General features: G+C 43.3%; 1 protein-coding gene across 1 annotated transcript; it reads left to right on the top strand.

Annotated features, from left to right (window-relative positions):
* Window positions 1-11,090: 11,090 nt before the first annotated feature.
* On the top strand, window positions 11,091-21,820 carry ECHS1 (enoyl-CoA hydratase, short chain 1). Its single transcript, XM_069979255.1, has 8 exons — window positions 11,091-11,199; window positions 12,904-13,101; window positions 14,596-14,723; window positions 16,102-16,201; window positions 18,107-18,211; window positions 20,020-20,139; window positions 21,360-21,427; window positions 21,524-21,820. The coding sequence occupies exons 1-8, from the start codon at window positions 11,115-11,117 to the stop codon at window positions 21,587-21,589; spliced, it is 870 nt and encodes a 289-aa protein (XP_069835356.1). The 5' UTR covers window positions 11,091-11,114; the 3' UTR covers window positions 21,590-21,820.
* Window positions 21,821-50,725: the final 28,905 nt, after the last annotated feature.

Genomic DNA, 50,725 nt, shown 5'->3' with positions numbered 1-50,725 from the left:
GAACACCCCAAAGGAACAGCAGCGAGAGGAATAGGATTGGAAGAGGAGGAAAATACAAGCTAATCTAAGAGATCTTTCCGCATCCATTCTGAAGGTAAGACCCAAGGTTTGCTTTATTGTAATATGAATAATCCACTCCACTGATGGACTAGCACCATATGGCTTTCATTGACATGTTATATATACATTACATAATATAATGGCCATGTACATGCATTTCAAAGTTCATGTCTACTTTTCTTTAATTGATATTGCAATTTTCACATTCAACCATGTAAAGAGCTGCTTTTGTATTACCAGGTAACACTATGACATATAATAACATATGCTGTATATATATTGTGCCTTTCTACCTATGCTTGTTATTTGGAATAAAAGCTTAGCGATTTTGTCTGTTTTACTCTCTCCCCACCTTCATCCAGCCCTAACAAATTCATATGCATAAATTCATATGCATTATTCATGTTTTCTTCAGCTGATCTGTTGTGGCAGGTCTGACTGGAAATGACCCATTTTTGCTCAGACTAGGATACCAAAGCTGTCTGCTCTGCCATGAATGCCGAGACTCTCAGCACTGCAGAGTATTAATCTCAGGGGATTTATGGGCCTATTATAATATTAAAAAATACTTCTTTTATTTCTAAACATTGGAATGTTCTTTTCATACATTTACAGCTATGAGAGACAAACAGTAGGTGACATGGGGTCTGCTTTAAAAATTATTAGGATATTATTAGTACACTATAGTTATGGAGCTAGCTGCTGAAAGCAATGTAAGCACAATGATTTAAAGAGGCACTGTAAAAAAAAATAATAAATCAGTAGGAGTTGGAAGTGCAAATAGCTTTGTAATATACATGTTTCATATCTCTCTATCCAATAGGGATAGAACGGCGCCGGTGCCTGGTTCCCTTGCATGGCACCATCCCGCCTGCATGTGGAAACTGTTGCCGTGGTCCGTTTTTTAAACCACGGCCCGGTCCCTGTGTATGGAACCGTTCAATCCATGGGTAGCGGGCAGGGGCTGAAGCACTCTAGGCAGGCCGGCCCGCCCCCAGTTGGAGGAAATCCCCTCCCCTGTATGACGCGGCTCCACTAGAATCAATGGAGCCGTGTCATAGAGGGGTGGGGGTTTCCTTCCACTGGGGGTGGGCCGGCCTGCCTGCCTCCAGTGCCTCAGCCCCTGCCCGCTAGCTGTGGATTGAACGGTGCTGGGGACCGGTCCATGGTTCAAAAAACGGACTACGGCAACAGCTTCCACGTTCCGGCGCCGTTCTATCTGTGGGTCATATTAAAGTGAATGCACCTGGTGGGACATTCACTTTAAGGCTATGTTAACACAATGTATAAACAAAGGCCGCTGTTTGACATGTTCTTGCGGCTGATTATGGTATAGGAACATCATGTTATTTTAATTGGAAAGCAGGCACATTTGAGTGGGCCTGCGCTCCAATTAACCATTGAAGTCTATGCAATGTACGGCCTTGTGTGACCAAAGTGGGAACAATAGTCGTTGTTCCTGCATTAGCAGCTGCAAATAATAGAAAAGTCAATTATTTGTGCTGCCGTAGGGGAACAACGCTGTTGTTCAATACAGTGTGTGAACAACGGCTGTGGTTCCTATAGAGTGCAATGCAGTGCATTATTTTAAGGCAAGAACGGCCGTTCTTGCTTACAAAAATACACTGTTTGAACATAGCCTAAACATACTAGATGTCTCCCTTTTTCTCAAACTGCGGTCCATGCTCCCTCTGGACCATATTTGGTCTTCTCTCTTTTCAAAAAAAGAGACCAAACACATAAAGTAACCTGTGCATTCTCAGCTCACAGAAACGGGATAAGGGTGTGTGTGTGGCCTGTGTTAGCAGAGGTGTAGCAAGTATTTCCTGAACCCAGGGCAAAGATTCGGTTTGGTGCTCCCCACCTCCGTCACTGAACACGCACACTTCTCTCCAGCAGGCCAATGTCCAATGCACACAGTGTATTGAATAACGGATGTTATCACCATGGACGTCAAAATAATCATCATGATCATTATTTTCGGATGTCTTTTGCAAACAGCAGATATTTTTTATTAGTTGTTCACACACAGTTTTTCTTTTGTTACCGTTCTTTCTCTGTTTTTACTATTAAATTCACTTTAAACTTTTTAAATAAGCCACATCCAAAAGCCAATTAGTAAACCCTAACTACAATAATGTACCAATAGCCGTCATTGCACTAAGGGAAGGCCAGGCAGCTAAATGACGTCTGTTATTTTAGGATTTATGATGTTATTTATGATGGACGTCATTTTAAGTGGAGCTAAAAAAAACGTTGTGTGAACATGGCCCAATACAGTATATTTGCCTTAACATGAAACTTTTTGTAATTTAATTTGAAAAATGACTTTCCTTATTTATTGGCTGTATTTAATAATTGTTTCAAAATTAGAAGTGTATATTTGCTTTAACACTTTTGGAATTTTTTTTCTCCGGAGGTATCTGAAAATGCGAGGTAGCTCTGCCCTATGTTGGTCAATTCTACTCTTGGTGGCACTTCTTACTCACACTGTTAACACTAAAGGAGGTCGTGGTGGTGCAAGAGGAGGAGCCCGTGGAGCCTCTCGGGGGGCATCTCGCGTGCGTGCAAAGACGCCTACACGTTATGGATCCTTTAGGGTCGCCGCTGGAGCAGCTGCAGCGGGAGCTGTGGCTGGAGCAGCAGGAATGGCTGGAAGAAGAAGGTGGAGATATGATGACAGCTCAGAAGTTGGTTCCCGGTGGAACAACCGCACAGATGATGGGATCTACAGCTATAGAGCATGGACATCTGGTACAAACATTCTCACAACAAGTCTACCAGTCACCCTCTTCTACAGTGCTATAACCATTCTCAAGTATTGTTGTTAACAATAAGCCAACCCTCTACTATGGAAAAATTTTACTGCTGGGAGATTGTTGTTGATGTCTTGATTCTTAAAAATGTGCAGTATACCCCATGATACTATGCTACTGAAGCTACTAGTAGATTGTTTACAGGTGTGTATCCTCATTAATGTGTCTCCAACATGTTATAAGTGAGAAATACCCAGCTATATGTACATTCATCCAAGTGAGAACACTATAGTAACTCACAAGAGTATAACTACCTGAAGGAGTCAAGAGGTCCAGTCACACCCAAGCCCTGCAGCAACCCAAACAAGGGGAGCAGTAAAACAGATGCCGTGATAGTTGGGAACAGGGGCAGATTAACTTTACCATAGGCCCTGGGCTGTTCACCAAGGCTGGGATCCCCCAACCCACTGTAACTATGGCAGCACTAATGTGGTGTTCATAGTACAGGATAGATAATGTCATGATGCCCTGATTTGTGAAAAACTTTATTAAAAAGCAGTGATTGTTTGCAAATCATGGCAGAATTGTAGCCAGGAGACAATACACTACTGAAAGTATAAGTCTGTTTGGGTGGCCATGGGCCCCGGGCTACCACCCGAAATGGACCTATTCTAATCCGCTACTGGTTGGGAAGTCCTGGTACGGATGAAATGGTAGTGCCACAAAATTTACAAATATTCACTGGGGGGAGGGCAGGATTTATCAATACCAATGCCCAGCATATGTCTGAATAACCATCAATGTACACTCTGCTTACCTGATAGGTGGGCGGGGCCAGCAAGCTCCTGATTTATTATGATTTAGGTGTAACTCATGGTGAAAATCTACACCAGCTGAGGAGCCTCCGATTTTCTGGATTTACTGAGGCTTGTGTCTCTCACTAATCTAGCATAGGGCATGGGGGTGGAGTATGCCTGTCTTGATAATTCCCCCTCAATGTCTTTTAGCAGAAATTGGTGTACAGTACATAAAATATATCGGTCTTATAAAGGAAAGTACTCTACTCTATTCACATAGTGAGGAATGTCCCTGGAAAGTGAATATATATTACCTAGGTAAGTGAAGACCACAAAGATGTAGTTCACCTAAGCATACAATTAATTGCTATGGATAAAAGCAGAAGGTAATTAAAACAGTTATCCCATAAAATATAGTATTTGATCAGTATGAATCCAGAGTCTAAAAATGTCCAGATGTTGTGGAGACATTGGAAAGCTGTTAGACATTGTGATGCTCATGACATGCGGGCGCCCCCCTCTCATCTACTTTCAAGATGAACTGAGAGGAAGTGAGCACCGGGGAGCAGAACAAGTAGGAGCTTTTCTGCTCCCTGGAAATAGACCCGGTGATAGAGAACAGGAACCAAGCCATGGTTCAAAAAAGGGACCGTGGCACAAGCTTCCCCGCACTGGGGACGTTCTTTTTATGTGCAAAACGTAAAGCGAATGTACTGATGGTACATAAGCTTTAAAGATTGCTCCAGGTCTCTCTCCTTGATCAGGAGATGTAGCTGTCAATCACATCCGACTGATTCTCTCCATCGTAGTCTATGCAGCGAATCAGTCGGATCTCGCAGGCAAACCAAGGGTTAAGGCTATATCTCCAGCTGATCACAGGGGGTCTCGAAAATGAGACCTAGAGCAACATGTCTAATAACATTTGAAAGTAATGCTATGAGTGTCGTGTAGTAATTTGGTATGTTGTGCTTCCTGTCAAGGAGCTTTTTAATATGAAATATAGAGATGAGCGAACCTTGAGCATGCTCAAGTCCATCCGAACCTGAACGTTCGGCATTTGATTAGCGGTGGCTGCTGAACTTGGATAAAGCCCTAAGGCTATGTGGAAATCATGGATATAGTCATTGGCTGTATCCATGTTTTCCAGACAACCTTAGAGCTTTATCCAAATTCAGCAGACCCCGCTAATCAAATACCGATCGTTCAGGTTTGGATCGACTCGAACCCGAACCTGAACCCGGTTCGCTCATCTTTAATGAAATACAAATTTCAACTGTAGGACAATTTACCACTGCTTCAGGTGATTCTGTCCATGATATAGTAGGACACTGCTTCTATGGTAACATATTATAGATAAGATAGAAGATTTGTGGTAGAAAAAAACAACACACGGCTAATGTATACTTTTAAAGTGAATCTGTCAGCTACAATTCACGTCTTAAACTGCTGACCCTATTAGATAGCTGTTAGGTTCAGGAGACACAGGGTACCTTTCATATACCTGTCTGTACTTCCATAACACCAAATGGCCATATGGCCACCAAAAAACGGCCACAAAAAGACATTTTGCGGCTATAGTCGTAAAGAGTCACTGTCATTAAAAATAAATTGCGCAGCTGCCATACTCTCTCCCCCACTATAACTCCTTTCTTCAGAAAGGAACACAATGGGGAAGAATAAACCTCTAGCTATGTAGCCAAGTATCCGGATTATCCTACTGTCTGGCCACTAACCCTAAATCCTTGTCTTCTAAAGTTCAGGCTTGCAACAGACAGTTGTATTAATGTATTTTTATTAGCTACTTCCAGGTTTTTGTGTCTTTTATACATTAGTATGTTTGTTATCTATCCTGTTAAGCTGCTACCTTGTTTTTCTAATATTTCTACTGCACCCATAGGAAAAGATTTCAACAGACTTCTTACCTCTATTCTTATTGGATTATTTGAAAAGTTACTTGTAAAAAAGTGATACATTTAGGCCAGGTTCGTGCGTATTGTATCCACAGCGTATTTCACGCTGTGAGTATGTCAAATTCAGCGCCCTAAACCCCCCGCGGCCTGGGTACATACTTTACCAGGTCCCTGCTCCGGCTTGCTTCAGGGGGCTCCCGGCGCTCAGCCAAACAGTGCGCTGTGGCTGGGTTAAGGGCGCTGACTTTGACATACTCCCAGCAGGATGACAATCCCACTGCGAATATGTCATCCCATTAAAGTGAATGGGAAGGTATCTGCAGCGGATTTCGCTGTGATCTCGCAGCATGAAATCCACTGCGGATACGGTATGTGTGAACCTGGCCTTAGGCCTTTGGCTTCAAACCGAGTGTGAACCTAGCCTAATCTATACATATGAACATAGATCACCATTTATACCTTAATACCCAGGGATATAACTAATCAATGGCCTCCTTCACTGCCATTTGCATACGTATGCATGGAACAATTACACACATAAATGCACACAGACAGACACATAAACTTTACTGTTAATATTAAGGCCATGTTCACATGGCATAAGACACCGGCCGTGACCAGAGAAAATCATCCCGGCCAGTACTGCAGTAAAGGCCGGATGATCTTAACCACCGCTGAATTTAGATGCGGGCGCATCCGTGCGTGCCCGCTTCCGAATTCCCTGCTGCTCACAATTCTACAACACATACGTTGTGTGAACATAGCCTAAAGGTGTATTCCACTCTAACATAACTTTTCATTTGTTGCTGCCCATGTTGAGACTAACAATTCCTTTCATACGTGTAATAATCTATTCAGTCTCTTTACACCAGTTCTGAGCTGCTGCTTTCTGCTAAGGGCACAAAAAAACTATGTGTGAGCTTTTCTCTCCCTCTCCCCACCCTTCAGAGATGGCTGACATAAACAAGTCCCTGGCAGGCTTTATCTGCAACATTGTAGCTTCTCTGTGATCAGGGGCGGATTAACTTTACCATAGGCCCCGGGCTGTTCACCAGGCCTGGCCCCCCCCCTACCCCACTGTAACTATGACGGCACTAGCCTGGCGTTCATAGTACAGTATAGATAATGTCATGATGTCCTGATTTGTGCAAAATTTCCAAAAAAAAAACCCTGATTTTTTGCAAATCATGGTGGAAGTGTAGCCAGGAGACAGTACACCACTGAGTCTTTTTGGGCGGTCATGGGCCCCCCAGGAGCTCAGGGCCCAGGGCTCCCGCCCGGAACGCCCCTATTATAATCCACTACTGTCTGTGATGCTTGGAGGGTTAATCTGAGGTTACGTTGCTGAGGAACTCACTGTCATTATCTGTTACAGCATTACAAAGTTGCAGATAGGGACTTGTTTACATCAGCTGTCTCCAAGGAGAGGGGGAGGAGGGGAGACCGAGAAAAAAAGCTTACACACTTTTTTTGTGTCTGCAACAGAAATCAGCAGCTCAGAACTGGGATAAGGACACTGATTAGATAATAGGTATGGAATGAATTGTTAGTCTCACCATGGGTAGAAAGTTTAACATATGAAACGGTATCCCTGAGCAGAATACCCCTTTAAGACTTAGCACAGGAAAGGAAGTCAAGCAGTTTTCCATCAAAGAATTTAGATGACAAATTAAAATTCAATATGTATTTGAAGGGAAACTATCACCAGGTTAGACCTGCTGATATGTCCTTTTTGTGCATGGGGTCTCTTACCTTCATCCTTGGCGCCATTTTTGTGCAGTTTGTAATTTACTCCTGCGTCTACTAAAGCCGTTTGGAGCATTAGGGGCAGGGTTATTGCCGCTATTTTAAACAACAGTGGTTGTTTTGAAATAACGGACGTAATTTGCCTTTAAATGGTGGCCCTCCACTCAATTTTAACAGTGTGTGAACAGTGTGTGAGTGTTATCAATCCACTCCTGGTTTTTGTTGCAAAATACAGACCAAAATTCTGAGCAAAACTGTGTGGGAACATAGCCTTAACCTGCAGAACTCTTATGACACAGTTCTGGTGAGAGTGCACTGAACAGGATTGCTTGTGCTGGGTTGATGATTTACGATTTAGACTGCTGTAGATGGTATTTGGAGGGAATGAGTTACTGATGCATTGGATTTTTTTAACAGCAGCAAAGGAGGGATTACACTAAGCACTGTTACTGCTGAGGTGAGAGGGAGGCTTTGATTTACCATGCTTTACATTGCATGGCCAGTTTATACCTTCTGAACACTCACAGATGCATGTACACGGTCTTTGTCTCTCCCTTCAACACAGTTTTCTCTTCTTCCTGAGTCTCATCTAAACAACCCATTCTCTTAAAGTGGCTGCAGGTTCAGCTGCTCAAATCCAGGTGATCAGCTGGTTGGTTTTCCAGTAATTCAATGTATGGGTGACCATGTTATACATGGCCAGGCTATGACAGCCAGAGCTTGGGGGCTGCCTTTACTTGACATTGTAATTAAATCTAAAATATAACACACATACATAGGTTTCTGCTCTTAGCATCTGTGTTCTGCCATGCTTATATGTATGAGTTATTTAAAAAAACATTAAGTCATTTAGTCAAAGGAACCAAATGTGAGGAAAAGACTGGTAAACATAACAAGTGGACTGCAGAAATCCATTGGATTCTGATCGTAAACCGTGCATCTCAAAATATATCCTTTGTGACACATTAGGATTGTATGTGCAAAAGAAAGCTATAACAAAACCAGACCTTCACCTTGTGTTGTGATTGCAGATTAGTTTTCATAAGAAATGGGAAAGATGTAATTATTATTCATAAAGTTATTGCTTATGATACACATGGAATAGACGGCAGAAATTCTATCATCCTATCATTTTGGCTATCATCAGCAATTCCGGCTATCATCTTTTTTTCGAATTGTGTACTATTTTATATTGTGTGGATATTTTGGACAGTAACTGAGTGTGTTTAGTAAATTAATGTAAATGCCTATCTTTATATCCAAAGTGTTTTTGTGAAAAATTTCCAAATAAACATAATTTCTGAACTTTGCCATGATTTATTTTTGTGGTAACTCGTGTGTGGGTACAGCAGACATTGACGACTATTGTTAAGGCAAAGCTGAACAATAAAAACAAATGTTGCCCCCTAAAACATTGTAGATATCTATAGAATACAGATATTTGGTATATAGCAACTCCGAGTGAGTGTTCTCTTGATCAAGAGAACACAACCGTCTACTGTGTAGAATCTTTTGTGAAAAAAAACTATTAGATGTCTCTAGCTGGCTATGTTCACACAACATTTAACAGCGTCCGTTGCATAGCAACGGACACTGTTAAATAGCCGGCCGCCGTGCTGCACTCTTTTTTCACAATTGATTTGCGGGCACCGGCGGCTATGCCCGCAAATCAATTAGCCATTCACTCCAATGCAATGTGCGGCCGATGCTGTACATTGCGTTGTGTGAACAGCTGATGTTTCCGGACGCTGTTCAGTGAGCAGTGTCCGGAAATAATGGACAAACACATTATTCTAATGCCCGTTCTAAAGATCGGGCGGTAGAATAACGATGTGAGAAGTAAAGAACAGTAAAGAACTGGCGCTGAGGCAATTGCAATCAGCGTCCGTTCTTTACTAAAAAAGAATGTTATGTGAACATAGCCGCTAAGTTTACATGTAGTATTTAGTCCTCATTATGGAGCTAATTTTGGTCAGAATTTGTAGCCAACAAATACTCACCAAAATAAGTGCAAAATACTACATGTAAATCAACCCTTATGGTCATTGGTCTTACCTGGCAGATTTCTTGCTGTGGTATTGTACCTCCTGGGAAGGTTGTTTTACATGACTGGACTGGAGAACGTGGTACACCCAGTCCATTTTGGCCTCACTGATGGACTGGGAGTGAAATAGCACATAAGCAGAAATGAAATAAACAGCAGCAGCAACGAAAGCAAAGGGTTAAACCCTCTTAACATGTATGTGGCCACTTTTACGTCCAGAAAACAATGACCCGAGGAAACAAGCCTTTCAGGAGGCTTCAGGAAACCATCATTGTTTCCTGGCTGGCCGCAGCGGTGTCCTCCTCCAGTTTCTCCCTCTGTCTTCTGGTGCTTTGTGAGTATGAAAGACATCACTTGTGCGCCGCAATGATGGGGGGCAAGTAGCAGCCTCTTGTGGCTGGAGGTATAATGCTGCCTGCAGTCACAAGAGTGATTGACAGGGTCTGATCAATCATAGCCTTTAACTGTATGCTCTCCTAATTAGGAGCACATACAATTAAAGGGCTAGCGTCCGCACCCAGCGGCACTTATTTGGGTGCTAGCTCTGGCCTGGTGGCCTGGAAAGCTTTGCATTTAGAATTCTGGATAAATAACAGATGTGCATCCGGAGCTGTCTGAAATTCTGGATGCCCATATAGGATTCAATGGGGCATCCGTAATGGAATTCCGGACAAATAGATATGTCCTATATTTTCTGGCACAGACACCCTTCAGGAAAAAATCATGAAGGTTATCTGTGCCCAATAGAAACCTATGGGTCCTGTTGAAGGCATTACCGTAAAATCTCTGCTGCTGAAATGGGAGGGAAGCCTTTACTTTACATGGACAGTGCAGATCATCCGCAGCCTTACAGCGTGCAGGTAAGCAACCCAGCCTTTCTCTCCCTCTCCCCCCTATCCTGCATAGGACACATCATATTTTGTAGCTCTACTTGATTGAGCAGTTGTAGATAGTACTACAGGTTCCAGAATGCATCACTTTCCCTCAGCTGTTCATCACAGTCCCCCACCCTGCCCATTCCCCGTCTAAAACTGTTGCAGAACATCTAGACTGTGTTCACACCTCAGAGTTTCTTTACGTTACTGAATCAATTGCAGTACTTTATCATTTTATCGTGGCCCCGACCTACACAGTGCACTCCTGTGGATAGGGGACAAGGTAGGTTACATTGGAAAACACCTTTAACTGATGTAGACGCATTTTGGACACTTCTGGTATTCTTATATGCAGTACCCAAGGGGAGACTGCCACACATGATCGCTGTGTGTGTAGTAGTCTCTGCACATCAATCGCTGATTGCTATCATTGCTCAATGTGCAGGGTCTACAGCACAGTGTGATATTCTATAGAGCGATCAGGTTGGGCAGCTTCCCCCAACGTATTGGTAAGAATGTACAGTACACTGGGTGAAACAGACCCTGCTCTGTATAATACTGTGCAGCAGTACTTGATCAGAGCCGGGGTTCGGGAACTGCAGGGCTACCTAAGCGACATAAATGTTGGTGGCAGCAGAGGAGCCTTTGTCATCCCTTAATGCTGCTAGCCAATGGAAAAGGATGGTATCTAAAAAAAACTATACATTTAATGAAATAGTTATACTACAAAATAATATAACTTTATTAAAGGCAGGTACAGACTGTCCGTCCTACCTATAGTGCATGACGGTGGTAGTGAAGGGTGACCTCTAGAAACTGTACAAACCCGTCTCTGCTATCAGCCGCCCGCTCACAGCGCATGCGTACAAAGACACGCTGTCAGGTAAAGGCCAGAGGACTGAACTGCGCAGGCGCAGAAGCTGAAGATGGCGGCGCTCTGTAGAGGGGTCTTTCGGCTAGCAGTACCCAGATGTCATGTTCATCCTGCGCTTTACAGACAGTATAGTGCTGGTATGTGGAGGAGGGACCTGTCATTGTAAATGGATACAGTGTACTTCGCGTACACGGTGAACGGTGACAAGCCTCTGTGACTGGAGAAGTGACGGGCGGCGCTGGTGTCCATCCTCTTGCTGTGTGACCTATTAGAAGAGAAGGCTGACTTATAAAAGAGTCCTCGCCACCTGTGCGCGAACTACAGCTCCCAGCACGTCGTGACAGGTGCAGGCATGCTGGGATGTATAGTTCTGCATCAGCCATATGGGCAGCTGCCTGGTAGAAGATGTTATACAGTCACAGTATGAGGGATGTGTTCACACTACAGTCACTAACGTCAGCCCTTCTGCACACGGTTCCTGACAAGGTCACAATGGATAGGCAGTGTATTATCATATGCTGTATTGTTTTATGTCAGACAACGGTGTAACCTGCCTACAAGACAGTGCCTTAAAGGGGTTATCCAGCGCTACCAAAACATGGCCACTTTTCCCCCTACTCTTGCCTCCAGTTCAGGTGCGGTTTTCAATTCAGCTCCATTGAAGTAAATGGAGCCCAAAACCCCACCCAAACTGGAGACAAGAGAGGGGGAAAAGTGGCCATGTTTTGGTAGCGCTGGATAACCCCTTTAAGGGTCTGTTCTTAACATGCACAGACTAGCTGCGTAAAATTCGCACAGAACTCGCATGAAAGTAGCTGCGTTTTTGTGGTGTTGAACTTGCCTGTGAAAATCAAAACTCGCATGTAAAAATTGCACCAAACACGCAGCGAGAATACACATACATTGACTTGATAGCAATCAGTATCGCTGTGGATTTATGTGCGAGAAACTAGCAGCGATAAATACGCAGCGAGTCTGTACATGTGAACAGACCCTAAAGGTGGAACTTCTCCCTTATGTTGTAGGCAGTATGACATAGGGGCTCTCAGAGGTCTGTCCCCTATACCGCAGTCACACAGACACATCAGGTTTTATGGGGGGGGGGGTGAGTATTTGGACTGTGAATGATTAGGAGAAGTCAGCGTGCCACACTTTCACTCCTGGTCTGGGCCGTTTTCCGACCTGGTTGGTCCCATAGGCTTATATTATGCAGCCGTCCAGGTCACATAACACAGCTGGGAGAGAATCATGGTGTGGGTGGACGTCTCCTGAATCATTCTGCCCATTGGTCACAGTCTGGACACTTAGACCAGGACTGATCACATGTCAAGAGTTTTTTTTCTTGTAATAGGTACCCTAAAGGGGTTATCCAGTGCTACAAAAACATGGCCACTTTTGCCCCTCTCTTGTCTCCAGTTCAGGGGTGGTTTGCAATCAAGCCCCACCCAATCTGCAGACAAGAGTGGTGCAGAAGTGGCCATGTTTTTGTAGTACTGGATAGCCCCTTTAAGGTTTGAGGGTCAGGAGATGTCCATTTATGAGGGATGACTAGTTTGGCCCCTTGGAGTAAATGGCATTAGAAATTAAAAAAAAAAAAAAATTTGGGCTAGGAATATGTTAAACTAATAAAGGGGCGCTTCAGATGAGTCAGGATTTGGGACTACATTTTCTCATAGATTGTAAGCTCTTCTTGGTAATCAGTTTGTTACTGTGTAATGTATGGTATAGTAACATGCTGCTATATAGATCTTTGTATACTGTACTGTGTCCCTCCTGTAGTGAGTTATAAATGTAGACATGCACTAGTTATGTTCATGTTGCTGTGTTTTTCATTCTTACAGGGCCATCATATCAGTACATTGTGGTAGAACGCAGAGGGCAAAGCCAAAATGTTGGTTTAATACAACTGAACCGTCCCAAAGCACTGAATGCACTATGTGATGGACTCATGACAGAGATCAACCAAGCTCTTGATGCTTTTGAAGGAGATCCACAGATTGGGGCAATCGTTATCACAGGGAGCGAGAAAGCATTTGCTGGTTAGTTTTGCCTTTTTAAACGGAATATTACAAATTAAATGTAAGTTGCTTGGTCTACAGATTTAAGCTATAGTTTTAAAGGAGAAGTCTGGCCAAAAGTTTTTTTTTAATATGTTTTTACTTATGGAAAGTTAGACAAATTATGTACAAATGTACATTAATTATGGGAAATGCACATATAGTGCAATTTAGTAGATCAAGCAGGCTTCAATTTCGCTAAAAAACTGTGACGTGTAATTCCTATGGAGTGTCCAGCGGGGGGTGCACTATATGTAGATGTCTGTGTGCAACTGTATGTAATGTAGTGTTAGTGACTCCATCACAGGGTCACAGGGCATGCTGATGACTAGGCTCACACCGGGAGAGAGGGAGATAGATGGCACCTAGCATCCCTTCCCTCCCTGCTTGTTTTGTGGCACACATACACACTGTACTACTCCTCGTATGAGCAGATGATGGGGGTGTAGTACCAGGCCGATCCCCATCACCATAACCATTCCACATTCCAACCAGCATACCCCCCCCCCCCATCCACACCCGCTGCCGGAAGGAGGGATGTATGCTGGTTGGAATGTGGGGTGGTTATGGCGATGGGAATCGGCCTGGTACTACTCCCCCATCATCTCCTCATACTATGAGCAGATGATGGCAGGAGTAGTACAGTGTGTATGTGTCCCACACACCGAGCAGGGAGGGAGGGGGGGGGAGGTAGTTAGATGTACGAGCACCTCTCTCCCTCCCTGCTTGGTGCAAGCTATCTCCCTCCCTCTCTCCCGGTGTGAGCCTGGTCATCGGCAGCACAGGGAGAGAGGGAGATGCCCTGTGTCCCTGTGATACATTACATACAGTAGCATATACAATACACTACATAGACTTCAACAGCCCCCTGCTGGACACTCCATAGCAATTACACCTGATTCGTGACGTCATGATGTTTTAGGGAATCTGAAGCCTGCTTGATCTACTAAATTAAGGGAAATAGCACTATATGTGCATTTCCCATAATTAATGTACGTTAGGAATTTGTCTAACTTTGCTTATGTAATAACATATTAAAAATATGTTTTGGCTGGAGTTGTCCTTTAAGGTTTTCCATTTAGGCTGTCTAATCAAGGAGATCTTATCCATGTATGGGGCTAGGAAAGGAGATATATATATAATCACAAGCTGCCATTCAGAGTTGTTTTCACTTTTTTTGCAGTTCTGTAATGTTTTTATTGTACTTTTTATTGTTTTTGGTTTGTTAAAAAAAATTCTTTTGTTCATAGTTACATAGTTTGTTTGCTCTCCGGGGTTGATCCTGCCACCTATGTTTTCTTGTCAGATATTCTTTCACACCTTGTTAAGTTTCAGGTAGTTTTCAGGTGAGTTTTTCTAACAGTCAATGGGAGCCACGTTGAAATGCGGTCATGCCTCAGAAATCTCATGCTGTTTTGATGAGGTGAGAGCACTTGCTTGAATGATTTTTTTTTTTTTTTTTTGTATTTTTGGCAGCTGGTGCAGATATCAAAGAGATGCAAAACCGGACTTTCCAAGAGTGCTATGGGGGAAGCTTCTTGTCCCACTGGAATCGTGTCTCTACTGTTAAGAAACCTGTTATTGCAGCTGTTAATGGTTTTGCAGTAAGTCATCACTTATATGTTCAGATTTTCTTTAGGGCATAGACAGTCAGCAGCAAACCTTGGTTGTCTATAAACAACAGCATAAACAGCAAGTAGATGGGCTGGAAATGACTCGGTAAGGTCCTGGGCAATTGTCACAGGGACAGTATCTAAAGCCATGCTGGCTGCAGTGCATCCCCAAGGCTGAAGTGGGGGTGATCCATCAAGCTCTTGACTGGTTTGAAGGGGATCCACAGATTGGGGCAATTGTTATCACAAGGTGGCCCCACAAATGCTCAATTGGGTCCAGGACTGGGGAATTAGGGGGCCAGGGAAATACTTCAAAGTCTTGGTCATGCTCTTTCAATCAATATCAGACATTTGTAGCCATGTGACATGTCACGTTATCTAGCTGGAAGATCCCATGCACCAGGCAACACAATAAGCATGTATGGTTCTACATGATCTGTAACGATCATAATAATAATAAATAAAACAGATGGATTTTTACCCATATTGCTTGAGTGTGTCTTCCACATAGATAACTGGGCCCAGAGAATGCCACCAAAACATTCCCCAGACCCTAATGCCGTCACCACCAGCTTGTGTTCCTCCTGCAATGGTTGCAGTGTGTTTGTTCCCTGATGTTTCTCAACTGACATGAATGGTGGACAGAGAAACTGGTATCTGCCCATACTTGTCAGTGGATCGGATCCTCTCCACTGGTGATCTGTTTAGGCCATCCGGAGCCTATTCACAAAGTGTGCGTGCCCTCATGTAATTACAGGACGCATAGGCAGCCATTAGTATGGGCCATCCTAGAGGGATGGGGCCTAGACCTTTAGGCCAGCCCGTACCAATGGCTGTTAATGGGGCAGGGCCTAGACTGTGCAATAGGAGCGGCGGCAGCAGACTGCTGCTATCTTATATGGGCTGCTCCCATGATCTAACTATCGCCCAGACAGCCCCCCGCAGCTCCCCACAGCCTTCCCTCCCGCTCGCATGTAATAGCACAATGCTGGATGATGGCAGAGGGATGCTCAGTGTCCCTCCAGTGCCCTGTGTCCCTCAGTGTCCCCCTGCCATCATCCTCTCCAGCAGCCAGAGCCCGCACAGCTCTGGGAGTCGGGTCGTGACATCACCATGTTATCCAGAAAGTGAAGCCTTGATGCAGTAGAAAGTGCAGGAAAAAATCACTTTATAAGCATTTCCTGTAATAATGTGTATATTGGTGATTTGTATAACTTTTGGGGGCAATACAATACTTTAATAAAAACTTTTGTTAAATTTCTCCTTTACAGTAGTGTAATATTTCAACATATTACTGTCATATAATAAGTATGGCATACCATTGAATGACCACATTTAATGGCTGCCAATGTTTTATGTGTGCATATAGCTTGGAGGAGGATGTGAGCTCGCTATGATGTGTGACATTATCTACGCTGGAGAGAAAGCACAGTTTGGGCAACCAGAAATCTTGCTAGGAACCATTCCAGGTACACTTGCATATCTAAATGACTGTGGGGTTTCCTAAATCCTGGTAAGACACTTATAACGCATTTGCATATTAATAAAAAAAAAAAGTTCCTCCTGAACAAAACAAAACCACATATGGATAATAAAGGGAGCATTTTTTCACTATAAAGTCCCCTGTTTTGCTATACTAGTGGTTTTAATGGGTTGTCCGCTAAAGCCTTCTGCTCCCTGACACTCACTTTCTGAGAGCCCTCTTCTAGGTAGGAAGCCTTTCAAGCCATGGAGGGGCAGGGCTAAGTCGCAGTCATTGCGTGCGGCCGAAACTACACCCATATTGAATGTCGACTGCGTAGTGTCTCCGATATTGTGGAGACACCTTGCAGCTATTGGACATCACGTCCCTCCACATCTAGGAAGGGGGGGGGGGGGGAGGCAAGAAAAAGTTTCAGCTTCGGAGAGAGCAGAAGGCTTTAAATGTCATCTGCTCCCCGAACATTCCCTTTACTATAGCCAGAAGTTTTAATAAACTCATACATGCCATGACATGTAAACGGTTGTTACATTTTGGTGTATACTTAAATTGGAAAAGATGAAGCCTCTCTGTCTGCCAGTGTACAAACTATTTCTGCAGAAGCTGTATATTTTATCTTTTTCATTCCTTTTAGATTCTGGCTCTTCATACAAGAAGCTTGGTTTTAATGGGAATGTATCGCCTACATTTTCTTTAACGTATTAGAGACAGATACTAAAACATGAAATTTTTCTGATCTGTTTCTAGTTATTTTTTTTTTATTTAAAGGGGTAGTCCACAAAAAAAAATTGGGATCAACTTGGAAAAAGACATGGGATTTTTTTTAAATAGAAGTAAATTACAAATCTCTGGCCCTTGCTGGGATCGGTTCATTTGAAGTAAAAAAACAAATTGTGTGAACTACTCCTTTAATTTTTTTTTGTATTTTTATACTGGTTCTTACAATCTACTGGTATCACAAGTGGCTGTACAGATTACTTCACACCAGCCTCCTCTTATCACCACAGACAGAACAGGAAGTCTCAGCTAGTTTTAAGCCTAGTGGTAAGATTAGGAACTGCAAGATTTCAGGATTTATTTATTTAATTTATAATATACACAGTAAAATTAAAAACTGTAAAAAAAAAAAAAATCAACAAAAGTTCTTAAAAAATGTTTAGCACAAAAACTTGAATTAAACAGTAGATAATTTACTGATGACAAATTCACTTTAAGGCTATATTTGCACATTTTAATAGAACAGCTTTTGTTTGACACGACAGTTTTGAATGTCAAACAACGGCTGCTGTATTACTTGTTTCTCCGGCCAATAATGCATTAGGCATATACAAGTCTGCCGGCCAAATGGGTGTGAATAAAAGCCAATTAACCATTGACTTTCATTCACACTACCACCGGCAGGACATCAACACTGTGTGTGAACAGTCTATTTTTTTCGGGTATTGATTGCAAACAACAGCCGTAGAAAATAGACAGGTTCCTTATTTATTATGACCGCAGAGAACAACTGCTTTAGTTAATGCACTGTGTGCACGCCAATGACCGTTATTCTATTGAAACCAATTAAAAACAATTAATTTGGAAACCTACGGCCGTTGTGTTCAATAACCAATACAGCCATACGTTTTTAAACTCATTACAGTGTGTGAGTGTAGCCTAATAGTGATGCTGCATCAAGCTCTGTTCCTCCCTATATTAGCTCTATTAATATCAGGTGATGGGTGTGAATATACAGGGGGTCAGAGGGTGTGTATTAGGCATACATGCCCCTCAATGTAAAACATTCACACCCCCTGACTGTATAATCCCACCCTATGTATTTATGCTGATCTATTATAATATTTTTTTTTTTCTAGTTATGTCATTTCCCGACTGTCTTTTGTCTTGTTCCCAGGGGCTGGAGGTACCCAAAGGCTCACAAGAGTTGTTGGAAAATCCCTAGCTATGGAAATGGTCCTTACTGGGGACCGCATCAGTGCCCAAGAAGCCAAGGAAGCAGGTACAGTAACATGATATACTTAAAAGTGACCTAGAAATGTTTAGCAAGTGTCTATTTCAGAACTTGCATACATTTTTACCTGTGCTGGCTCTCTCTGTGTAACAGATATCTGGTTATTAAATTTTAATTCTGTAGATGTGAATGAGCCTGGAGTCCTCATGGCAGTCTTCAGCCACCCTTAAGTCACAAAGTCTGTGCAGTGTGTCTGCTCAGCAAAGTCCTTACCATGTCTCCTGCTCTTTGATTGGCACCCCCCCCCCCCCCCTTTGTGTGACATCAGCCAAGGAAATGCTGATACACATGCGGGGTATATCATTCACAGAACAGAAGGCTTGTTTGGAGTTTTGACAGTGTGCATAAAAGTCACCAGCACATAGCAGCTAAAGGCCGTATTACACAGCCTGATGTTCTGAGGAAGAGAGCGCTGACCTGTCAGCCCAGCGCTTGTTTCCCGCTCGTTCCCTGCTTGCTGCCTGTGCTATTACATGCACAGACAGCTAGCGGGAAGCAGCAGAAGGGGCTGCACGAAAAATCCTTAAATAGTTTGGGCAGCCCATTTAAGTCACTGGCGGTCTGCTGCTCCTATTACACAGAGCAATGCACAGCAGACCATCGCTGCACACATCATGCCGGCTTGATCGTGGTCTTTCAACACTAAACTATTATCCTCGTGAACAGTCAGTAATTGGCCACGTAAGTCCATTAATCGTTCAAGCCCTTTAAGTCAGCTTCAGCTCTGTGTTCAGCACCATGGACAACACACTGAACATGTCAAATAGCTGTGCATCACAGGGAATATTCCCAGTTATTGCAACTTTCTGGGTTGATGTATTGCTGTGGCGGCTATTAACTGCAGCTCAGCTTCTGTGTATAGCAGCTGAGTTGCAGTTACCTTTCATCACCACTACACAGTGAATGGAGACAAATTGCTTCTGACCCTGTTTACTGTGTGGTGTGGGCACTAAACAGCTAATTGGTGCAGGTGCCGGGTGTTGGCATCCCGACGATCATTGGCTGATGAGCTATCCTGTGCATAACTAATCAGCCAATTATGGCCGGAAAAACCCTTTAACAACCGGTGATTTTGCCCATAGCAAAGATGTGGTTTGCTAACCTTTGTATGTGGAATTAAACAGGTTTCTGTAAGGCTTCTGTAGTGCTGTCCATAGCCGCGGACCTACAACTATAGACAGGACTATGTAACCATCTGCATTTGCACAGACCCATTAATTAGGTGATCCGTGCCTGTATCTTTTGCAGCACGCATCACAGCCCCTAATATGGATCTGTAACACCTACGGATGTGTGTATGAGGCCTTTGAAATGAATGGGTCCTCAGTTTCAGACAGAATATGCGAATGTGTGAATGGGGCCTATGAATCGCTGCTGTTGTGTTATTTTAATTTTTGGGAATTCTTTTACTCTCAATAGAGTTATCAAACCTCGCCACTATCTTCCTTTGATGAGGATAAGTGTTGATAGTGTGGAACCAAGCACTCCTAAACAAGCGTTGCTCTGCACCATGAATTTCAGTAACTCGTAGACAGCATAAAACGTTTTATACTAAGGCCCTTTTATACAGCACTATATGCAGCCCTGTATGGTTGCCTTTACACAGTGTGCACAGAGTGCCTTAATACAGTGAGAATAATTAGGTTCCAGATGAAAGTCTGTCAGTTTGCTGTCTCACTGCTGTCAGTCAGTGTGGCTAATTTGGTACCTGCTTTATTACTGTTTGCCAATATGAGGACTTAATGTAATTCTAGGGAGAAAAAGTACTGTATGTTTTAATTCTACTTTCTTAACAGGACTTGTTAGCAGAGTGTATCCTGTAGACAAGTTAGTGGATGAAGCCATTACTTGTGGGGAGAAAATTGCCAAAAACTCCAAACTTATTGTGTCTATGGCAAAAGAAGCTGTTAATGGAGGTGAGTAGATTTATTTAGACATTTAATTGAAGTGGTTATCCAAAAAAAAGTATGGCAAAAATTATTGGGTGGGAATAAAAAAGACACTAAGGCTGGGTTCACACTGCTTTTAACGGATAGAAAAACGTAGTCACCACTATTTTTGTGTACTTTAAAAAAAAAACACATCTGTTTCGATCCATTCCTTTTTTTATAATGGAATAAAATTAAAAAACAGATCCAAACAGATGGCACACAACTGCATCTGTTTTTTCCATAAATATAAATGTTAAACTGATAGGAAAAACAGTGTGAACCCAGCCTTAGATTACCAGTCCCCATGCCTGCCTTGTGCCTCATGACTCCCATGCCCCATTAGGTATCATCTTCTCCTGGGTATGTCACGATATGGCTGAAAGATCATAAGCTGGTGGGATTTAGACCACTCAGCCAATCAGCGACTGCAGCAGTGTTCTTCCCCAGTCACTGGCTGACCAGGGCATCCGTCAGACGGGTCGTGACATAGCAGGAGGGGAGCTGAGAAGGCAGCCAGCTGGGGTCCAGGAGCGGGACATGGTGCTGCGCAGGTGCCGGGACAGGTGAATATAACTTTTTTTTTTTTTTTTTTTTCCCCCACCCCCGGCCCAAAATAATTTTTTTTTGCCTCCCCCCGAATTCCCCTTCTCGCTGTACTGTTGTATTTGGAGCTGCTGGGGAGGCTGTGGATGTCTTTTTTTTTTTTCTAGACTTTTCAAAGACCTTTTATGCCATACCGCATAAAAAGTTTGTATATAAAATGAGGCTGTTGAGAATATGTGTAAATGGGTAAGCAACTGGCTAAGAACATACTCTACTTGGTTCAAAGTTAATAGTGGGTACCACAGAGGTCTTCCTTCTTCTGATGATGCTTACAGAGTACAATTTTAATATGTGCTAAATAGCAAACTTTGGCTAAAGCTGCCATTGAAGGACTTGGGGATATTAGTGGATAGTAAACTCAGAGAGCTTCAAACTGCTTTTTCATGATAAAAATGCATTTTTCGGCTAATAAACCCAATTACAAAGCTTCTTAAAATCACCTGAACTATTGATTTCTGCAAAAAAAAAATTTAAACGACAGTGACACTTTGAGACCATTTGCAAAGTGGTTGTGATTGCGGATCTCCCTTTCAAGATGAGTTAAAGGTGGAGTCACTTTTGCATTCATGAAAATAAACCAATTTCTCTATATTTCTCTACAGCATTTGAATTATCTTTGTCAGAGGGTAACAGACTTGAAAAGCGACTTTTCCACTCTACGTTTGCTACTGTAAGTTTGAAGATTATGTATAGTATAATTGCTGCACTATAATTGCTGCACTATGTACAAAACACAACATTCACTGCTTGTGATTTCCTTTTGTAGGATGATCGTAAAGAAGGAATGACTGCTTTTGTAGAGAAGAGGAAGGCCAACTTCAGTGACCATTAGAATCCAACTATTAGGATAACTAGACACGTATTTAGATATAATTCTCCAGTTGATGCCTAACACTCTACCTTACTTCTTCCAGAAAGAATGTTTTTCAGCAAATCATCTTGTGGACTAATTTACAAAACAATTCTTTTTTTCCTTTTTACATTATGTTTTGCTTAATTATGAGAGAGGTTGGTGACCTATGGCGATGTAATACACAATAAAGGAAAATAGGAGTTGAGAATATTATGGCTCATTATGTCATTTTGAATAAATATATTTTTCGCAAAATACCAAGAATATTACTTATTATTCTTGAAGCTCAGGGTGATAAAGGCTGTATCTGATGTGAGACTGTTGCTTTTCTACAAGAAGGAGGAGAGGAGACCTGTGGACGGAGGATAAGAGCAATGGAAAAACAGATCAATGTATTACAAATAAGCAGTGAAAACAAACATACCTACGAAATTTCAATAAATTACATTACTTATATGAAGTATGTTAAAGGAGAAGTCCGGCGAAAATATTTATTAAAGTACAAATACAAATCTCCAATATACACTTATTACAGGAAATGCTTATAAAGTGCTTTTTTTTCCTGCACTTACTGCTGCATCAGGGCTTCACTTCCTGGGTAACATGGTGATGTCACAACCCGACTCCCAGAGCTGTGCGGGCTGTGGCTGCTGGAGAGGATGATGGCAGGGGGACACTGAGGGACACGGGGCACTGGAGGGACACTGAGCATCCCTCTGCCATCATCCTCTCCAGCAGCCACAGCCCGCACAGCTCTGGGAGTCGGGTCATGACATCACCATTTTATCCAGGAAGTGAAGCCTTGATGCAGTAGTAAGTGCAGGGAAAAAAAGCACTTTATATGCATTTCCTGTAATAAGTGTATATTGGGGATTTGCATAATTTGGGGGGGGGGGGGGGGCAACACAATACTTTAATTTAAAAAATTTCACCGGACTTTTCCTTTAAGCTAGATGGCAACTTAAAGTTCAATGGTGGAATAGGGGAGCTTATACAGTATGTTATACAGTATGTTAAAAGTGGTATGAACAACAGTGTGAAAGATTCAATAGTGGGTGAAGACAGTGAGTATTTGGAATCCTTATTGGTTTAGCTACAGTGTTGGGTGAAGACTAAAGAAATAATTTTTGGTGTAATCTGTAGCACCCTATCGCCCTGGTACTTAGCGCAAATGGACGTAAATTTACGCCCGATGTTTCCCCGATCGCTGTGTGTTCACACACAGCGGTCGGGGAAGATGGCCTGCTATAATGTATAGCAGGCCATCTCTGCTCGTCGGCACGGGGGTGATTAACCCCTCCCGTGCCGACGATCGCTGCTATAGGCTGATCAATACAGATCAGCATATAGCAGCTAAATTCAGCTTTGGTGATTGGTGCTGTCCGAGACAGCACCAATCACCATTAGTGTCCGGGGAAAAGATGGCGCCGATGCCACCCCCACGATCGCCGTGATAGGCCGGCCAGTACCGGCCGGCCCATCATGGCGATCAAACCGTTAAAAAACAGTGTCTCCGGGTTCTGAACCCCTCAGCTAGGTAGCTGAGGGGTGCAGAACAGGTGTGTATAGTGTAGGTGCACTATACTCACCAGATCTGGGCGTCCGGAGCAGCGATCGGGTCCCGCGCGTCTTCACTTCCGGGTTCGATCCGGTCCCGTCGGCAATTTCCGGCTCTTCAGGCTTTTCCTTGGCCCCTATCTTCGGCAGTCTTCGTCAGCTTCTCTGTACTGCCCCCTAGTGGCTGATCAGTGAATATCATTCACTGATCAGTTGCTTTAGGTTAAAAAAAAAAGTTTTTATTTTTTTTTTTCAAATTTTTTTTTTACTTTTTATTCGCCCTAACGCCGCTGAGTGCTGATCAGCATCGCACGTAAGTGCGCCGCTGATTAGCAACTCCTCCTTTTTGGCGTAGGGGCGTTTTTCCCCCCTATATCCTACCGCCACTGTCTGCTGATAAGTACCGCACACAAGTGCGGCATTTATCAGCAGCTTCTTTTTTGGTGTAGAGATATTTTTTTCTTACTGTCAAAAAAACGTAAAAAACACTACACTACACCACACTACATGAAATAAAGTTTTACACTACACCACTACACATTTACATACCCCATATACTAGTCCCCGTATAAAGATGGCCCCCAGGGTGTTTTCGGTGTCGGACCCATACGTTATTATTGCCTCCGACACTGAAACAGCCAGTGAGGATGTATGGGGGGATCCTTCTTTCCTCCATTCATCCTCATCATCCAGTGATGTGTCTGGGGGGTAGCGTAGCTCTGTGAGAGTACCTCAGGGTACACTTACAGATTTAGGGTACGTGCACACTGCGGAATGGCGAAGGATAACCCTTTGTGCATTCTGCTGCTGGCACCTGCCGGCGGACTGATGCGGGCGCGTGTCTCCACCCGTGTCATAGACTCCATTCTATGCACGGGCGGATTCTGTTGTCCATCTAAAGAATAAACACGTTCATTCTTTGGACAGAGGGCGGAATCCGCCCGTGCATAGAATGGAGTGTGACATGAGAGGAGACGCGCGCCTCCATCAGTCCGCTGGCGGATGGCAGCTGCGGAATGCACAAAGGGTTATCCTTCGTCATTCCGCAGTGTGCACGTACCCTTAGAGTGTATGAAGGAGGGGACAGCCGAATCCAGCCCCCAGATGACAGCCCCCCCCATCCTCGGAGTTAGTGGAAAGATCGTTCGGGAACTGATCTTCCCACTGCTGGATAAAGGTCACCACCTGTACGGGGATAACTTTTATACCAGCACCCCCTCTACCGGTCCCTCGCTGCCTGAGCTACTGTAGCTTGCGGCACAATCCGAAAATATCAGAGGTAGTTATAGAGCCCTAATATTTAGCAGCCATGGAGCGGACCCAGCGCTTCTGAAGAAAGGGAGACCCTGTATCGCACCAGGGAAACATTTTCCAGGTGACGTCCTCCACAATGGAAAACAGGAGACCCCAGAAGAAGTGCAAAGTGTGACGTAACAGGGGGATCAGGAAGGACGCCATTTTCCAGTGTGCCACCTATCCTGATCACCCCGGCCTCTGCATACTGGATCGCTTCAAGGCGTACCACACGTCATTGGGGTTCTACATTTTCTAAATTCTGTTCCTTATTCCTATTTCAGGGGTCACATTGATCCAGGGATTATTCTGATCGCCATTATGGAGTCGGGAAGGAATTTTTCCCCTGTGATGAAGCTATTGTTGTCTGCCTCACAAGGGTTTTTTGCCTTCCTCTGGATCAACACAGGTTGAATTTTTCCCCAGCTAAATAGGTATGGCCGCCATTCCCATTAGAGGATGCCATGATGCAATTACAAAGCCTCTGTGCGGCCAGGACAGTAGAAACCCCCCCACAAGTGACCCTATTCTGGAAACTACACCCCATAAGGAATCTAACAAGGGGGGCAGCGGGGATATGGCCCCCTGGTGACGGCCACATTTGGGCCGTGAAATTCCAAAAAATTGTATTTTTTATTTTCACGACACATGTTCTACACATGTGTCCATCACCAGTGGGGTCCATATGCTCACTGTACCCCTTGTTAGATTCCTTATGGGGTGTAGTTTCTAGAATGGGGTCACTTGTGGGGGTTTCTACTGTCCTGGGAGCACAGGAGCTTTGTAATTGCGACATGGCCTCCATCCTCCATTCCAGCCTCTAAATGGCGCTCTGTCCCTTTGGTGGCTTGACCTGTGCCCATATGGCACATTATGTCCACATGTGGGGTATTTTCGTACTCGGGGGAAATTAACCTACACGTTTTGCATTCATTTTCTTTTTTAACCCCTTGTGGAAATGGAAAAAATCAAGGCTAGACCAACATTTAGTGTAAAGAATTTTAAATTTTTACACTAAATCATTGATCTTGTCTTGATTTTTTCATTTTCACAAGGGGTTAAAAGATAAAAAAAAGCACAAAATGTGTAGAGCGATTTCCCCTGAGTACGAAAATACCCCACATGTGGACATAAAGCACCATGCGGGTGCAGGGTAAGCCTCCAAAGGGAAGAAGCGCCATTTGGCTTTTGGAGGCTGGATTTGGCTGGAATGGATTTCGAGGGGCCATGTTGCATTTAAAAGGCCCCTGTGTTGCCAAGACAGTTGAACCCCCCCACAAGTGACCCCATTATGGAAACTACACCCCTCAGGGAATGTAACAAGGGATGTAGTGAGCATATGGACCCCACTGGTGACGGGTACAAATGTGGAACAATGTGGCGTGAAAATGAAATATTACATTTTTTACACTATAATGTTGGTCTAGCCTTGAATTTTTCATTTTCACAAGGGGTTAAAAGAGAAAAAAAGCCACAAAATGTGTAGAGCAATTTCCCCCAAGTCCGTAAATACCCCACATGTGGACATAAAACGCAATGTGGGTGCAGGGCAAGCCTCCGAAGGGAAGGAGCGCCATTTGGATTTTGGAGGTTGGATTTGGCCAGAATGGATGATGAACGCCATGTCGCATTTACAGAGCCCTTGTGCTGCCAAAACACTGGAAACCCCCCACAATGACCCCATTCTGAAAACTACACCCTCAAGGAATCTAACAAGGGGTGCAGTGAGGATATGGACCCCTTGATGACGGGCACATATGTGCCGTGAAAGTGAAAAAATGAAAATTTTCACTTTCACGTCACATTGTTTCACATTTGTGCCCATCACCAGTGGGGCCCATATCCTCACTGCACCCCTTATTAGATTCCTTGAGGGGTGTAGTTTCCAGAATGGGGTCACTTGTGGGGGGTTTCCAGTGTTTTGGCAGCACAATCGCTTTGTAAATGCGACATGGCCCTTGAAATCCTTTCCAGTGAAATCCAGCTTCCAAAAGCCAATTGGCGCTCCTTCCCTTTGGAGGCTCGCCCTGCACCCAAATTGCGCTTTATGTCCACATGTTGGGTATTTCCGTACTCGGGAGAAACTGCGCTACACATTTTGTTCGTATATTTTACTTTCATCCCTTTGTGAAAATGAAAAATTGAAGGCTACAACGTTTTAGTGTAAAAAATAAATTTTTCTTTTTTCACGCCATATTGTTAGGAAAATCTGTGAAGCACCTGTGGGGTCCAGATGCTTACCGCACCCCTTGTTATATTCCTTGAGTGGTCTAGTTTTCTAAATGGTGTCCCTTTAGGGGTGTTTTTAGGTTTTGGCACCCCAGAGCCTCTGCCAACCTGAAGTGGTACAGTCAGAAATGACCAAATATAACGGAGCCATTGAAATTCACTAGGCGCTCCTTTATATCTGAGGCTTGTGGTTGTGTCAAATAGCGCAATAGGGCCACATATGGGGTATTTCTATAAACTGCAGAAACGGGGCAATCAATATTGGGGTGCATTTCTCTGGTAATAAGTTTATAAATCTGAAAAATATTGGATTACAATAAAATCTCTGCACAGAAAATTAAAATGTTCAAATTTCTTACACACTTAGCTTTTATTTCTGTGACTCTCCTAAAGGGTTAAAACACTTTTTCGGATGTGCTTTTGCAGAGTTTGGGGGGTGCAGTCTCTGAAATGGGGTGCTTTGTGGGGCTTTCTAACATACAGGCCCCTCAAATACACTTCTTGCAAACCTGAACAGGTCCCTAAAAATATCTGATTTTGAAATTTTACAGAAAATTTGGAAATTTGCTGCTTATGTTTTACGCTTTCTATTGTCTAAAAAAAATGAAAGATCGTTTAAGAAATGCCGCCAACATAAAGTAGACATGTTGCTAATGCTATTTAATATATAATTTATGTGGTATAACCACTTTCTGTATAAGCAAAAAAGTTTCAAAGTTGGAAAAATGCATTTTTTCACAATTTTTCACGTTATTTGGTTTTTTTTTCATAAAGATTCGTTATAAGTATCGACTCCAATTTACCAGAAATGTAAAGTACAATATGTCACAAGAAAACAATCTCAGAATCAGCCGGATAGGTAAAAGCATCCCGAAGTTATTAATGAATAAAGTGACACTGGTCATATTCATAAAATTTGTCTCTGTCATTAAGGGGTTAAAGGGGTATCTCGGAGACTTGTTTTTGTTATTGTTTTTTTTGCTACATTGCTTTAACCCCTTTCCGCATAAGTCAGTACATTTACGTCCTGATGCGGGAGAGGGGCCCGTGTGGCAACCCCGCTCTGAACCTCCGCGATCCCAGGTGCTATGTGTAGCCCGGGACTGCGGCTATAAGCGGGCGCTTTCCGCATTTAAATTTGTTCCCTTTTTCACTGGTGTCTAGTAGGGGTATCTCTCTCCCCCCCCCCCCCCCCCCCAGCGATGCGATCGCAGAGGGAAGATCCCTTCTGCTTACCAGGCCGGGGCAATACAGCAATGATCTGATCGATCTTTTCTGTATTAAGTATACTGCAATAATACAGAAAGTCCCCCAGGGGGACTAAATGTTAAAGTATAAAGTAAAAAAAAAAATGTTTATTAATAAAAAATCCCCTCCCCTAATAAAATTTTGAATCGTCCCCTTTTCCCATTTTATAAATAAACGTATTTGATATTGCGACGTGCGTAATTGCCCAAACGATTAAATTATCACATTCCGGATCTCGCACGGTAAACTACGTAAGCGCAGAAACCTGCCAAGGTGCAAAATTGTGCATTTTTTTTGTCACATCACATCCAAAAAAGTGATCAAAAAGTTGCATATATGCAAGTAAGGTACCGATAGACAGTACACATCATGGTGCATGAAGTGACACCTCATACAGCCCCATAGACCAAAGGATAAAAGCGTTATAAGGCTGGGAATAGAGCAATTTTGAACACACATTTTTTTTCAAAAGGTTTTATCTTTTAACACGGAGAGAAAGGAACGGCTGCACATCCCATCTATGGCTGATACTAATGCCGCTAAGCCTATTTTAAAAATCAACACCAGGGTGTCTGTATATAATTTGATCAAACCATAATAGCCCCGTGTACCACGTGCAGGTCCCCTGGTTCACACGGGTCCCTACGCTAACTCCACACTGTGTTGGTTAGTGACCGCCAACCCTGCAAAGCGTGCACATGCATGGAATGGCCCTGCAACCCCACTGTCACAGGACCAAACCCAAAATGCCCCACCAGAACCCGGCCAGCACCACCGGCAGGGAAGGCTGCCCCCAAACAACATAAGTATGAATAAGGTATTACACTCACGACTGCTGCTCACACAGAATGGGGAAGACATAAGGTACTGACATGTGAGCACAGGCATATCCTGCTAATTTTGGTCATGTGGGTCTTATGAAGGAGTGCGAGCTGTTCAGAAAAGGGAGAACTGTAAAACACGACATGGAGAGAAAGGAACGGCTGCACATCACATCTATGGCTGCTACTAATGCCGCCAGGCCTTCCCATTCTACCTGCTGGAGTGTGGTGAGTGTTTTAGACCTTGTTCACACTTGTGTTGTTTGGTGACAGCTTTCTCCGCCGGCGGTGCCTGCTGGGATTTATGGGGGCCTCTGGGTATTGGTCCTGTGACAGTGGGGTTGCAGGGCTGTTCTATGGCCTCCCTTCCCTGGTTGTGCACGCCTTGCGGGGATGGCGGTCGCTGACTGACGCGGTGGTGAGTTAGTGTAGGGACCAATGTGAACCAGGAGACCTGCATGCTGGTACATGGGGCAATATGGTTTGATCAAATTATATACCAACATCCTGGAGTTGGTTTTTAAATGTAGCTGAGAAGCATTACTATCAGCCATAGGTGTGAGGTGCAGCGCTATTTTCTCTTCTTGTCCGTATATATTTTTTTAACCCCTTAGGGACCAAGCCTATTTGGGCCTTAATGACCAGGCTTATTTTTCAAAATCTGACCTGCCTCACTTTATGCCCTAATAGCTTAGTGATGCTTTAACGTATGCTTGTGATTCTGAGATTTTTTTATTTTTTTTTTGTAATATATGGTACTTTATGTTAGTGGCAAAATTTGGTCACTGTCTAGTGTGTTTTTTTGTGAAAAACATCAAAATATGAAAAATTTTAAAAATTTGCACTTTACGAACTTTGAAATTCTCTGCTTCTAAAAATAGAAAGTCACATGACATAAATTAGTTATGAAGTCACATTATCAATATGTCCTCTTTATTCTGATTTCATTTCGTAAACATATTTTACTTTTTAGGGTGATACAGGGCTTAGAAATGTATCAGCAAATTATCAAGTTTTCATGAAATTTCCAAAACTGATAGTTTTTTAGGGACCTTTTTTTTAAAAGTGGATTTAGGAGGCTTGTAAACTGGAAACCCCCATAAGTGGCCCCCTATTTTGGAAACTACACACCTTAAAGAATTAATCTAGGGGTATAATGAGCATTTTGACCCTACAGGGGCTTGACGAAAGTATTCACCATTAGGCCGGAAAAAATGGAAAACAGAAAGTTTCCAATAATATATGTGTTTAGATTAAAGTATCTTATTTTCACAAGCAACATGAGAGAAAACGCACCCCAAAATCTGTAACACAGGTTCTCCTGAGTACAATGGTACCCCATATGTGGGCATAAACCACTGTATGGGCACACAGCAGGGCTCAGAAGGAAAGAAGCGCCAATTAGCATTTTCAGTGCAGATTTTTCTGAAGAAGTTTCTGAGCGCCAGGTGCGTTTGAAGTGCCCCTGTAGTGTCAGCAGAATAGAATCCCCCCAAAAGTCACCCCATTTTGGAAAGTACACCCCTCAAAGAATACATCTTGGGGTGTGGTGAGCATTTTGACTAGGCATGGTCCGAACCGAGTTCGGTTCGGGTTCGTACGAACCTGAACTCTCGGTAATGATTCCCGCTGTCTTCCCGCTCCGTGCAGCGGGCGGATCCAGCGGGAGGACCGCCTCAAAAACTGGGATACAGCCATAGCCATAGGCTGTATCCCAGTTTTCCAGGCGGTCCTCCCGCTGTGTCCACCCGCTCCACGGAGCGGGCAGACAGTGGGATTCTGATGCCGAGCGTTCGGGTTCATACGAACCCGAACCTCGGAGGGTTCGGACCATCCCTAATTTTGACCCCACAGGTATTAGAGGAAGGTATTCAAAAGTAGACCGTAAAAATGAAAAAATAGAATTATTCCAATAATATGTTTGTTTAGTTTGAAATTTCTCAATTTCACTAGAAACAGGGGAGAAAACGCACCGCAAAATTTGTAACGGAGGTTCTCCTCAGTACAACGGTATCCCATGTGTGGGCATAAACCACTGTATGAACACACAGCGGGGATCAAAAGGAAAGGAGTGTCATTTTGGTTTCGGGCAATATGTGGATGTTTACTGGCTATCTGGGGTGGTGACAGGCAATCTGGTGTGGTTATGGGTAATCTGGGGTGGTAATGGGCAGTCTGTGACAATCTGGGGTGGTAACGGGCAATCTGGGGTGGTTATCTTTGTTATCTTTAAACAAAGATAAAGTTAAAAGTAACCATTTAAAAACAGATCAGTTAAACAGCTTCAAAAACACAGTGTGACTGTAATATTATGTTTATCATACAATGTCCATGTAACAAACAATAAAGAGAGTATCTGAACATTTTTATAATATAAAGGGGTATTGTAATGACACAGCTGCATGGCTCTGTCATTAAAGTACCGCAGAGATTCAAACAGTTTCCCTGCTCCCTGCATGATATTGATACATTATGACGGTGGGGAAAGACTCCAGAACAGGGATTCATGGAGCAAACACGGATCGTGTGAATCCAGTCTTAATAATACAACAGCACGATAAACGGCTGGGGCTTAGATTGTGAATGCATAAGGCTGGCACCCTCCCTGTCCCTCCTCCCCGCTCTCCTCATCACTAGGAATGCTCCAGGCAGATAGTCTCCTATTGCTCACCTGTGTCAGCACGGCACCATCTTTGGTTGCCATTATTCATACATGTGCAGGAGAATATAGATTTGTATTATTATTTTTGACTCATTTTTCACTTTTATTGTTGCACTTACTTATATTTATATTTTATCATATTTTTCACGTACCTCATTTAGCCATTTGATTTTTTAATAAGATGACCATATTTTATATACCTCAAACGTTATAGTGCCTTTACAAATCGGGGGTACCCGGCTATTCCACAATTAGTACTACAAACACAGAGGGCCAAGAGCCCAGACAAGCCGGGATAACCCTGAAAAACTAATAAAACGTAACTTTTATTATAATATAATATAAATAATAAATTTGTAAAGTGAGAATGTGAGTTAAAAACACTACTCCACAGTCAATCCCTATAGTTATATAAGTCCATTGTCAGTGGTACTAGTTAAAGTCTGACTTAGCTGCAGTCTAACCAGACAAATATGAAAATTATCATATTTGTCTGGTTAGACTGCAGCTAAGTCAGACTTTAACTAGTACCACTGACAATGGACTTATATAACTATAGGGATTGACTGTGGAGTAGTGTTTTTAACTCACATTCTCACTTTACAAATTTATTATTTATATTATATTATAATAAAAGTTACGTTTTATTAGTTTTTCGGGGTTATCCCGGCTTGTCTGGGCTCTTGGCCCTCTGTGTTTGTAGTATTTTATATACCTATAACATTTTTCACTTTATAGAGACACATAGTTCTAAATATGGGAACCGAGGTTGGATTGAACTTTGCTCTCCACAGGCGTTTACTTGATGCGGGGTTGGCACAATTCTATATGCTTTTTTATTTTCATAACTTTTTTCGCATGAATGCATGGTTGTCCTAAGACATGTGCATATTCAGAGATTTTATGAGCTCTGCACCTTGCATATTCATTCGTCCATGCTTTGGCTGATTTGGTTTTTTTAACGGTTTTCATTATGCACATTTTGCAGCCATCAGATGTTGAACTAGTCAAACAATCAGTGGTTGTGCTGCATGTTATGATTTAGGTCTAGGGTCCCATACTACTTTTGATGTGGTGCGGATGTGGTGAATTTACACCATAGTTATGTGTTACATGTAATCAGGTCATAGTAAGACGTCGTATTTAATGTGATACTACAACAATGCGTCATACTCAACCATGTCATGGTATGTTGCAGTGGTATGTCGCACCCAATCATGTTAAGTGTGATATTACAATTATACGTCGTATCTGATCATCTTATATAAGGCATGTCATGGCATGGCATGTTGCAGTGGTATGTCGCGCCCAATCATGTCAAGTGTGATACTACAAATATACGCTGTATCTAATCATGTTATATATATATAATATGTCACACTTAAGTATGCCATGTATGGGGTTATAGTGACGCGCCGCATTTGGCCTTGGTATGTACGAAACTGCAGTAATATACTGCACTTAATTGTGCCATGTGTTATATTATAATAGTATACCGTACCTGACTATGTCAGATGTTATACTACAATAGTACGCCGTATCTAATCATGTCACATGTGATTCTAATAATATGCCGCACCTAATTAAACTATGCTTGACATTGTAGCAATACGCTGCGTTTAATTATGCTATATGTGACATTGCAGTGTTCACGTTATGCTCGCCCATGCTACACATGATGTATGTATAATGCTTTTATATCATCATGATTTATATTGAATAATTATTATGACTCTCGTATGTGATATTATAATAATATGCTGTATCTATGTGTGACACTGTTGTGTTCACGCTGCATGTATACATGCTACACATAATGCGTTTATACCATCATGAATAATTATTACCACAGCGTATGTACCAGATCCCCTACAGACATTGCCTAGGTCATCTATTGACATCCTATGTTTTGCATGGAGATTATATGTCTAATAGCATCGACAACTATTTTACCTTAACCTGTATATATAAACTACAACCACTGATATTGTGTCTTTTTGGTATATCTCAGCTAACATAAGGCAATCGAGTTTGCACATTAACTGCTATTATTCTGCAGTATACATAATCATGTACAAGGTCCCTGTATAGTGTTATTATTAGGAGATTGGTGGAGATTATTAGGAGATTGGTGAATATGCATGCTGTCAGCCATATTCTTGTAGCCCGTTTTACTCCTATCTTGAGTGATAACCTCCTTTTGTGCCATTGCGCACGCGTGGCTACTTTAAGATGGTGCCGATTCTTCACATCTTGAGAGACAACCTCCTCATGTGCCAATGTGCACGCGCGGCTACCTTAAGATGGCGCCGATTTTTCATATATACATACGATCGCCATCTTCCTGTAGCCTGCACACCTTTACCTCTAGTGATAGCCTCTAGACGTTACTGTGCATGCGCAGCTTTCCCAAGATGGCGCCGGCCACCTTTAGACGCCGGATTCTCCTGCACATGGTATGTTATCTCATCAAATTTGTAATTGTTTTCACATGGTGTATGTACATATATAGCATGCCCCTCATCTTACTACCCACATCCCTGAGGAAGCCGCTAGACGCCGGAACGCGTGGGGTGATTCCTTATCCCACCTGACCCCTCTCTATTTCCTATTGGACTGTATATGGTGATCTTTTTCTATTTTCTTATCTTATGAGGACATCATTTGTGGTTACATTATGTTCTATATGGTTTCTATATGGCAGAGATGTTGGATTCTAACTATTGTGTACACAGTGCAGGGTCAGAGTGGTAGATTAGCCCTAGTTGGAACGCCAGCGGGGCTTATGGTGACATTTTAAGTGTTTTTAATGTAGAGCAGTATTTGGGGATTTGTCTCCCTTATTATACTACTCCTGTATTTGTATTCATATGTCATTTTTGTATTTATGATAGTATTGTAATCAAGTATTTTTGTGATGTGCTACCATTTTTTTGTGCATATGCTTTGTTTCTTTGGGTAGATGGCCTATTGCGCAGAAGGCGCCAAGGATGAAGGTATAAACATAATGGGGGAGATTTATCAAAGGGTGTAAAATTTAGACTGATGCAAATTGGCCACAGCAACCAATCACAGCTCAGCTTCCAGCTCTGGTGAAAGGAAAGAGGAGCTGTGATTGGTTGCTGTGGCCAGTTTGCACCAGTCTAAATTTTACACCCTTTGATAAATCTCCCCCAATGTCTCTTACCTTCATCCTCTGCATCATTCCAGTGCACTTAGTTGTTTACTACTCAGTTCAGTAAGACCATTAGGTGCACTGTCCCGCTCCCTAGCAATCCAGCCCACCCCCAGCTGGCCAAATCCATTAATATTCATTAGAAGGGGCAGTTCTCCTAATGATGCCCCAGCACTCCAAATGGTCTTACCAGATCGTGGAGTGAATAGTTAAGTGCACGGGAATGGCGCTGAGGATTAGGGTAAGAGACATACCTTCATCCTTGGTGCCTCCTGTGCAATAGGGACATATCAGGAACAATAGGGACTAACTTTCTGATAGTTCTTCTTTAAATTCATGACTATTTCATCTTTATTTCATTTTTACATTTTATTTAAAAAAATATATATATATTTTTTCTCTATTATTTTTTCTTTATCTTACAAATTTCTTAGTATTTTTTATTTTATATTACAGGGAATGAAAAATAAAACACGTTTGCAATTTACATTTTTTTTTGTTATCTTGGGAAACACAGGACTTCCTGTGTTTAGACTCTTTGAAAAAAAAAAAGACGAAACACAGGAAGTCCCGGTCATCTGCTTGGTCACAGAGAAGGCATCAGTCATTTGATTGAAGGACACATGAGCCGTGACACTCTGTACTGGGCGGGACTTTCTGCATTTAGTCTCTTTTCAACCAGCAGAAGACTAAAAAGCTTTCTGGAGACTCAACCGGGATTTCTGGTAAGTATAGCTTTATTTTACAGCATGATGATAATAATAATAAATAAATAATCATTGTAAATAGCAAACATGCTTTATATCACATCTACTATTTATTTAGAATTCCAAAGTTATAACCTGTGAAACACTGTCTTCCCAGCATCACAACATCAATAAGACAGTCATGTTCGACAGGGAATAGGCCGTACACTGCATCGAGTCCATCCCAGTGAAGATTCAATCATCAGAGACAGCACAGGAGCGATGCGAGGTGGATTCCCATTACAACTTACTAACTTTCACCCCTGTGCTGCTATATAAATTGATGTTGGCATCTAAACCAGTGCTTCTCAAACTGTAAGGTGGGCCTCACCAGTGAGGCGCCCCCTAGTTGTTGGTGAGGCCCAGCTAAGGAGCCAGTTTTCACAAAAGCAACTATGATCTGCACAGTCCTTTTGCTGTTTGCTAAAATCTCCATTTTAGAAACATTATTAGTATATTTTGTACTAGCTTTATTAGCATATAGAGCTTGGGAGATGGGTATAAGCTTGCCCTAGTATTATTTCAGATTTTAAATGGACTTTCACCACAGATGGTGAGGCCCAGGCATCCTCATGGTCAGTCTGGTGAGGCCCAGGCATTGCCTTGGTCTGTTGGGTGAGGCTCCAGTAGAAGTTTGAGAAGCACTGATCTAAACCATCATTAAACTATTGCTATACACTCCCAATCCCTCAGGCTAAATTCCTGGGGTGAAACGCCTCCTAATGGGACCCAACAAAAATATATCTATTAAATTAATCTAACATACGAATAAAATCTGTATATCAAGTGGTAGAATGAAAGTGTTACACAGTCGAACTGCCACCGTATAACCAAAGACTGTTGTGTTTTTTAGTTGGGTCCCATTATAGGGGGAGTTTGTCCCCAGGCGTTTAGCCTGAGGGATTGGAAGTGTATTGTATTTGTAACCCCTGGCCGCAACCGGAGGGTCGAGTATATTTTGTTGATAAATTATTGCTGGCACACAAACTACTATACCAGTCATTATTATTTACAACTAGCAACTAATATACCATCAATTTACAAGCGAATACTATCTAATAGATTATCTGCCAAAAATTTGAAGCCTAAGCCAGAAACAAATTATACATAGAGAGCAGGTCATAAAGGAAAGCCTGAGATTTCTCCTCTTTTCAAATCCATTCCTGGCTTTGGCTTCAAAACTTTGACAGATAATCTGTCAGATAATCTTTCTGTGTAAATGGACCCATGCACTCAAACCACATCAATAAAGTAAATAATAGGGAGGGTGGCTGAACTGCTTCCACCAAGGTACCGTAGAGAAGAGGACAAAGGCAGAAAGAGGCCTTTTGGAAAGGCCAGCAAAAACATGTGACCCCTGGATGACATCACACCAATAGAAAGCAGGGCAGGTAGGAGTATGCTGGGCCTACTTAAAGGGGAACTCCAGGTAGAGGTAAAATAAAATGAAACTTCTGCAGAAGCAAATAGCATTACTTACTTATCTATCCCAGTTTTGAAACTACCAAAAATCCATTTGTTTTGGGAGGTTTTGTTCTGTATTGTGTGGCTGTACTTCCTGGTTGATCAGTTGTACACAGTACTACAGGTTCCAGAGTGCAATGGTTTCCCTCAGCTGTTCATTACAGTCCCCCACCCTGCCCATTCCCGCCCAAATCTGTTGCACAACATCTAGGCTGTGTTCACACATTGCAGTTTTATTCTGTTACTGAATTATTTGCAGTAATTTATCATTTCATTGTACAGTAATGGCCAAAAGTTTTGAGAATGACACAAATATTATATTTTCACATCTGCTGCCCTCTGGTTTTTATGTGTGTTTGTCAGATGTTTTTATCACATACAGAAATATAATTGCAATCATATTATGAGTAACAAAAGCTTATATTGACAGTTAGAATGAGTTAATGCAGCAAGTCAATATTTGCAGTGTTGACCCTTCTTCTTCAGGATCTCTGCAATTCTCCCTGGCATGCAGAGGCGTATTAACACTTGCTGCTGCCCTAGGCACTAAACCTGAAGACGCCCCATCTTCACGCACCGATTGGCCATACCAGGCCTGACCAATACCACCATACCCCCCACCCCCCTGGAAAAGACACCAGATTTACTGGCAAGTCTGAACGGGAGGAGGGAAACTAAAAAAATAAAAACAAAAAAAAAATGTTTTTTCTTTCCCCTGCTCTCTGGTGCTGCCCCCCTGCAAGGTGCTGCCCTAGGCACCGGACCACGGGTGCCTAGAGGTAAATTCGGCCCTGCTGGCATGCTCTCAATCAACTTCTGGACCAAATCCTGACTGATAGAAGTCCATTCTTGCTCAATCAATGCTTGCATTCTGTCAGAATTTGTTGGTTTTTGTTTGTCCACCCGTCTCTTGATGATTGACCACAAGTTCTCAATTGGGTTAAGATCTGGGGAGTTTCCAGGTCATGGACCCAAAATCTGTTATGTTTTCTTCCCTGAGCCATTTAGTTATCACCTTTGCTTTATGGCAAGGTGCTCCATCATGCTGGAAAAGGCATTGTTGATCGCTAGAGATGAGCGAACCTCGAGCATGCTCGAGTCGATCCGAACCCGAACTTTCGGCATTTGATTTGCGGTGGCTGCTGAACTTGGTTATAGCCCTAAGGCTATCTGGAAAACATGGATGTAGTCATTGGCTGTATCCATGTTTTCCAGACAACCTTAGAGCTTTATCCAAGCTTGCTCACTGCAGTGGTTGCTGACAAGTGGTTGATAATAAGTGGAGTTGAAAAAGGAGTTAAAAGAAGGAGTTACAAGTTCTGGTAAGTGCTAAATCTTTCTTTTTCACTGTTTTTGTTGCACTGAGGATGATGGCTAGTGAGATGGAAGGTTTCATTCAGTGCGCAGTCTGCCGCATGTACGCACAACTGGAGCAGGTGTTCCAGGGTGAGTACCGCTGTGACAGATGTGAGCATGTTGCCCATCTAGAAGCTCAAGTTAGAGATCTGGAGAAGCATATTGCAACACTGAGGGAACATGGCCACCTTGAGAGGGAACTTCGGCTCACTGAGCAGGAAGTTAGTGGGGTAGAGATGGAGGGTGGTGATATAGATCAGGAGGCCCAAGTAAGTAGCTGGGTTAATGTAGTTAGAGGGACCAGTAAGGGATCCAAGAAAAGGAAGGCCACTTCTCCTACTGTATACCCAAGCAAAATTGCCAAGTTAGGTGATGATGCAAGGGCATCCGTGTCAGAAATGGCAGCTCTAGTGGAACCTGTTCTCCCTAACAGCCGGGGGAACAGTCCAACTAGTAGTGGGAGGGATGATATTGTAGGTAGGCCTAGACAGTTAGTGGTTGTAGGGGATTCTATAATCAGGAAGACGGATAGAATAATTTGTGGCCAAGACCAAATGGTTTGCTGTCTCCCTGGTGCCAGGGTTCGGCATGTGGTGGAAAGGGTGGATAAATTACTTGGGGGGGCTGGGGATGACCCAGCTGTCGTGGTCCATGTTTTAACCAATGACAGGATACAAGGTAGGTGGAGGTCTATGAAAAATCATTTTAGAGAACTTGTTGCTAAGTTGAAGGGAAGGACCTCCAAGGTGGTATTCTCTGGAATACTGCCTGTGTCATGCGCATCGCAGGAAAGACAGCGGGAGCTTAGGGAGTTAAATGCATGGCTCAAGTCGTGGTGTAGAGAAGAAGGGTTTGGGTTTTTAGAGCACTGGGCTGAATTTTCATTGGGGTACAAACTGTTTTCCGCAGATAATTTGCACCTTAATGGAAGGGGGTCCGCTGTGCTAGGGGGGGGAAACCTAGAAAGGGTGGAGAGGTTTTTAAACTAGGGATGTGGAGGGAGGACAATGTAGTGTGTAATATAGTGGCGGATAGGTTAGAGAGAGGACAGAACATTGAGGAGGGAGGAGAAGGGTCCTGTGGGGGGAGGATAAGAGCAGTGGATAGGGAGATCCATCTGTTGCGAATGAACAGTGGGGATGATTGTAGCCACAGCACTGTAATAAATCCTATTTCTTATAATGTAGCGGTTAAACTCGATGGTAATATAAAGTGTATAGTTACTAATGCCAGAAGTCTAGCCAGCAAGATGGGGGAGCTGGAGGCCCTGGTTCTGGAGGAGTCCATTGATGTGGTTGGTGTGACTAAGACATGGCTGGACTCCTCACATGACTGGGCTGTCAATATTCAGGGATTTGCGTTGTTCAGAAGGGACCAGGTGGGCAGAAGGGGAGGAGGAGTATGTCTGTATGTCAGAAATGATATTAAAGTGAGCGTTAAAGATGCAATAGTGGGCGATGACTGTGATGATGTGGAAGCATTATGGATAGAATTACAGAAGGAGGTAAAGAGTGAAAAAATTATTCTTGGTGTAAACTATAGACCCCCCAACATTACTGAGGAGGTAGATGGCCAGTTGAATAGACAAATAGAGCGGGCTGCCCGGGAGGGGACAGTAGTGGTAATGGGGGACCTCAACTACCCAGATATAGATTGGGGTCACGGTTCAGCTAAAACCACAAAGGGGAGGGAATTTCTTAACCTCCTGCAGGATAATTTTCTGGGCCAGTTTGTGTAGGAGCCAAGTAGAAGTGATGCCTTGATGGATCTGGTTATTTCTAACAACGCTGAGCTGGTTGGGGATGTCAGTGTCCATGAACACCTGGGTAATAGTGACCACAATATAGTGATTTTTTAGCGTAAAGTGTAGAAAAGAAAAACATGTCGGGAGGGCAAAAACTCTTAATTTTAAAAGGGCCAATTTTCCTGAGTTAAAGGGGTAGTGCGGCGGTAAAAAATTATTCACAGAATAACACACATTACAAAGTTATACAACTTTGTAATGTATGTTATGTCTGTGAATGTCCCCCTTCCCTGTGTCCCCCCCACCCCCACCCGTGTACCCGGAAGTGTAGTGCATTATACATTACCTGATCCGTGTCGCGCCCGTCCGCCATCTTATGCCAAACGTCATCTTCGGCCGGCTGGCCCGAACACCTCCGATCTTCCCGAGTGCCGGCCGCCCTCTGCCGCGTCATCAGCCGCTGAGCCTTGATTGGCCGAGCACAGTTATGCTTAGCCAATCGCGGCTGAGCAGCTGATGACGCGGCAGAGGGCGGCTGGCAATCGGGAAGATCGGAGGTGTTCGGGCCAGCCGGCCGAAGATGACGTTTGGCACAAGATGGCGGACGCGTGTCGACACGGATCAGGTATGTATAATGCACTACACTTTCGGGTACACGGGTGGGGGGGGGGGGGACACAGGGAAGGGGGCCATTCACAGACATAACATACATTACAAAGTTGTATAACTTTGTAATGTGTCTTATTCTGTGAATAATTTTTTACCGCCGCACTACCCCTTTAAGGGCAGAACTTCAGGGCATAGACTGGGAGCGGCTGCTGTCACATACTACTAATAAATGGGAAATCTTCAAATCCACATTAAATAACTGTACTGCCAAATATATTCCTATGGGTAACAAATATAAACGGTTAAAATCCAATCCCACATGGCTTACAACCGAGGTTAGAAGGGCTATAAATGAGAAAAAAGGGGCATTCAAAAATACAAATCAGAGGGGTCAGCTTTATCCTTTATACATTACAAAGAAGTCAACAAAACCTGTAAAAATGTAATAAAAGCAGCAAAAATTCACAATGAAACACAGGTAGCCATAGATAGCAAAAGAAAAAATTCTTCAAATATATTAATGCAAAAAAACAAAGGTCAGAGGATGTAGGACCCCTAAATAATGGCGACAGGGAGTTAATAACTGGGAATCAGGAGAAAGCTGAGTTAAGGCCCTATTCCACGGAACGATTATCGTCTGTATTCGGCCGATATCGGCCGCTACGGAGTATAATCGTCCCGTGGAATAGAGTGCAACGATCAGCCTACATCGTTCATGTTGGCTGATCATTGCAGTCGCTTGTTTTTCAACATGTTGAAAAACAAGCGACTGATATAGCAGCGATCTGCTGCCGTCGCTCCGTTGAATAGGAGCGTCGGCAGCAGACGCTGCTATATCCTATGGGCTGCCCGGACGATCAGCAATCAGCCGGGCAGCCCCCCCGCAGCTCCCCGCCGCCCCTCCCGCACTCACCCGCTCGCTGCAGCCGCGTTGAATAGCGGTGGCAGCGAGCGGGGAACGAGAAGCAAACGAGCACTGAAAGCGCTCGTTTGCTCCTCTTAACGACCCGTGTAATAGGCCCTTTACTTAATGGGTTCTTCATGTCTGTATATACAAAAGAAGAGGATGGAGCTGTGGTGGGTGGGGCCAGTGCTGCTAACACATGTAATGTACTGAACTGGTTTACTATAGATATGGTCCAAGATAAATTAAATAAACTCAATGTAACCAAAGCTCCAGGGCCTGATAGATTACACCCCAGAGTTCTTAGGGAACTCAGTTCTGTAATTTTTCTACCCTTGTATGAAATATTCTGTGATTCTGTGCTTACTGGTATTGTGCCGAGGGACTGGCGTAAGGCAAATGTAATGCCGATCTTCAAAAAGGGCTGATATGTTTCTATGAAGAGGTAAGTAGAAGCCTGGACGGCGGCGCCGCTGTGGATATCGTGTACCTGGATTTTGCAAAAGCGTTTGACACAGTTCCTCATGGAAGTCTGATAGGTAAGTTAAAGTCTATCGGCAGGGCCGGCGTTAGGGGGGGGCAAAGAGGGCAGTTGCCTAGGGCCCCCATCCCCCAGGGGCCCCCTGCCACAGTTACAGTGAGTGTTAGGTGCAGGAGCGCACAGACAGCTCCTGCAGCCTCTCTCAGTGATCTCTGGCTGCAGCTTATGGCTGCTATCAGGGGTCACACAGAGGCTACAGGACGCTCTGCTCCGGAGCGTGTAGCTTCCCCCTCCCCCTCCCTTCTGTACCATGTGATTTCCTCTCTCTTCCTGGTGAGGCTGGTGTGGAGCTGTCGGGACGATGGAGGAGAGGGCTGCAGGGTGAGGAGCAGAACCTCCTGCTGCTGCTGCCATGGACAAGGACAACTACACCCAGCATGCTGTTAGAGGGGGTAAGTATACTGTACATGTAGTGTGTGTATGAATGTAGGTGTATAATGGATGACTGTAGTGTGTGTTACATGTCCTGTGTGTAGTGTGTGGACTGGATGGTTTGGATTTGTATAATGTATTTTTATGGATGTGTTAGTGTGTGTGTGTGTGTGTGTATGTATATATATATATATATATATATATATATATATATATATATAATATTAGTGTGTGTGTATAAGAAGCACTGCTGACTCCAAGTGTTGAGGTGAATAGACTGTATATAGGAGCTGCAGCCATTCTCTGGTGACCACTGAGGCCGCTGATTGGCTGCAGCTCCTATGTACAGTGTATGATGATGTCACTAAGGCAACACGGTGTATTTTATTGAGAAAAAAATAAGGTGGCGGTCACTGTATGGTGGTAATATTGGTCCGTATATAGTGTATATAAAGTCATTATGCAGTGGTCAGTCTATGGTGGTAATATTGGTCTGTATATAGTGTGTATAGAGAGTTATTACCGCCATAGAGTGACCGCCACATAATGACTCTATATATACACTATATACAGACCAATATTACTGCCATAGACTGACCGCCACATAATGCATATTGACTCTATATACACACTATATACAGTACAAACCATTATTACCGCCATAGAGTGACCGCCACATGATATTGGTCTGTATATAGTGTATATAGAGTCATTATGTGGTGATCACTCTATGGCAGTAATATTGGTCTGTATATAGTGTGTATAGTGTCATTATGCAGTGGTCAGTCTATGGTGGTAAAATTGGTCTGTATATAGTGTATATAGAGTTATTTCCGCCAGAGTGACCGCCACATAATGACTCTTTCTATACACTATATACAGACCAATATTACCGCCATAGAGTGACCGCCACATAATGACTCTATATATACACTATATACAGACCAATATTACAACCATAGACTGACCGCTGCATAACAACTCTATATACACTATATACAGATCAATATTACCGCCATACAGTGACCGTCACATGATATTGGTCTGTATATAGTGTGTATATAGAGTCATTATGTGGTGATCACACTATGGTGGTAATATTGGTCTGTATATGGTGTATATAAGGAGTCATTATGTGGTGGTCATGGTGTGTGCTGGTCTGTATATAGAGTCATTATGTGGCGGTCAGTCTATAGCGGTAATATTGGTCTGTATATAGTGTGTATATAGAGTCATTATGCAGTGGTCACTCTATGACAGTAATATTAGTCTGTATATAGGATCATTATGTGGTGGTCACTCTATGGCAGTAATATTGATCTGTATATAGTGTATACAGAGTCATTATGTGGTGGTCAGTCTATGGAGGTAATATTGGTCTGTATATAGTGTATATAGAGTTATTATGTGGTGGTCACTCTATGGCAGTAATATTGGTCTGTATATAGTGTATACAGAGTCATTATGTGATGGTCTGTATATAGTGTATATAGAATCATTATGTTGCGGTCATGGTGTGGTGCTAATATTGGCGTGTATATAGTGTCATTATGGGGCGGTCACTTTATGGTGGTAATATTGGCCTATACATAGGATGTTTTCATCAATAACGGTATGGAGGTAATATTTGGTCCTGATATAGTGATTTTTTCATTTTATTTTTTAAAACAATGCATATAGATAGTTTTTGTGTTTACACCACTAGCGGCAGTCCTGACATGTAGCGGCAGTCCTGGCATGTAACCTTCTGAATTGACTCAAAGTAACTAAGGGCCATAATACACGGAGCGAAAATTGTCCTAACCTGGCCGATATCGCTCTGTGTATATAGAGACAACAGTAATCAAATGATCATTGTCTTTTGGCAAGTGTAAAAATCATTGTCTGCTGATTGTGCGTATAACATAATAAAGCTGGTACTTACCTGATCATGTTCCCCGGTGTCCTCAGGCCTTGTCTGTTTGTTCGGCCAGTGATTGGCTGAACGTCCTGTCACCTCAGAGAGAGGACCAGAAGTGAGAGCTGGGACTGGGGGATCCCACAGACAAGGCCTGAGGACACCGGGGAACGTGATCAGCTAGTATATATCTTCATTGTTCACTATATACAGCAAGGGCTGCACACACATCACTAATGAGATATATATATATATAATCTCATCTGGCCCTGTCCTCCCCATACACAGGAATGTTCGGCACAGCTGAGCGTTTCTGTGTTCTCTATAGGAGGGGTAAGCCATAGCCAGACAGATCTGATGACGGCTTGTCTCTCTGAGAACAAAGAGGTTGGATGTTGATTTTCCATCAAGCCCAACCCCATATGTCCACTGATATCATGTCAGAGGACTGTACAAAGAGCCCCATTCACCTTACACTGATGGCCGAACCCACCACGAGCAGCAGGTACCACCAAAAAGTGTATGGGAACCTTAAATTGCTGCTACAATATTTCAGCATTTGGGGCCCCACCTTCAACTTTGCCCAGGGCCACATTTAGTCTAAAACCGGCCCTGTCTATCGGTTTGGAAAGTTTAATGTGTAACTGGATTGAAAACTGGCTTAATAATTGTACCCAGAGAGTGGTGGTCAATGATTCCTACTCCGAATGGTCCCCGGTAATAAGTGGTGTACAGGGCCGGACTGGGACTTAAAATCAGCCCTGGCACTTGAACCCAAGCAGCCCACATACTATATTCTCTCCAATATATTACGAACAGCATTGCCATGCTGCAGTGAATTCTGCTTCACTACTCCCTTAAATATGTGGGAGTAAGATATAACATAACCTTCTGTGGATTTAATGTTATGTACCGATTAAAATCAGCAGCATCAAATCCGCAATGCATTAGGTATGAACATGCCGTTAGTGAATCAGTGAGGTCAATACCAGGTACACAGCTGTATATCCTGGCATACAGGTGTGGGAGATATAAGAGATAGGGCCTTTGGTCCAGTTTAAACTTTTGTATTCATCCTTTTCCTTACTAGCTGAAGTGTCAGGGAGGCGGAGCCAAACCACAGCAGCACCATTTGCCCCCCAATGCCCCTTTCTGCTGTGACTGACTGACATACAGGATGGCGCTGTAGCTGTCACTATGACACTTTAGCTGTTAATAAAAAGGATTATTATAAAAATTTACACTTGACTAAAGGTCCTGTCTTTTATATCTCCTCCACACCTGTATGCTGGGATCTATAGTGGTGTAACTGGTATGTACCTCACAGATTCCCTTTAAGGGTACAAACCCACTTGACGTATTTGCTGCGTGAATCAGTCTTAAAAATAAGCAGGCAAAACGCAGGTTGGCTTTATACAATTGTTCTGTGTTAAAATACGCAATTGCGTATTTTTGAAGCGTGAAGCTACATGCGTTTTTCACACAGGTTGTTAACAACTGATGCTTTGCTAACAACAAGCTTCATGCTTCAAAAATACGCAATTGCGTATTTTAATGCAGAACAATCATATAAAGCCAACCTGCGTTTTGCCTGCTTATTTTTAAGGGTGCAAACACACACAGCAGATACGCAGCAGATACGCAGCAGATTTGGTGGTGCAGATTTGATGCTGTGTTCAGTTATTTAGATCTAATCTGCTGCGTATCTGCTGCGTATTTGCTGCGTATCGCAGCAGTAAATATGCAGCGTATATGCCGTGTGTGTTTGTACCCTAAGACTGATTCACGCAGCAAATACGTCAAGTGGGTTTGTACCCTTAGGGTACAAACACACACACACCGTATACGCAGCAGATACGCAGCAAATATGCAGCAGATCTGCAGCAGATTTGATGCTGTGTTCAGTTATTTAGATCTAATCTGCTGCGTATTTGCTGCGTATCGCAGCAGTAAATACGCTGCTTATACGATGTGTGTGTTTATACCCTTAAGGGGAAATATATAGCCACTTTCTGCCAGAAACAGTGCCACTATCCTCTTCAGTTTGTGTGCTGTATTGCAGCTCACTTCCATTGAATTAAATAGAGCCAAGTACTAATACCACACACAGCCAAAAATAGCCCAATACAGGGCAGGTATGGTGCTATTGTTGGAAGAAAGTAACAATATATTTTTTAATCCTCTTTATTTTATCTCTGCCTACATATAATGGCAGCATAGATAATAAGCTTTTAATCATTAAAGGTGACACCTGATTGTGTCGTCATGTTAGGATCTTACATGTATGTGCAATCCAAGATACATTATGAGCTGGTTGATATCATATGAGCTGGTCTATCATCTATCTATCTATCTCCTATCTCCTACTCAATCGCCCCCGGCAACCAATCAGATTCCACCTTTCATTTTCCAAAGAGTCTGTGAGGAATGAAAGGTGTAATCTGATTGGTTGCCGGGGACGACTGAGCCAGTGTCACTTTACACCATGTTTTATAAATCTCCCCAATTGCCTCTTTGGAAGTGAGGCAGCAAACTGGATGCTATATAGGGGGATGCATTTTTTTTTTTTTTTGTCTATAGTTACTAGTAGACTACAGAATGCTCGGGCTATTAAAGTTTTTGGCAGTGCCACAGAATACAGAGCAATACCTTAGTGAGCAATCCTGATGTAGAGCAGCAACTGAGCCTGAGAACAACTCTGTAAGCAAAGCATAAGATGGTGCAAGAAAAAAACAGAATATATGACAGGAGACACCACACACATATTACATATGTGTGAGGTGATGGGGTGAGGAGCCAGCAGGACGCTGCTGAGCACTGTACACGATTAGTATGCCCAGTGGCGAAGCTTTTCCTGCATCCGGGGCAAACATTCAGTTTTGATGTGAAATCTGTTGAGATACTGTATGTGTGAAGCTGGCCTTAAGGGGCTGTCTGGGCAGGACAATTATATATCAGAGAATTGAGGGGAGAAGAAAGGGGGCAAAAGGCCTGCAAATCCACAGACAGGCCTGTGATGTCACATCCCCAAACGTGGAACTGGCCCAAAGCAGCATAATACATAGTACAATACAGTCTCCTTTAGGAAACTGATCACTGATTATACACCTGTATATTCACACACAGAGAAATGCACATGATATAAATATGCAGACACACACACACACACACACACACACACACACACACTGCAAATGAGTGCACATTGAATGTGTACCTGTATATTACACAAATATGCACAATACATTGATATACAAAGATATAAACACGCACACACACACACACACATATACAGTGCACACAAATGGACAATACACAGAGCACATACGCACACAGTACATAGTACACGCACATATGGACCATACATACAGTACACACATGGACAGTACATATATACATATAGTACACACACATGGACAGTACATATATACATACAGTACACACATGGACAGTACATATATACATACAGTACACACATGGACAGTACATATATACATACAGTACACACACATGGACAGTACATATATACATACAGTACACACATGGACAGTACATATATACATACAGTACACATATGGACAGTACATATATACATACAGTACACACATGGACAGTACATATATACATACAGTACACACATGGACAGTACATATATACATACAGTACACACACATGGACAGTACATACTCACATACAGTACACACATGGACAGTGCATATATACATACAGTACACACATGGACAGTACATATATACATACAGTACACACATGGACAGTACATATATACATACAGTACACACATGGACAGTACATATATACATACAGTACACACACATGGACAGTACATACTCACATACAGTACACACATGGACAGTGCATATATACATACAGTACACACATGGACAGTACATATATACATACAGTACACACATGGACAGTACATATATACATACAGTACACACATGGACAGTACATATATACATACAGTACACACATGGACAGTACATACTCACATACAGTACACACATGGACAGTACATATATACATACAGTACACACATGGACAGTACATATATACATACAGTACACACATGGACAGTACATACTCACATACATACATACTTTTGTACACACATATAGACTTTCCCTTTCTGCAGGGAGGGCCCACATAATGAAACCTCTTCAGTTCCAGGCCCTGCTGACATCTGCTGACAGTCTCTCCTCCTCCTGTGTCCCGACACAGGGAAGAAGCATAGAGTGCAGGGGGCTGTGTGTGAGGACGCTCAGGGGTGGGGGAGGGGCGCTGCTTCTCTCCACAGTACAGTCTCCTGTCTGCCTGTCACGTGTACCAGGGTCAGGGACCATAACTCTACATCCCCCCCCCCCCCCCCCCCCACCACCAAGTGCCCGGCCCTGCTCCTTCCTGACCACCTGTAACACCAGCCCTGCCTCATGAAGAAAAAGCACAGCAGAGAGGACAGGTGTTTGCAGGGAGGCTGGCGCCCCCTGCTTCCCCCCTCACTACGCCATCTCCCGTACTTACAATCTCAGCTCCAGTGCACAGCAGCTATTATCTGCTGGAGCTGTCGGCATCCCCCTGCTGTGATCTCCAGGCTCCTCTGCGGCGCGGCCGGAAGATGACGTCAGCCGTCGGGTAGGGTTCAGCAGACATGCCTGCGCGTGGCACGTCTGCTGTACAAACGATTTTAAAGGGGCGGAGCGGCCATAAAGCGGCAGCGGCCCTTAGGTGTTCTTGGGGGGCCGTTGAGGAGGATTGGGAGGCCGGGACCGGACCGGAACAGAGGCTGAGTGAATAGTGCGGCGGCTGGCCGCTCTGTTCACTCGGCCTCTGCAGAGGGCCGGTGCAGCTCTGCGGGGGGACAGGCGGCCCACTGATTGGTAATCTGAACGGCCCAGCGGGCATTCGCCCGCTAGGCCAGATTGCCAATCCGGGCCTGGTGGTGTACCCCAAGGGTCAGTACTGGGCCCTCTTCTGTTTGACTTGTTTATTAATGATATTGAGAATGGAATTAACAGCAATGTTTCTATCTTTGCAGATGACACCAAGCTTTGCAGTACAGTACAGTCTATGGAGGATGTGCAGATATTACAGACTGACTTAGACACCCTGAGTGTTTGGGCATCCACTTGGCAAATGAGGTTCAATGTGGATAAATGTAAAGTTATGCACCTGGGTACTAATAACCCGCATGCATCATATGTCCTGGGGGGAGTAACTCTGGGAGAGTCGCTGATGGAGAAGGATCTGGGTGTACTTGTAGATAATAGACTACAGAACAGCACACAATGTCAGTCAGCTGCTTCTAAGGCCAGCAGGATATTGTCATGCATTAAAACAGGCCTGGACTCTTGGGACAGGGATATAATATTACCGCTTTATAAAGCTTTGGTGCGGCCTCATCTGGAGTATGTTGTCCAGTTTTGGAACCCAATTCATAAAAAGGATGTTCTAGAGCTGGAGAGGGTACAAAGACGGGCAACTAAACTAATAAGGGGAATGGAGCATCTTAGTTATGAGGAGAGATTAAAAGAATTACATTTGTTTAGTCTGGAGAAGAGACGTTTAAGGGGAGATATGATTAATTTATTTAAATATATAAATGGCCCCTACAAGAAATATGGGGAAAAGATGTTCCAGGTAAAACCCTCTCAAAGGACAAGGGGGCACTGCCTCCGCCTGGAGAAAAAAAGGTTCAATCTCCGGAGGTGACAAGCCTTCTTTACCATGAGAACTGTGAATCTGTGGAACAGTCTACCACAGGATCTGGTCACAGCAAAAACAGTAGAGGGCTTCAAAACAAGGCTAGACAAGTTCTTAGACCAAAATAATATAAATGCATATGTATAACATATCACCCCTCCCCCTTCCCTGTATTCATCCCCTCCTTGGTTGAACTTGATGGACATGTGTCTTTTTTCAACCGTATTAACTATGTAACTATGTAAGTACTGCAGCCCCCGCTAATCAAATGCCGATCGTTCGGGTTCGGATTAACTTGAACCCGAACCCGGTTCGCTCATCTCTATTGATCGCCAAACTGCTCTTGGACGGTTGGGAGAAGTTGCTCTTGGACAGTTGGAAGAAGTTACTCTTGGACAGTTGGAAGAAGTTGCTCTTGGAGGACATTCTGGTACCATTCTTTATTCATGGCTGTGTTTTTAGGCAAAACTGTGAGAGAGCCGATTCCCTTGGCTGAAAAGCAACCCCACACATGAATGGTTTCAGGATGCTTTACAGTTGGCATGAGACAAGACTGGTGGTAGCTTCACCTCTTCTTCTCTGAATAAGCTGTTTTCTAGATGTCCCAAACAATCGGAAAGGGGATTCATCAGAGAAAATGACTTTACCCTAGTCCTCAGCAGTCCACTCCCTGTACCTTTTGCAGAATATCAGTCTGTCCCTGATGTTTTTTCTAGAGAGAAGTGGCTTTGCTGCCCTCCTTGAGACCAGGCCTTGCTCCAAGAGTCTCCGCCTCA

Source organism: Dendropsophus ebraccatus, chromosome 8, assembly GCF_027789765.1.
Source record: "Dendropsophus ebraccatus isolate aDenEbr1 chromosome 8, aDenEbr1.pat, whole genome shotgun sequence".
Lineage (NCBI taxonomy): Eukaryota > Metazoa > Chordata > Amphibia > Anura > Hylidae > Dendropsophus > Dendropsophus ebraccatus.
The sequence above is the reverse complement of the archived record's forward strand: the minus strand, read 5'-3'. Positions and strand labels throughout refer to the sequence as shown.

Coding starts and splice junctions, on each gene's coding strand:
- ECHS1 (XM_069979255.1), top strand. CDS start 11,115: ATGGCGGCGCTCTGTAGAGGGGTCTTTCGGCTAGCAGTACCCAGATGT. Junction 13,102..14,595: donor GAGCGAGAAAGCATTTGCTG/GTTAGTTTTGCC, acceptor TATTTTTGGCAG/CTGGTGCAGATATCAAAGAG. Junction 16,202..18,106: donor CTTGCTAGGAACCATTCCAG/GTACACTTGCAT, acceptor TCTTGTTCCCAG/GGGCTGGAGGTACCCAAAGG.